Below are 72,089 nucleotides of genomic sequence, written 5' to 3'. Positions count from 1 at the left end.
CTGAAATAGCTAGGCATTTTCATAAAACATTCAAGCAATATTCGGCATATACATAATCAGCACATGTTTGCTCGTAAGTTTAGTTGGTCGATTCTTTGCTAGGATAGGAGATGGTCAGACAACATGAAGTGGATCTTTCCTAGTTCTTATGCACAGGTCAAAGATTTCACTATCTAGAAAAATTCTACGGATAAAACTTTTTACTCTTTTATCTTTATATTGGCTAGATCTTACTAAATCAACAAAGTAACTTCTATGATGAATGTCATCATTCATATTTCATCACCCTCCCCTACCCTAAGCTATTAGTCTGAGACCTCATAACAATCATTATTAACATTTGTTATTTTTATTAGATCCCACTCCATAGCTTGCTTCTTCCATTATTGTGGAGTTAAATATTAGCAAAATGTGGGAAGAACAGATAGATGGAGGAAAAGATCCCTCGCAGAGCCGCTTTGGCGCGGAAGAAAGGCCAGTGAAAGATCAAAGGAGGCACACGGCAAAGAAACGAGGGAAAGGAAACACAATACATCCGACTCATGGGGGGCAAACTCGATTCCTCTGGGAGAAAGGAAAGGAAGAGGTCACTCAAATCATGATAAGGAGTCGCTTCCTCGGGAAAGAAAATTTCTACACCGCACGACAGCACCCTCGACACACCTTCAGTATTCCAAGTGAAGATTCTTGAAACCACCCCACCCAAGAGTCTTAAGACACCTGAATCTCCGTCGTTAGGAGGAAACAAAAATCAAATCTAAATTAATTAAATCGATAAAATTAAATAAAATTATAGATTTAATTTAATTTAAAATTTTATTTGATTTGATTTAATTAATTTTTTATATATAAAAAAATAGATTTGGATTAGTTCGAGTTTGTTAGTAAATAAAACAGTTTTCAAACTGAACCGAATCGATTTTAATAGAATGATGTCATTTTGATTAGGATATTATTTATGTTGAAGTATTAATGTATTAAAAAATAATTTTAAATTTATGATATTGTTTATCAATTTGGTTTTGTATTAATTAGCCTTAAATCCTAAATGACTTACTTACTGGATTGTTTATTTTTTTTTGTAATGTGTTGGAATCTTTATCTTAATCTTTAATGATGATGTTTGTTTAAAAATTTTATTTTATTGAGTGACAATATCTTATATCAATTTAAATCATTTTATTTGATAATTTTTCTTGATGGTACTCTTATGTGAAAAAGAAATAAATCTTCATGAATCATAAAAAATAATAATAATAATAATATAAACCGATAAATCAAATCAAATCAGACCGTTTAAATCATGTTGGTTTGGTTTCAATCTTCTATTGGTCCGATTTAGTTTCTAAAAATGTCAAACCATTTAAGGCTAATTCGACCTAAGTTTGAGTATAAAATCAATTCAAATCGAACAATGCTTATCCCTACCCGTCCTATCTTGATATCCAACCATCCACGATCGCTCATGTCGCCTTCCAACCTGCCACTCCAACAAATCACCATGCACACCTGGCCATCACTCTGCTTCATGGAACGGGAGGTGGTGTCCATTCTTTAATGCAAACAGACCATAGTTTAGCCAGAAGAAAGAAGCTAGCATAATCAAAAGCTTTAGAATCTATGTGGATGTCCTTCGCAACAGCTCTGAGGCTTTGTCCATTCCAATGGACCACACCTCACTCGTGCGAAGGATATCCCAGCCCACTTCCCAACAAGGTAGAAGTGATGCTCAAGGGTAAACCAACTGGCCCCAATAGGATGTGGCCAGCCATAACGCAAAAGAAGTTCAGCATGTGAAAACTCCTCGAATAGTCGACATGCAGACATCCAAGTATTCAACAGTCCCGCAACTTTCCAACCGACTGCATGCCACTAAGATATTTCTTCTTTTGCTAGTAAGATAAACTGTATTTTGTCCTACCTTGATCGTGTGGCCTACGTTGAAACTTTCGAAAGACCAATAAAGGTGGATGATATTTCCTCCATCTTAGCCCACAAGGCACAAAGATGTAGATCGTGGACCACTAAGCAATTATCAAAAAAAATTTTTTGTTGCATGTCCGGACAACCAAACTGTTCAAGAACTCACGGCAAGAGGGCAAATTCAAGGAGATGGCTTCTCACTAAGGTTGGAAATGGGCTTGGGCCGATCTGACTGTGGGCCTGACTTTGGGCTAGGCCTGAATAAAATTAGGCCAAATTTGGGCTCAAAAATTGAGCTTATTTTATTTTTGAGCCAGGCTTGGGCCTACCATTGGCCGACCCAATCCAGGCTCGGGCTCGAGCCCGAACTAGCCTGAAATCAAGCCCGAGCCCTTCATTTTCGATTCTTTACACCAGAACCTCTTTTCACTTGCTAATCCCACACTCCTTCCTCCCTTCTTCCCTGAACCCTCTCCATCTCTCACCTCCATGATAGGTTCTGTAGTGGGCTACCTCTTCTTGTTGCTCTCCATGATTGACATCCTCCAGATCCACCTCGGCTTGCTCTTCTGTGGCAGCATCTCCATCGGTTGAGCAGTGGTGACACTCGTCATGCTTGTCTCCACTGCTCACGTCGTCTACATCTCCATTGTTCACTATGCCTTCACCCACTAAGTCTTCCTTCTACATCCATACTCTCACCTTTGACGGTGTTTCTATGCTCGTCAACTCCCTCTTTCATGACCCTTCCCCTCACACCGACCCCAATTCTCAGCAAATTCACACTGTCTGTCACTCGCTACAAATCCTCCACCTCTTTGTCCTCTGCTTCTCCCACCACAACCATGCCTCTGCCCACCTCCCCAAGATCATCACCCATCTCATTCGTGGCCTCAAGGACCGTCCTCCAACTCCTTCGTCCGTGATGCCTGTTACGACGTTGTCAGCTCCCTTGCTGCCCTCTACCTCCATCCCTTTACCGCGCTAGCCCTGAGAACACCTCCACCATTGCCAGTGCCAGTGGATCCTCTCTCTAATTGGATAGGGCTTAGGGTTTTTTCTTTTATTTTTTTCAAGAGATGGAATAAAAATGGTGTGGGTGGTAGGTTGGCCCAATCAGGTTCGGACCAAGCTCGGGCTCGAGCCTAAGTTTTTCAAAAAATTTTAGGCCTAAGCCCGGCCCGAAGATCGAAAAAAAAATCGGATGGAGGTATGACTTGGCCTGACTTGGCCCACTTCCATCCTTACTTCTCACTCATAGTAAATCACTAGGATCAGTCCAAAGATGGGACACACCATGGGTTAAGATTCAAAATCTATGCTACCATCAAAAATCCTTCCCCTTCTATGTTGGACAGTGGAGGCAGTGGCCACCATCATATCCGGCTTTGGTGTGCCGCAATGGGCTAGCCGATCAAGCCTTAGATGGAAAGATCTAACGGGGTTCAATGTCATTTTCCTCTGTGAAAACCCGAAAAACATAAGGTTCAGATAATTGTGGGTTCACACACTTACTCGGCAAACATTGTCATTAACTATATCTCTGAATAGGAATTGAGTTTTGAGAGCTCTCTCATCAAATGACTACAACAACGAAGAGAGAGGGAATTGGGAGTCTTAGAATGGGCCATCAGGCGGCAGCCTCCTAATGGTTCATGGCATCATCATGTACATAACTCGAAAAAAAGCTTCTCTTCAGAGCATCGCAACCTAGTGAGTGGGGGTTGCATCTCCCCACCAAACATGCCTATCGAGGAAGCAAACCCAACTAGAACTGACCAGGCCCAAGTTGGTCAAGGAACGAGTCTCACCAAGCCCGCCCTTGAACTCGTGGACTCGTATGCGGCTCCTTTACACCAAATGACTAATACTAACCTATTGTGGCCTCTTGTGCTTCATTTTGTTCATAGATTCATGCAAGAACATGGAGCTTCTCAAATTTCAAATGTTAGAGTGAATCGTTGTAAACTCCTAACCATATCACCATCCCCAACGGCTCCATTCAAATTTGATGTAGGCTGCCATCAACCACCAAGCCACCCTACTTTTGAGTCTATCCCTGTACAAAAGGTCTTCTCAAGCATCCTTTCAGCACTCATGACACTGCCGCATGTGGACGGCGATGCCCACACTTCTACCCTAACACTTGCTTCACCTCCTCACTCTTTTGAATCTCAAAAGGATAGTCACCCACCTCTCCGCCAAAAAAATTTTAAACGGAGTGCAAGACTTAGATTAAAAAAATTTTATTTTTTTGGACTCATCGAAGCAGAGGTAGGGCTAGAAGATATTCATTTTCTTAACTCGCAGACCACAAGTACAGTGAAAGATCTGGAGAGAGAGTGTGGTCTACTCACAACAGATAATGGTGAAAATATGGTAAAGAAACTAAAAAGTATGGAGTTAGCCAGCTGTAGGCTGAAAATACTCAATGTCAAGGAAAAAGAATGAAGCATCACCTCATTCATATCCCTACAACTACTGTTACGATTCTATCTTACCTTTCCTCATGAATAAGACTTCATTACTCCTTGACTGTTGTTTTGATTACAAGACCAATGCTTTTTGCCCCATACTAATACCTTTATGGTGTATCAAGGGGATCTTTTTGATACTTATTAAATGCATGGTTTTCTTATCCCGAGCTCCTTACCTCGGGCAGCTGCATTTTCTTTGCCTATTCACACAATGTCTATATTTTTTGGAATGTAAGAGGTATGGGAAAGGCCTCAAAGAGGCAGCCTATAAAGAAAACAATCACTCAGGCAAAGTGTATGATTGTGTGCCTATAAGAAACAAAGTTAGAGATAATAAGTAACAAGCTGATGACATCGATGTGCAAAGAAAATTTGACTCATAGAGAACTATCAAAGCAGACAGGTCATCTGGTAGCATTCTAACCAGTTGGGACACATCGGAAGTTAACAGCAACATTTTCCGTATGGGATCATTCTCTTTAAGCACCATCCATTCCTTCGTCCGTCATCGGAGCCCATTTAGATGGCTCCTCACAAATGTTTATGGCCCGAAGCACCAACTGAGATCCTCCTTTCTAAATGAGCTCTTTAAGATTAGGTCAGTACAGCCAAGTCTCTAAATCATCGTCGACAATTTCAACTTAACTCGTTTCGCTCAGAAAGGAAAGGTGCCACTTGTAACAATTGAGCATCGAGAAAGTTTAACTCGTTCATTGACAAATTGAAATTTTTTGAGATCCACCTCAGTCAACGAAGATACACTTGGTCAAACCATAGAGACACACCATCCATGGCAAGGTTAGACCGATGTTTCACCTCCATGGAATGGATCTCAGAATTTCCAAGCTTGATGCTTTTGCCTCTCACAAAAATTACTTCAGATCACTGCCCTATAACTACAAAGCAGCTGCAAACTCCCTCACAGCAAACCATTCCGATTTGAGAAACTTTTTGGTATGTATCTCCTGATTTCAAAGTACTAATATACTCTTGGTGGTAAGATGCTTTAGGTGCTGAAGATGCGGCATCAAATATTATCTCCAAGCTTAGCTTTCTTAGGGCTTAACTCAAGAGATGGAATTAATCTCAATGCGAGAACATAATAGTAAAAAAAAAGAGCATCAAGGACAAAATAAATAACTTGACATATAAGAGAAAACAAGGAACTTAAATGAAAGTGAACAGGAGGAATGCAAGCTTCGCAAGGGCCAACTAGAGACCATACTAGAACAGGAAGAAATTCTATATGGCGACAGAGATCATGAATTTAATGGCTCCAACATAGAGACCAAAATAAGTTTTTCCACCTCCAAGCTTGCACCAGAAGAAGAAAAAATCATAATCACCGGATTGAATACCAAGGGAAGACCTTAACCAATCAAAATGACATAAGAGAAGTTTTCTACAAGCACTATACTGATTTTTTTCAAATCAGGACCTCGACCCAACATCCTGGCAAATTGGGACTTTTTATTTTAGAAAACCAAGTGGACCTCTTAGATCTAGAAAATCCCTTCATAGAGGAAAAGATGAAGGAAGCTCTATTTAACGTGGCTAGTGACAAAAACCCTGGCCCATATGGCTTTCCAGCTAATTTTTATCAACATTATTGGAACACTCTTAAATCAAATATACACAGACTCTTTGATTCCATCTTTCTTAATTAGACGAATGTTTCTAGATTAAACTACTCATATATTGCTCTTGTCCCGAAGAAGGAAGATTGCAATAATGTCAAGGACCATAGACCCATAAGCCTCATCAATGGAGTGCTAATTTTTTTTTCAAAAGTACTCTCCATCTGTTTATCTAGATTCATCGATCTCTGATCTCCCAGTCTCAAACAGTATTCATGCAAGGAAGGCAGATAAATGATTGTTATCTCTTGGCTACTAAAATTATCTCCTACAATAAGAAACACAATCATAAGGTCCTAGTTCTAAAGCTAGACTTCAAAAAAGCTTTCGATAATGTGGACTGAAAATTTTTATTTGAGCTCCTTGTGGCGAGAGGCTTCAGACCACTCTGGTGCAATGGATCTTTACTATTCTACAGAATAGTAAACTAGCTCCTCTTATTAATGACGAACCTACTAGATGGCTCATGGCGCAAAAGGGTCTCAAGCAAGGAGACCTACTCTCCTCTCAGCTCTTCATACTCATCGTTGATACACTAGATCGAATGTTATTAAGAGCTGCATCAAATAACCTCATTAGAGGCATCGGTCCCATTGAAAAAATCGGTAATACACATTGTATTAAGTTTGCCAATAACACTCTGATTTTTTGCAATGCAGACAAGGAACATGCATCACACCTATAGTTTATTATTTACTCCTTTGAACTACTCACTGGTCTCAAGATTAACTTTGAGAAAAGCATGATGATCGGAGTTGGTCTAAGTAAAGAAGCGAGAAAAGGTTTTGCCTCCTTAATGGGCTATTCGGAATCTAACTTTCCACTCAAATATTTGAGATTTCTACTGCACCACCGTAAGCCCAGGGTCTTAGATTGGCATTTCTTAGAAGACAAAATAACCAAAAAAACTAACAGTCTGGAAAGGAAAAACACTTACACTGGCTGGCCGGCTAACTTTGATAAATGTCATTTTAAGTTCGATACCAACTTACTAAATGTCCTCAATATCTCTACCAGCTGAAGTTATTAAAAGAATCGATAGAAAGAGAAGAGTTTTTCTATGAAATAATAAAAATAAACCAAGTGGCATTTACAATCTAGTAAACTGGAATCAAGCTTGCCCGCGAAAAATGTTTGGTGGATCGGGGTCCATCAATCTCTCGATGCAAAATCTATGCCTCCTTACAAAATGGTGGTGGAGATATTTTCATGAGCAACATCAGCCTTGGAGAAAACTCATCAGAAATATTTAATATGCTAAACCATTCTCTAAGCCAAAGCTTGACTCGAAGGTTAAGGAATGCTTCCCACTTGTGGAGAGGAATTGCCGAAGTAGGCAGTTGATTCTTCTCCAGCATGTCCTTCAAAGTGGGGTCAGGATAGGAAGTATCATTCTAGCATGATAACTGGTTAATCGGAGAGGCTCTCAAACATAGTTATCCAACACTTTTCTATCTCTCTGAAAGTCAATCTATCTCGATCTCTAACTTTCTTAACAAAGTAAGCAATAGAAATGCAAACATCTTAGTCCTAACCGAATGGGGTAGACAGGAATCCCAAGACATGATGGATCTTCTTAACCCAGTAACACTCTCGTTGGAAGTTGATATGGTAGAATGGAAGTGGTGCTCCTCCAACAAGTTTACAGTCAAGAACTATTACCTATTCCTTAGCAACGGACCAGGGGATAACGTCTTCCATAGCAAAGATCTTGTGAAAATTTACCACTGCCAGAAAAGGTCAAACTTTTTAACTGGTTAATTTATCACAACAAAGCTCACACAGCAGAAGTTTTGAAGAAGAAGAAGAAGAGGCTTGAAACAACACAATGCATCATGTGTGCAGAGGCAGAAGAGTTTGCTAATCATCTATTCATGGTCAGTACATACGCAAGCTTGGTATGGTCAATACTTTATTCCATAGGTCAACTGCCACTGATTCCACAGACAATCAACGGTCTTTGGAGTGAATGGAGAAACAAACAAAAAGGTAAGCTCAAAAGGGTTGCAATGGACTGCTTAGCGGTATCCGTATATCGGAGCATATGGAAAGAATGAAACCTGAGGGTCTTCAGCTGCAGACAACGTCACCTACTATGGTAGCCCAACAAGCATTTTCTATCTCACAGGTTGGAACCTCTCAAGCTCTGAAAAATATAGTAAAATCATTGAGGAGTTGACTCAATCTATTAGACTAAAAATGCCGCTCACTCTGTTATAAGAGCCAACAATTGACGCTACACTAATTTGGTTCCTTATCTTTCGATCATCGAGGAGCTTTTGCTTTTGAAAAGCTAAAAATCGGGCCCTCTTGTACATCTTACTCAAGGCCTCTTTTGATGTGACTACGACGATGAGTTCTCATCATCCACGAGTCCAAACTGTGGCCACTATACGCATGACTTCTTAATACATTAATAAACTCTTTGGGTGGGAAACCTCCCTATTTTATCAAAAAAAAAAGATTAGCAAAATGTTCCTTCAAATATTTCTAAAATCTGAAATGATTAATGGATATTAAGTGACCTATTTTCCCCAATAGATGATCCTCATTAGGATGATTTTAGCTATTATTACTTTTCCACAATATTAACATCTTGTTCTAATATTGCCATGAGTATTGTCAACAAATTGATAATATTGCCAAGTTGGGTCATCACTATTTATTGATGCCGATTGTGACTTGATACTAGAATCTATCCCCGATCCCAGTATTCCTATCTAGAACTCGAGGTGCAGCCGAGTCAAGCAACAAAGGGTTCGAGCTCGATTCGATTCAAAATTTTTGGACTCAAAATTTAACTCGAGATAGATCGAGCCTTGGTATCCAAACTCGAACTTGACTTACTCAAAAAAAAAAATAATAATAATACTTGGAAACTTGAAATCAACTGATTTAACTCAAATATCAATTGAGTTATACTCGAGCTCAAGTTCGAGCTTTGGTCATAATTAAAAAATATAGTTAAAAAAAATCAAGAGTTAGATTAGATTAAAAAATATAAATATTATATTTTTTAAAAATAAATTAATAATAAATAATATAAAAAAATATAATATTATTAAAACTATATATTCGTCTAGACTTACGATCCTTCAACTCGAATATTTTGCTACTCAAACTCGACTTGAGCTCAACTCAAACTTGACTCGAGCTCGATAATAATTGACTTGATTGAGCTTGGATCTAAATTGAACTCGAGCAGCTCGATAGTTGCTTTGCTCATTTGCACCCTTATTTATAACAAATAATTATAATTTTAAGTTTAAGAAAATATAACAAAGAATAAAGATGAGCATTAGCTAACTTTTAAAAATCACTATATTCTATCACATAAACAAACAAATAAAAAAGAATAACAAAAGATATGGATGAAACAATGAGCAATCTAAGATTGATTAAAAATAAATGCATAAAAGGATGAATATTAAAAAATAATAATTAATATATTTCAGTTTTTTTGATTGCAAGATTGGATTGAACCACGTGTTAATAGCATAACGTCATCATGATATATCCAAAGCATAATTTGTGAATACTTAAAATTAACAAAAATAAAATCAACATAATAATTGAGGGTATAGATGCAAATCACTAGTTAACAATATGAACTATGATGTGTTTAAATACATGTGAATTTATTATTCATGCAAATTTTTTAATGCTACTACATGATTATTTCTTAAAAATTTTGTATTAAATGGCAATATAACGATCTATTTCTGATCCACAACATTGGCTAGGCTACAAATGAGACCAAATTAAACTTTGGATAAGTATGATAATTTAATATCAAAATTACCTAATTAATAATATCAGCAGCATCACATTTATATTAAAAATGCCTACAAATAACTAATTACAAATGTGATAAATATTAAAAGTTATGATTAGTTTATCTCTTTTCTATTCCACAAGTTTAGATTACACCACGGGTGGAAGCACACTTAAAATAAACTAACCACCACTTATTCAAGAGGATATTTGATAAATATTTAAAATATTTGACAATTAATCAACATAATAATTTGATGAAAGATATATCTGAGCTAATTAATGGATAATGACCTTTTACTTGGGCGTTGGACAAGTTTATGCCCTGGGATTATTTGGGTATAAGAGGTTGATAGTGATAGATTTCATTTTTAAATAATGCCAAGAGACATGACTTAGGATTTGATAGGGGTGTTTGATACCAAACATTTCTAGGAAGGTTAATTCAGGATGATTTGATGAAAGAGAGTGATGGTTTGCTGGAGAGACCGATATGAGAGAGCATTTAAAGTGCCCTTAGATAATGGAAAAGGGAATTAGGAGGGTGGCTTGGAGGGTAGGGATGTGGGAAGATGCGAGGCAAGTGCTGATGGTTGCCCGAGGGGGATCAAGCGGAAGGGTTTTATACAAGGGCTAGCACCCATTAAAAATTTTCAAAATTTCTTATTCTAACAAAGTGCAATCAATAACAACCGCTATTTGCATTATAACATACTATAAAATGGCTAATAATGGGAAATAATAGCCATTTTTTCATGCCAAAGAATGGAAAATAATAGTCATTATTTACATAATAGGAAATATCAAATAATAATGAAAAAAATAACAATCATTTCTTATTTCCTAGATTATTTAACTAGAAATATAACAATAACCGGCATAAATATTATGATAGTCACTATAATGATTATGTCATTGCTATCTCAAACTATATAACTAACATGACCTACAAATTGACCTACTTAAAAGGGCGGAATTCATCTAAATTATGACAATTACATGCCTTGCATCCTAAATTGCCACACCAAGCCTATAAATAAAGGCTGACAGAGGAAGTTAGTGGAAAGGAGGGGGTTGTAAGTCTTTCAAAGAGGAAGAAGAAACGAAAAAGGAAGAAGGAGGGAGTTTGGATACGTGATCCCAGTGGAGAGAAAATGAAGCAATTCTTTCAAACTCAACTTGGAACATTCGTAAAAATAATAATAAAATAACAAAATTGTGAATATATGGTTTCAGGCCTTTTTTTTGTTTTCATAATTGAATAATAAAATTGATCATAACTCCTTTTGCTTATATTAGTGAGGTCCAAGTCTCCAAATCCTAGTCAAATTATTCTAGTTAAAACCTGCTAGAAATTTGCTCAAGTGGTGACTAGTGTAGAATTCATGTTCAGAGTAAAATTATCATCAAGCTAGATCCTAAGTCTTATATCAATTTTTCCTAATGCTATGTTAAGTTTTTCTAGATTTAACAATTTATTCGATTAAAAGTCTTACAAGAAAAAAAATTATTTCATCAGCTTGTTTTTATGATCTAAACAATATACTGCATACAAACAGGATAAAAAAGCTCTTTTAAGGACTATTTGGATGTCCAAGCCCAAAATTTTATAGGATTGGACTAGTGTAACTAGAAAAAAGAAACATGATTTAGGCTTATATTTTCAATACCCAGAGACCTTTGGAGAGAGTTGGCCCAAATCCCATACGGAGAAAAAATGGTCATTTTTTTTCTAGTGCACTAGTCCAAATACATAAATCCTATAGGTTTTTGGATGGTTAGACTCAAAATCCTATGAGATCCATAATCCAACCATCAAAAATATAAATTTTATGATGGCTAGGCCTATTTTAGTTTTAGATTATTTTTTGAGTGGATTGCCCGAATCCAATAGGAAGAAAAAAAAATATCCTTGCATTTTCACTGTTATATAAATTCTTTTCTAATTATTATAATATTTGAATATCGAATTAAAAATTATTATTCTATAGCTTGCAATTATTTGTTTACATTTTCAGTGTCAGCTTTCATGGCTCATTAATTTAGTTAATACACATTTGTTATCTTATTAATGACAATGCCGAACGTAAGAAAAATTTAAATCTCATCATTAATATTAACTAGTCAAAGATCCATACATTGCGCGGATCCAGATATACGAAAATAATTTTTTTTTCTATATCTGATCAGATTGAAGAAAAAATTATATATAAATAATAAAATAATATTCATTTAAATTTTTAAAATTACTTCATATTCTCGGCTACTTATATAAATAGGCTTCAATTATAAGAATATAATAATATGATACATTAATAATATAATTTAATGTGAAGAGGTGTTCTTTCCAGATGGCACAATAAAACTTATTTGAGAAGTTGAATTGGCAACACTCCAATACTCCTTCACAGAATATTATTATATATATATATATGTATGTATGTATGTATATATATATATGTATGTATGTATATATGTATATATATGATGTATGTATGTGTGTGTGGGTGTGTGTGACTGTGTGTGTATATAATTAAAGTTATTTATTAATTAATTACATGTAATAGAAAAAAATTTAACTAGTTAGCATGTGGACATCATACACACACATACATACATACACACACATACATACATATACATATATAATACACACACATATATACATACATATATATGTATATATATATATACATACATATACATATATATACATACATATATATCCATATTTATATATATATATACACACATACATACACACTATAAAAACTAATATATACTAATACATGAGTAAACAACAAGTAAATATACTTATTTACAAACTCAAATAAATTACGGAGCTAAATAGTAGAGAAATAAGATTTTCTGTGGAGGAATCGATGGAAGGAGAAGAGGATGGATATTTTAATGAAAGAAATAGAGAGTGGAAGGGATGATGGAGTTTTTTAATGAAAGAGAGATGAGAGGAGATGTTTTTATGTGAAAGAAACAAAGGAAGAGTGCAAGATGATGAATAAACAAAGAAATATATATGTATATATGTATACATATATATCTATCTATATATCTATATACATATATGTGTGATGTCTACGTGCTAACTAATTAATTTTTTTTATTATATATAATTAATTAATAAATAATTTTAATTTAATATATTGATTTAATTAATATATAAATGTTATTTTATTGATGATAATAAAATACTAGATGAGAACAATTAAGAAATATCAAATTGATAATATATATGCATACGATTTACCATATATTTAATTAATATATTAGTTTAATTAATATATAATTTTTATCTTATTAATGATAATGTCCACGTGGCAAGTGAAGAAATCTATTATATATGTATGTATGTATGTATGTATGTATGTATCTATACAGTATTAGTTTAAAATTCAATGGAACCGGATCTATAATTTTGTATAATACGGTAAAATAATAATGTGCTCGCGGAAAGAAAAATAGAAATCTCCATTCTGTACTTGGGAAATAGTCCCGACCAACCGTTATTACACGGCAAAGCGGCAACCAGTACCTCTCAAGAGTCGAGAGGAAGCCACCGAAAGGAGAAAAGCGAGAAAGAAATCTGAAAGGGTCCCCTTCAACCCCCGGACGTTGACGGCGACGAAAAAATATAAAGAAATCTGCCCACCCGGAATCCTCCCCTCCTTTCTCTTCCACCCTCCTCCTCTTTTGTCTCCAAGCGGATCCACTCACCTCCTCACCCCGCCCGTCCAATCCCCCAAAACCCTATCAAGCATCAGCACTTCCCAACACGCGGCCGAGCCCCACACTCAAAAGACCGCCCCAACAGTGATTCCTGTCTCCCTCAATCGCGACTTTCTTCTCCCCATCCGTCGCTATAAATGACCTAAGGGTTCCCATCACCGCCATATGAACCACCCCAACCCCCTTCCCCCACTCGCCAAAGACGCTCCCGACGCGGACCAGCTCGCGCCCCGCCTGGCCGATGCTGCCGCCGCCCCCAGAGATTCTAGGGTTCTAGACAGAGCAGCGGCGGAGGCGGATGCGGTCGTCGAGGTCGAGGGAGGAGTAGAGAAGAGAGCAGCCGAGGAAGGGGTTCACCCGATGGATACCGGAGATGGGCCCCCGCCGACGCCGGCCACTGTGTTCCGCATCCGGCTCAAGCAGTCACCTTCTAGTCTGCGGCACAAGATGAGAGTCCCCGAGCTTTGCCGCAACTTCAGGTCCTTGATATCTTTTTTCCTTTTTCTAATTTTCCAGCTGCTTTGGGGCTTTTCTCGTTGATTTGTGGAGAACAGATTGGAACTTGGGGGGTGGTTGTGTGGGTATGTGCGTGAGAACTATGAAATTATCAGGGTTTTTGTGAAGCACCTTAAAATAAAATTTGACTTTTTTTTGTTTTTATGCATAATTTGCTTCTTCTTTGTTTTTCTCTGTCAATTTGTGCATATGATCTTAAAGGGGCAAAATTTTCTTTTGTTTTGTTTGAGCAGTGCAGTCGCTTGGTGCGGGAAGCTGAATGTTATTGCTTGCGCTTCAGAGACGTGTGCAAGGATACCAAGGTTTGGAGTTTTTAGGACTTCAAAAAAAAAAAAAAAAAGAATTGGCATCCACTCTCAAGTTCAAACATGGTTTACCTAGTGTAATTCTTTTGATGTGTAATGAGCGGAACTTGAATTCAGAGCGATCTCTTTGTTGGAATATTTTCATTAGACTGCTGCTTCCAAATTCAACATGACAAGTTTTAAACACTTGAATTGGTTGGTGATTTTGGTTTAAGTACTCTCAAGTAAAGAAGCGCGCCGTCCCCCCTTCCTCTTTCCTTTCTTCTCCTTCAACCACAATTCTAGCATGGTTAACTTGTATCATGCTTTTTATGTGAAAAGAGCCGAACTTGAATTCAGAGGAATCTCTCTATCGGATATATTCATTAAACTCCTACCAAATTCAATATCGACAAGCCTCAAAACACTTGAATTGGTTGGTGCTTTTGCTATTAAGTACTCTCAAGTGAGCTAACTTTTTCAATATGCTCATGAATACCAAACAGTCAACTCATTGATTTTGACGAGTGGAGTTTGCTTGTCTCTGCAGTTGGAAACAAAATTTATCTGGAAGATTAGTTCGGGCCAAAGTACATGTGTGCTTCTTTGTTCCTGGAGTCCAAATATGTTCTGTGCTTATTGACCTCAAATTAGATCAAGCATTATCGTAATGATACTCTTACATGTAATGCAAACTGGAAGTGTTCGTATTATGATGGAAACTGTGAATCTGATTTTTCTTGAAAAAGATCAGAAAAAAGCTTCTCATTTAGGATACGGTTATCCTTTCTTTCGTATGGGTATTTTGCATTAAAAAATGTTGTGATAATGGTCCTAGCCTTTTTTTTTTTAACATAAACTTCAAGTATGATGCACATTTTCCTCATGTCTAGTTTGATCAGGCCATAACGAGGCACCATCATAATTTGAACTCTATGTTATATAATTTTCTGTTTAGTTTAAAATAATAGGATTGCTAGTTGGACCTGAAATAGGTGACTTTGATTGTGACTCAAGTTAAATGGTGCTTCTGTGGTGGTTGGAGCTTGACAAGTATGAGCTTGATGAGCAAGCAGTGTCAGATCATAATGTGCAGGGAAGTGCTACATTAGCTGATTGCATGTGAAGGCACTTTTTTTTTTTGTGTCAAAAAAAAACATCCTGTAGTTAAGTAATGTAAATAATATTAAAGAAAGTAAATATATGCAAGCGGCTCGATGAAGAAAGTGAGAAAATAACAAGAGCACAAGGGTACTTGCAAGAAATAAATTTGAGGGCCCAAAAAAAGATTTGCGACTGTTGAAGGTTTGCTCTTGCTTAAATCTGTTGCTTCTTTAATCAACAGAGGAGAACAATTTCATAGACAACAAGTTTTAAAAAATTGATTACACAAGCTGATACTTTTTTTTAAAGAAAACTTATAAAGTAAGTTCATATTTGTCAACTTGCCTCCATAAATCTCTTAGGCTGTTATCTCCTATTAGAATCAAATAAAATGACATGCATATATGCCTTTTTTAGTTTTTGCTTGTAACTTACACTACTGCTATGCCCTTTTCAGCTCTAATGCAAACCCTCCATTTTGGATTCCAATACACATTCTGAATCCTGAGAGACCGACAGAGTGTTCTGTGTTCAATGTGAAAGCAGGTAAGGATACTAACACTTAGCACCATGTGGCATCTAAAATTTTTCTAAGCACAATGCATGCTTTGCAATATGGTGGTACTACCTCGTTTAAAAAAGATGTATCCTTAAAAGTGATAAGGCCTAGTCATATTGAAGTATTGTCAATTTCTGGATAATATTATTTGTTTTTTCTGCTTAGCTCATAGTCAGATTGAAATATTTTCAATTATATATATATATTTTCTGTTTAGCTCAATAATTACTTGCTTCTCTGTCTGTCTGTCTGTCTTTGCTTGTCTTTTATTTCCGTTATGCTGGGTTTGTAGAGTTATCTTCCTTTGCTTACCTCTTGGCTTTCCGTCTCTTGGTACCTCCCTGCTTGTCCATGGCCTATTATTTTCTTTCTATTTTTTGGTTTTGCAATGCTTGCATCTCCTTAAAAAGAGTATCCCTTAATTATTTCTGACTGTGATTCGTCAGAGCTCAGCTAATCAATATGTGGTAGCTTCATCGTGTGGATATTACGTATTGTATTTTGTTCATGGAACTATGTGAATTTTATGGCATATGTCAGAGAGTTTCTAATGTACTAAATGTCCACTTTATCTCTTATGAAAAGACCTCTTTGAAACCACTATCATATATAAATTTATTTGGTATAGTTTGTCCCTCTAGTGATTGCTGCAGTTTACTTTTGGTTAAACAAAGATTTTATTTGACACTCTTTCTTGTTTTCTATTTTTACTTTTTGTTTTTGTTTCTGATTGTTTTTATTTTCATTGAATATTTTGAAGGTAGAACATGTTTGATTGCTATAATTGCTTTCAGTTTATAATTTAGAAAACAATAAGTATGTTAAGTAGTGGTTGCATTGGTGTTTGCAATTATACCAGGGGCAGTGATGATGGTGGTAGGAGGCAGCCGTGGTGGAGGTAGTGGTGCCATGGAGGGATGCAGCAGTGGGTAGTGGTGGAGTGGTGATAGCAGTGGGAGTGATACATGTCGTGTTGGTGGCAGGAGCAGTGATGGAAGATGGGGGATGGTGGTGTTAATGGAGGTAGTGACCAAGGTGGCAGGAATGGCTGTGGGTGGCAGCAGGGGTGGGGCAGGTGATGCTGTGATAATGGAGGTGGTGGCGGTTTAAGTGGTGGAGTTGGAGGTAAAGGTGAAGGGGTTTCAATAGTGTTATTCTGTTAGTTCTCAGAAATTTTGGAAAGAAACAAAAGAAGGACCTTTACCAAAGATATTTTCTTGCTTGCATTTCCCTTTTTTGGTTTTAAATAGCAGACATGAAATGGTAATGATACCAAACTGAGTGTAGTAACATAGGTTGGAAAGACCCTAGCATCAATTCAGTTTAAGATAATATGGTGAATCATTATCTTTTCTTCCTATCTTTTCAGAATTGTATTAAATTATGGTATGAAAGTCTTGGGTTATGTGCTACTTACTTCTTTAATTGGCAATTTTATTTGACCTACGTGTAAAAGCCAAGGTTCTTTATTTGGATCCTTCTATATATTCTAGTTCATGCTGACCACATTGTTTGATGACAGATTCTCCACGTGATTCTGTTCAGTTTATTGAATGGTCTCCTAGGTCCTGCCCCCGTGCCTTACTGGTTGCAAATTTTCATGGGAGGATCACTATATGGACTCAGCCTTCTCAAGTGAGCATTCTTATATTTGCAACTCAATCTGGTCTCCTTGTTTGTTTTTCATTTTTGTTTTTTTAGTTGCAAACTGTCAGATAGTTTATCAGAAGTTTGTTTTTTTCGTTCCTTTTTTATCCATTTTCAATAAATATCAGAATAATTTTTGTTCTTCTTTCTTGTCAATGAACTTCTTATCATCATAACAACAAGTAAAATAAATTTTACTTTGTTCCATAATTGTTATTCATTTTTAGTTCTGTATGATTATTTTCCAATTATAGTTTGTTCACTAATATAATTTTTTGCCCTAATTTAGGGCCCCATCAATCTAGTCCGAGATGCCAGCTGCTGGCGGTGCGAACATGAATGGCGACAAGATCTTGCAGTTGTGACCAAATGGCTGTCAGGGATGAATCCAGTATGCCACTGCTGCCATCCATTATTTTTAGTTTCTGATGATTCTTGCTTGTTTCAGTGAGATTTATATCGTACGCTAATTTCAGCATAGAATGCAGACTGCCATCATGTTCATGGGCAAGCTGGGCAACTTTAATTAATTTTCATGAATCTGCGTGTTATCATCACTCATGGAACTAAATGACCATAATCTCCATGCAAGCTCGGCTGAAGAGTACTATACATTTTCTAGAAAACAAATGTAATGTGTTTCTTAAGTTTCCGCAGATATTTGTTGCTGGTATGAGGTCCATAGGAACAAAGGAATGAGTTTTACTATTTTTCTAACAGATTGATATGCTTAAAAGCATCTTCTGCGAAAAGGTGCAAACTTAGCTTCTTTATGTTCATCTTGGAGAATTTCTGCTGTTGATGTTGATTTGGTTGCTCAGAAAAACAAAACAGAAAAATATGATATCATTTTAAGTCAAATTGGAATGTGATAGAAAAGATAAATAAGGCTTGGAATGGGTCATAGTCTGTAATCAACATATAATATGTTCCAGCCCAAGTTAAGCCTTCCAATATGGTGGACATATTTTACTGTTCTCCTCGAGTTTCTGCTAACACATGTTGGAACTGTCCCGTTAACAGTAGTTGAGTTTTACCATTGAAATGAGCCTAAGATAAGACAAGTTTTCAAGTTCCCTGGTTCAAGCGCCTGATTGATGCAACATCCTTCAATGGAGTTCACAACAACCATTGTTTTTCTTGTTGACTTTACAGATATGTTGATATTTTGGTTATTTGTTTACTTTCCAATTCTCATATTCATTGTCGTTCTTTCTTCTTCCCTTCTCTTCCAGCTTCCTGACCTGCCATCTCCTCCAGCCTAGTCTGCCAGCCGCACTGCCGATTCTTCTCCCATTCGCTTATTCCATCTTGCTTTCTGCCATCTCTACATGCCCTTGACATTTTGATACAAATTGAGTCAGCTGGGTGTGAAAGAAGTACGGAATCATGTAAATGGGAGAGCTGTTGGGATAGGGATAACCCCTATTTGGTCTAGTTGATGGGAATCTCAATATAGATGGTATGACATGCTTGTTTCAAAGAAACAAATGCTAAAACCAATTTGAAAAGTCATATGAAGGTCCTTGTTGATTTTAAACTTTCATTAATTGTTGTTCATTATCTTTCTCAAGCTTGGATGGTTGAGAAAGTTTCCAATTGAGGGAGATTGGTGACTCATAACTACATGGCACCTCACAAAGTTTGCAGAACACACTCATCAACTCTTGTTTGCTTTCCTCTTGACCTATATAGAGGAGAATTAAAACAGGACAACAATGAAAACCTACTTAGACTTTTTTTGTCTTGACTTTTGTTTTTTTTTTTTTTTTTTTGCTGTAAAAGCTGTTATTTCAAACCAGATCCCCCACACTGACACCTGCACCCCCCCCCCCAAAAAAAAAGAAAACAAAAAAAAAAAAAAAGAAAAGAGAAAAGGGAGCTCCTAACTCCTCTAGCTTACCTCTTATTTTGTTGACTTTTTGCTGTTCGTCGACCGTGTATTTTCTCATTCGATTGAGTAAAGCCAGATGATATGGTCCTACAATTATAGTGGGCTTGACATTGTATAGGCTTAAAAGTGAGACATCTGTGAGCTGTGATCTTTCCCCAGTTTTCAAGTAAATTCAGTTAGTGTCATCTCCAATACCACCACTACCACAACAATAACATCCATGCATACCATTGAGTACACGATCCACAGATCAATCTAAACAATGGATGTCTTCCTTAAGCCCAAAGCTTGTCTACAGATAATTGCATAGCCACAGATAATATTTTGATCAAACTAATCTTGCAATCTTTGTATCTTTTGCCACAAGTTCTATTAACTGTATTACTTTCTGTTTATGCTTAGACAAAATCCTCTCTTTTCAATAACCGATGTGCATGTATGTGTGTGTATCAAAGATTGTACTGCCATACCACTCCATTCTGCACCATAGCAGTGATGCACCGGTGGTTGATATGCCCCTCAGCACCGTATTTGTTGACACAGGGTTGTTGATGTCACCTTTGGTGTGCTGGCATGAACCACCTCACCGTGTATGGTACAGTACATACTGGTACTGTTCCGGCACCTAACGGTGAGGGTGCTGGTACAGATACGTTAATGATATAAATATGTATTATGTATGTATGTAATACATATGTTTGCTATTTACATGGTTTATTTTGTCTAAATAAGTAATGCCCTTGTTTCTATATGCAGTACCGGTGTCTTCCTTCAACTTCTAGCACCTCTGCTAACTTGAAGTCAACATTTGAGGAAAAATTCCTGTTGCAAAAGTCTCAAGCTTCAGGTTATTTTTTTTCCTTTTTCTTTCACCAACTCTTCCACTTGTAAGTCCAAGATGTTAAGTCATTTATCAGCCATGTATCTCACACATTCTCTTTGTTGCAGTGAGATGGCCCCATTTTCTCTGTGTTTGCTCAGTTTTTTCATCTGGATCTGTCCAGCTTCACTGGGCACAATGGCCTCCTCAAAGTGATTCACAACCAAAATGGTTTACAACAAGCAAAGGTTTGCTAGGAGCCGGACCTAGTGGTATAATGGCTGCTGATGCTATCATTACTGAAGCTGGGAGTATGCATGTTGCTGGTGTCCCACTTGTGAATCCATCCACTGTTGTTGTTTGGGAGGTGATGCCAGGTCCAGGAAATGGTATTCAGGCAACTGCCAAGATAAATACAAGCAGTGCTGTTCCTCCGTCTTTAAATCCTCCTTGCTGGACAGGTTTTGCACCTCTGGCTGCATATTTATTTAGCTTACAACAGTACTTTGTTTCTGAAGAGAAGCAAGGAAAGAAGCTCACAGATCATGAGATTAGCGAGGCTGCATCTCTTCATTGTTTACCCGTTTCAAATTTTTCGGCATATGTGAGTCCTGAGGCTGCTGCACAATCTGCTGCTACCACAACATGGGGTTCTGGAGTGACTGCAGTTGCCTTTGATCCAACACGGGGAGGGTCAGTCATTTCTGTTGTTATAGTTGAAGGTACTGATATGCAGCTCTGTTCTGGCATTAGGAGCAAATTATAGATTAATCCATGCTCTTAGAAAGCTTGTAAAAGCTTGATCTCTCTTTTTTCCTTTTCCCCATAACTATTGCTGAGTTGAAGGATGTTTTTGACCATAATTATTTAACAGTTGCATTGCTAAGACATAAACCCAACCAGTTCCCATAGTTATTGAGTTTTTATGTTTTTTCAACCCTTGCTTTTCTGCGGTGATTTGGATGTGGAGATATTTCTTGGTTTCTAGCAGGCTATCACTGCTATATAGTGATACTATCTTCAACCATATCATTTTGTTCTTCCATCCCCAATGGCGAGGAAATCTTATTAATTCCAATAGACTTGTCTGTGCTCTTTTTCTAGTTATTTTTTCACATTTAAATTTTATTTTTTTTAGTTTCTAATGCTTCTCATCACAATGACATGCGTGTGTTCTTTTGTCTCAAGTGAAAAGCATGCAGGAAGCAGTCTAATTATCTTTCTCCTTGCAGGGCAGTATATGTCTCCATATGATCCTGATGAAGGACCTTCAATTACTGGATGGAGGGTCCAGTGTTGGGAATCTTCTCTTCAACCTGTTGTTCTTCATCCAATTTTTGGAAATCCTGCCTCCAGTTTTGGAGGGCAGTCCCCCATGCAAACAGTGTGGTTGACCAGGGTGAATAAAAGCATTCCACCAACAGATGATTTAAGAAATCCCCAAGCATTTGCATCTGCACCAACAATATCAGATGAACGAAATTCATCTGAAAGTAGTGGTGATAGGGCAAACAGGCTCAATTTTGATCCCTATGATCTGCCAAATGATGTTAGACAACTAGCTCAAATAGTGTATTCTGCTCACGGTGGAGAGGTTGCTGTTGCTTTTCTTCGGGGTGGAGTCCACATATTTTCCGGGGCAAACTTTAACCCAGTTGATAGCTACCACATTAATGTTGGTTCGAACATTGCTGCACCTGCCTTCTCATCCTCTGGCTGCTGCTTGGCTTCTGTTTGGCATGATGCCTCCAAGGATCGCACAATTTTGAAGATAATCCGTGTGCTTCCTCCCGCTATTCCTAGCACACAAACCAAAGTCAACTCAGCAACATGGGAACGTGCTATAGCAGACAGGTATCGAAAACATTGAATTGGCCCATGCTATTATTTTTTTGGCAATATCAAACAGATTGCTTATTATTTTCGGTGTGTTTTGTTTATTGCAGGTTTTGGTGGTGTCTTTTGTCTGGAGTTGATTGGTGGGATGCTGTTGGCTGTACACAGAGTGCTGCAGAGGATGGCATTGGTATGGAAATTCTCTATCTTTATTTCAGAGGAAAGATCATGAATATGCTTGCTTACTCAACTCATTTGTCGATCCTTTATATCTAGTTTTTTCTACTGCTTATTAAGTAAAAACTATAAGAGTTCAACTAGAGACTTGGTTGCTGTTGAACTGTTTGAAGTTGAACCATGTTAGAGGCTACGAGGCATAATATGGTCAATGGCAAGAAGAAAAACCATGATTTGGTTGATGAAGCAAGTCATACTGAGAGATCACCTGTACTATGTTATAATGGGCTTGAGGTGGTGAGCACCAATCGGACATGTCCAACATTTTCACTTTCTCATAACTCCCCCTTTAGAGTTCTGGAGAGGAACCTTCAGCCTATTCTGTTAATGCCACAGGAACCCTTCATAGATTTAGTGGTGCTGGTTGCAGCTTATGTGTATTGCATATGCCATTTACTATATTTATGCCATTAATATCTATCAATGCTTAACTCACATGTATTGCGGTGATTGTTTAATTGGTGAATTCTCCTTTCATTGTATTTACATTCAGATGTTTCTTTAAGGTGTTACAAGTCTTCACTTAATATTTTGAATATGTTTTTGCTGCTTAGGAGGTCCCATTAACTATCAAGTTTGTATACACAATATTAATTGATGAAATTAGAAGGGTTATGCTAAACTTGATTGTGAGCAATATCTTCAAATGCAGTCTGTCAAACCAAAATGGTATATTGAATGGGAGTCTGGATGAAAAATATATGAGTGTAAATCCCCAACTTTGATCTCTTATAAAAAAATGTTAGCAAAGGCATTTTAATAAAAAAAATTAATTGAGTGGATGGGAAACTTGCTACAAAGTGTTGTGTAATCATTTCATGCTGGTGAGATTAAGTACATTTGCTACAATGAGAATAATTTGACAACATGCAATTACCAGGGATGTTAGAAACTAAAGTGATTATAGGCATATCATAGATTAAAATGATCCAGAGGTAATGAGTTGGAAGCAAGTATGTCAAAGAGGTTTATGGAATGACATTGTATGGTGACATGCAACAAGATCTGCTGACATGTGGTAATTAAAGGAGTTTTATTTGCTTGGATTAAAGTGTCATCCACGCCAGCTGGCAAAAGAGTGGCTTGTACTTTGCTAGTGCCTTCCAGGCATGCAGCATGGGTAGTGCAGGCTAAGCATTGATTCGGCATGACACATACCAAGCTAGTGCTGTGGCAGCATGGCAGCAGAGATGATGCTTTAATCCTTGTTTATTTGTGCTGAATGGCCAAAAGTAGGTTAGGCCATAGGAAACTGAAAACCTAGATTCATGTTTTGAAGAAGGAATTGGAAAAATAACAAATTAGTGAACCTTGATAGAGATTATGTATATAAGAAGGCTATTTTTAGGGGAGAGGGATTAGACTTGTTCCTTTATGTGATGATCATGTCATGCCCATTCTATGGGGCACTAAGCAGAAATGGCCACTGCAATGTGCAATATCCTACATATATTTGTTTTTGGAGACTCCATCTTGATCTAGATAACCATGTAGTTGCCTCCTCCAACATGCCATTTTAAGTGCCTCTCCCTTTCTTATACTGGATGCCCTGGGGGTATGATACCTGGGTATGCAATCACCACGTACATGGAGAAGAGTCCCATTTGTTGATTAATGTCGAAGTGTCATAGCTGTGCAAGGAGGACAGGAGAATACGTATCGGTAAAGAGTTATAATAGCAAAAATAGCCATAGCCATAGCCATTAAGTGAATCAATCTGTGCAATATTATATATATATATATATATATATATATATATATATATATAGTTTTCTTCATGGTATCTCCTATTGATTGCTTGGCAATTGTAACTATTTAAGATGGAAAAAATTGTTTGACGAAAATAACGGCTTCCGTTTTGTGTATCTGTTTTGTATAACTGACATGTCTAAATCTCCATGTATTGTTACTCGTCTTATGATGCGTGATACTAATTCCTAGGTGGGCTTGTGAAATGCTTGATCTGTATTTGTGGTTTGGCAAATATTCTCTTGATTATTTAGGAGGATTAAAGAGTGCCTTTTTGCAAATGAGTATGACCATTTAAACTGTTAAGCTAGTTTGAGGAGACAATTCTTCCATAATCGTTTGGTGTCATGTTCATGTGTCATTAATTTGAAACACTTTTTAGCCATAATTGGATTTGTGATGTTGTTTTTCATGTAGACACGTGCTTATGCTTAGATATGAGTATATGATTAGTGCAGTTTTTTGATGATCTTTTTAGAAATATGCCCTCTTATGAGGTTCTTATGTACATGTTCAGAAATTCTCATAAAAATATTAATTTGAGATTAATTAGTTAATTTCTGCTTGTGTGGTAGATTGAAACTAAATTCCATCTTGCATGATTGGGCTTGCAAGAGTCATTGACATGTACTATTTTATCAACTTTTTTGCTCACTCTACTGAGTTTTTCTATTGCCAAAATCAATTTTTTGTGGCCTTCTATGTACTATGATGGTTTTCATGCATGATATGTATATGTTCTCACTTTTTTCATGTAAACTTACTAAGGGTAGTCTTGGTTTCAGAAATGGAATAAGGGCATGCTTGGTGTTGCTTAAAGATAAGTCCTTTGTGATTTTTATAATTAAAATAGTATATCTAAAAAGCAAACGTATTCACTTCTACAAGAGCCATAAGTCAAAAAATTGGCTTTTAGGAGTAGCTAGAAAAAACTAGCTACTGACTTTTGCTCTTGAGCTTTCTTCTCATCTTTCAAATATGGTAAGTCCATTCACAAGAAGTTATTCTACACTGGTAAGCCTATCGACTGCAAGATCCCAGCCATGAACGTTTTATATTGCAAACTGCAAGATCCCAGCCATGAACGTTGTATATTGGAAACTTAAAATGCATTATATTAATTTTAGTTGCCTCTAATGGTCTCTGAATGTGAGATTACTTCAGATGGAGGCAGTATAAGGAAGTGTTCTTTGGCGCTGAGAGCTCTTATGTGGAGGGCTATCAAGAGGCAAACATGACTGGCTGAAGCGCACAACCAAGGAAATCTGTCCCAACCTGAATTTTAAACCATACAAATTTTTTTGAAGGAGTCATTACATTCCACTAAGCCCATACATCTTTAAAACATTGGTGATTTGGAGCTCCATCCCCATCAAAGTTGGCATCATATAAAGAACATATTGTCAAGCTTGGATTGTAATGGGCCCCATTCAAGGATCCAGGTTATCGCTGGGTCAACTTATTGGTCTAGTGGAAGGTTATATGAAAGCGTATATGTTGGGTGAAAAATGTGAAGAGAGAAGTATAAAAAGTTTAAATACCTAAAGTTTGAAAAAATAAATCTTCTATTAATTTATTAAGAAAGACTTCTAATAAAACTTCTAGAAAGATCTCTGTGAAAAATGCAAACAAAGAATACTACAACCATTTTACCATGCACTAAAATGCGCCGATTATTCTCAACAGCACAATTATCCATACTGTGAAAGTTGATTGAGATATATGGTAATTCTTTGAAGCTTATATAGTTGTAAGTGGATAATTTCAAAAGACATGCTATTATGCTATTAGTGATCTTCGGATTGTGAGTTGGAGGCATGTGACCAACTTTGTCAGACAGTCTGTTTTCATTGGAAACAGAGATCATGGTTCAGGTTGGTCACAGTGACCAGTTGTGGGAGATAATGCACACAGAGGCAGAACATAAGCATTGTGAAAATGTGTATAATTTATCTGAGATGATGGTGGTGAAAAATTGGTCTATAACCATGCATTGTTCTAAAAGACTGTAGGTGGGAGATAGGCAGCTAAGGGGATGCTAGAGCCTAGTGCTAGGCCGGTGCCCAGAGTTCAAGGTGGTCCATAAAGATTAAAAAAAACCCAAAAATTATATAAGTATTGGAAAAAATAGTAAGTCACTATTTTCATCCATATGCAGATCTCTTCTCATTCTCTGATATGACAGAAATACAATCAATATCAACTAAATATAAAAATACATGAATAACACTAAACAGCGAGCATAATCAATACACGTTACCATTTATAAATCAACTAATGTTAAACACCAAACAAAAGCTGAAGTTACAAAGGCAAATCTCTTTTCCATCCTTTTAGTTTGAGCATAGCCAAACATGGTGGATTGGTTTATGATGGAGTTGCCAAGTCAGTGGTTATGGGCCCGATGGACTTTTCATGTGCACTTTACAGGTGCCCTGAAGCTATTTTTTTTTCTTTATTTTTAATAAATTTATTGTTTTCTCATTTTAATTACTCTTTTTGGCAGCAGTATCTTTTTGCAGTTAGGAACCGATAGCTGCAGCTATAGCTATGGCAAAAAGCAGCCACCCACCAACAGTGGTAATTGCTGTTGAGTGGCAGCTCCAATAGTGGTGATAGCAATTGCTACCAGAAACGAGAAAAGTAGCTTCAGCAGCAGCAGCTGCTGCTGGTGGCAGCCTGGTTGCTAGTATCATGGTTGCAGCAACAAAATAGAAAAGTTAAAAAAAAAAAAAGGGAGAGAGGGGGGGGGGGGGGAGGAGGAACAAGATGAGGAAAAAAAAAGAGAGGAAAAACTCATTCTCTGTTGGTTATCACTAGATTGCTGCCATTGACTGGAGATCTCCAATTGGCAGAACCACCTACGGCTGCTCTTTTTATTCTCCCTCCAAAAGCCGGCCTGGATGTTGATCTCAGCACCCTCCTGTGGCCTAGCTGCCTAGGCCTGGCCGGGTGCTTGGGGGCCTGTGCTGCTTGGGCCATCTTTTTAAATCATGCAACCATGCAAGGCAGCGGAATGGCATCTGCCATGCTTGGGGGAGGGGGGGTGGTTGGGGAAGGAGTGGAGAAGAGAGCTCTCTATCTCTTGATTCCAAGCGATTGGGGTGATATGATTTCCAGATGGTTTTCAAAATGGTGTTTATAGGAAAAAAACTAGGATACAAGTTAAGGTTGTAAATTCCTTTTGGTTGTAAATGCGGACCAGTAGGTTCTTTTAAAACATGGCTAGGTTTCTTTTCAATACAAAACTAGCAGTTGGAAGGTGTTCTGGACCAGCTAAGGGGCTGATTCACTGTGTATTCTGTGGTCAGATGCCCAGTTCAATATAGGTCTGATAACACCGATAAAAAGGGTATATCAGCAAATTAACAAACATTCATGGAACGAGACCCTGACCTCTAAACCAAAGCCTGCAATCACTTTGTTTACTTGAGCCTTTAGGCATGTATATGCCAATTCCCTTGAGCTACGAAGATATCAATCATCAACCTTTGTCATTTTTTGAATTACTTGGTAACTATGGTCTAGTATGTATATTTTGCAAGTTGGTAAAAATATGAGAAGCCTATGGTCACGGTTCTAGCAGTAGCATTCTTTTGTTATTTTAAACAATATTTAAATTAATTTTGCGGGCTTTATTTATGTTTGAATGGTTGCTGATATAAGTTTCACTTTTCTTCCTTAATGTTTACATGTTAGTTGCCCTCCAGTAAAACTTATTTTCATCAAGTCCACTTTTATTTCTTTTGTTATGTATACTAATGGATATTTTCTAGGATTACTTTTCTTATTCTTTTTGCTTTTTTTTTTTTTGTGTGTGTGTGTGTGTTTTTTTTTTTTTTTGGGGGGGGGGGAGGGGTGATTTTTGACAGGTTGCATGTTGTGTTCTCACTTTGGAAAGAGTAAAGAATGGAATTTAGGTTACAAATAAATTTTGTTTCTTTTTGCACTGTTCTTATCCAGTAACATGATGAGCATTGTGTGTCATGGTATCATATCAATTACGTGTAAATTTTTATGTGTTATTATTTAGAACAAATCTGTATAGTTAATAAATTTAATGATTCTTGATGAGCATTTTTGTCCGTGAGTAATTTTGCATAGAAGTTTGATGATGTATCTGCATATCTACCTTATTTCAGTGTCACTTTATAGTGTGATTGCTGTGTTGGATGCGGACTTCCATTCTCTTCCATCTATTCAGCATAGGCAACAGCATGGTCCTGTAAGTTTTCTTTCTTGTTAACGTGAATTTTATTTTATTTTTAAATTTTACTTGTATGACTTGTCAGCTTACTTAACTGTAGTCATGAAAATTTTATACAGATGATCATTGTTGAACTGGACCTTTTTTTTTTTCATTCTGTCTGCTTGCTTTGTTGTAATATTCAAATGCGATATCTCAGATTTTGTTCTAGCATTTCTCTTCATAAGATCACATTTTTTAGCAATGCAATTGATACATCTTATTTTTTGTGATACTACCTCTATTCTTTGCAGTTCATTATATTCTACATGGTCTTGTATTATGCTGCTGTATGGTAGATGACACATGCTTGTACTGCTTTTGATTGTGATGTAGATTAAAATTTCTTAACTTACACTATGTAGATCTTGACTTGGACCACATTGCTGTTCATCATTTAATTCACTATAATGCTCTAGTTTGTTAGAGCTAGATTTGTGCAAAAATGGCTCGGCTCCCCGAGCCCAACCCGAGATTTACCAGGCCTGTGCTGAGTTTTCCGCTTGATGGGCTGAGCTTGGGCCTGGATGTTTACATCTGATTGAAATTGGGCTAGGCTCGGCATTGTTTTTATTTTTTTATCTTGCAACCAAACGGGGGCTTTAACTTTTGGTACTACTCCAAATTTAGCATCAAACTTTCTTAAGTTAGTATCGAACTTTCTTAATTTAGCATCAAACTTTCTTTTATCTGTTCAAATAGATCCATATAGTTCACATATAAATATGTCATGGCACTTATTATTATTATGAAGGTTTGCTATATTGGTCAGTTCCAAACCATACCATACCAGGCATGCCATAGCGTACCAGTACCGAACTGATATACAGTTTCGTATCGTACCGACACTCAGTATGCCTAGCCATCTTGTACCATACCACGTACCAACACTATAATAGGTTGGTACTAGTACGAGATCTAGTGTTTTGATGACGAACCTTGATGATTATTGTTGTTGTTGTTATTATTATTATTATTTTTTTTTCAGGGGTAATGCCTGGGGGGGGGGGATGTCATGCATGTGTGTGTACAGGTGGTTGTATGTGGATGTGGACTTGTGTGCCTTTCTTCATACATTTTTTCTTTTGTTCTTTAAACTCTTGGTCCGCTAATCTTGGACACTACATTCATTTTTCATTTATCTCTTTGAGTAAGATCGTATCATAATATACAGCATGGCACAAATATTGGAATTTAATTCCTCTAAGAAGTATATAGAGTTGAGGTCACTGGAACATTTGTCAAAGCTAATCACCACTTTTATCTCTAACACCTGCTGCTACTCTTTCATGCAATTGTTCATGATTTCAATAGGGTATAAGATTTGTCAACTGTGACTTGTGAATAACAATATGTTGGACTCTTCACTGCATACATATTCATGACACTACTATCCTGTAAATCTTTAGGTATACTGATCAGGGGAAGTTCACTGGTGATACATCAACTTTTTAATATAATTGTCAATTGATCACTGTTAATCTGCAAGTTTGTCGTGAAGTTAGAGCATTATAATGTTGGCATATTCTAATGTAATCACCCATCACTTGTTTTGGTGTCTTAGTTTGTTGATTGTTAGTTAAATTTTCTTAAAATATATTTATTGAATAAATGCAATCTGTTTATGCGTTTCTTGCAGAACCTTGATAGAGTAAAATGCAGACTTCTGGAAGGTACAAATGCTCAAGATGTTAGGGCACTTGTTTTGGATATGCAAGCAAGATTATTGCTGGATATGTTAAGCAAGGGGATTGAATCTGCCCTTGTAAATCCTGCAACATTGCTACCTGAGCCTTGGCAAGCTTCTGGTGAGACATTATCTACCATGGATGCTGACAAAATGATAGTTGAACAGGCTTTGGTTCCAAGCATCCAGGTTCAATCAACTATTACATTTTTCAACCTTTGCATAGACTTCTTAGGATTGTGGTTTTGATGGTTTTGTTTCCATATTTTTTAGTTCTTTTTAATTTCTTGTTGCAGCCTTTTACTTGCAGCAATGTTTAATTAATGTTGATAGACATCGTTGTTTCCTACCTGCATTTACTACATGAACTGTGGCTGTGTGTAAATATCTTATGTAGAATATAATCAGAAAACAAACTTTAAGCCTTCTATTCATATTTGACTTTCGGTGGATTGGGCATAACTTGGTGTTATCTGACTCCAACCTGACTTGTCAGGTCTGGTGGAGATGATTGCCAAATGCACAATTACAACATGGGCCAATAACCTGCCTTGTACTCTGGATTCTGATCAACCACATAATGACCCTAGCTAGGATATTTTTTTTAAACTATGTACTAAATGAATATCATATCTTATATTTTTATACTTTATTCACCATCAGATCTTGATCAAGAGTTAACTTTGAAATCTTACAGGGCTTTGGTAGTCGTGGAATGATTATTCCCTTTCCCAATTTGTATAATAATTAGTTAAGATCAGGTTTTCAATTTGGATATCTAATCTTTAAGAAGATCTAGTTTGGGCCACTTGGCAATCCATTGGTTTATCATATTGGATTGCATCAAGTTTTCTATATTTTGGATCATACATGGATTGACTTTGGTTAGATCCGAGGCTGACCTATGGACAAGTCCTGAGTCTAGTTCATGATCAATTTATATTTGTAACCTTTATGTGATAGTCCAACAAATTCCAAGAGATTACTAAATAGTGTCCAGAGGTGGAAATAAAGACAAAAGACACAACAGGGGAATGTAGATAGCTGAGATAAGATGTGCAACAGGTATGGATAAGTACATACATATATGTATAATTTAAATAATAGTTCATGCACGGAGATAAATGGAGATCATAGATGGACTGGGAAAAGAAACATATACCAGTCCTTATAAGATAAAACACAGGCATCACTTGTCTAATCCTTAGCCAACTGGATCATCATCATGGAGCACCACTAAAAGAGGACTATAAGAAAAAAGAAAAAAATCATAAACCTCAAATTTATGTAGATAAAGTCCACAAAGTTACTGGAACAAAAAGAAGAAAACGGGAAGAATGCATAGATACTTACATGGATATCAAACAAAAATCAAGAATTTCATGCAGCATGAAGAGACATAAGAATCCATAAACCACAATGATGTAACAAAAATATAAAATAAGTAGAAAGAAGAAGGTTGCAGAAGTTTGGAAACAACTGACCATACCATGGCTTGGCTGCAAAACTGCCAATTGGTAGTGGTAGAGGTGGATACCAATTAGGGATAAGAGTATGATTAGGGATTAAGACTTGGGCAGTGACAAAGTATGGGTTAGACCGTGACTTGCTCAGAGCCATTAGATGGTAGACCGGCAAAAAGGTGGAAAAGTTAGGATTAGGATTAAGGATACTAGCATTTAACTTGTGGAGTGTGAAAGAGTTCATTTAAATTTAGATCTCCTTAAGTAGTTTTTATTTCTTTGAGACTATAAGTTTGTACTTTTCTTTTCTTGGAACTCTCCCATAATTATACTGGTTGGGTAGGCTTTTTTTTTTTGATAAAAGTGGATCATTCATATGAGTCTTGTGTGAATACATTCAGGAGAGTCGGAAAGCAAAATATCCTTAAAAGGCCAAGGAATCAACCTCAGATCGGTCCACAAAAGATCTTTGGTGTGCTTCGCAATATCAGTCGTGGCCCAGTTAGCTACAGTGTTAGCCTCCCGGAAGATGTGTCTAATAGGAAGACCTGCGCACTCAAATAACAATATAGAGATGTCCCGCAGGATATGATGAGAAACAACTCCTTGTGTGCACCCCGGAATCCAAGGCACCATCGTGGCAAAATCACTCTCAATGACTATACGATCCGCGTGCAGGGTCCTCCGAGCATACGCAATACTAGCCCACATAGCCCGGAGCTCCACCTCTGGAGCTGTAGGCTTGAAGAGTTGCCATCTCCCACCACGACCAATCTAGACTTAAGCCCACGAATCACTAAACAAGTGCCTCCAAGCCTGCCTCGGACACTTCCATCAAAGTTGACCTTAAGGTACCTCAGAGGAGGCTTTCCTTTGAAAATTTTTAACTCCTCGATCCTTATCTTTTCTATGTGCCACCATGTGAGACCATTGAACCTATGATGGATTCTCAAGAGTTTCCATTAAGTATGGTAGGAGATTGCAAGGCGTGAGGAAGGTGGTTTGGAATGAGGTTCGTATGAGGAGATGTAAGTGTAAGAGGAAGGATTGAGGTAGGAAATAGAGTGGGTAGAGGAGATGATAAGTGAGAGGGCAAGAAGAGGGAAGGGATATGAGAGAGAGAAGAATGGAGAGGTCTTTTCCCAGCCTTAGCCATTGTTTGTGAGAACAGGGCAGAGGAGGATCGGTAATTGGTTGGGACTTGGGAGAGCTGTTAACGGCAGGGGAAAGAATGAAAGTGATGTTGGGGGGGGGGGGGGCGGTGTGATGACCCAAGGCTAAGGCTTTTTTAACGGCCACCAGTGCCAACCACCAGGTTGGGTAATAGTCAAGATGCAGTTCAAGTCATGCCTAACCGTAGCAATTTTTTTCAGAAAAAACCCAGCTGCAGAAGTTGTTTACAACCAATTTTCCTGTAGGACAAGTTGCTGCAACAGAGCCCCTTTCTGAAGCTGTAGTTTCATGGATCCTGGCATCCTGCAACATCTACAAGTAAACAGGAAGGGGCTCAGCTGCAATAATTGAAAGTTCAAAGTTCAAACTATATATTGGCAGGTACTTTGGTACAAGTAAGCTCATAATATGGTGCAGCGTATGGTTTCCAGATGCAAATATCCTTTGCCTGTAATCAGTTTTTTTTTTCTTTTTAATAACCATCCTGCATCTGCCATTAACCAATTAACCTTGTCTGATTGAGTTAAGGTTCTGTATTTGGCATGTTTATTGGACATCTACCTATTACCTTCTGCTTAATCTGGTTGTCACAACTATAATATTTGGTCCAGGCATATGTTGATGCTGTTCTTGATCTAGCTTCACACTTCATTACACGCTTGCGACGCTATGCAAGTTTTTGCCGTACTTTGGCTAGTCATGCTGTTGGGGCATCTTCAGGTGCAGCTGGTGCTCGGAATATGGTGGCAAGTCCATCTCAAACTTCTGCATCTCCATCAACCAGTCAGGGTCGGTATTATGAAACTTTTGATAAAATTGATATACTTAAGCATATCATTTAACCTTGAAGCTGCACACACACTCTCTCTAAAAATTTCATGACTTAAAAATATGGGAATAGGCTTTCTATATGCTTTCATAGGAACAGAAGGCATGTAATAAACAAAATCTTATTTAGATATTTAGGCGAGGATCTTAGTACAATTAATAAAATATGTAACTTGAAGAACCATTGTTGGAAGGATCATTAACTGCGAAATCTACTAGCATATGGAATTGTTGTACCATGTATAGACATTTCTCAGTTAATGCACTTTGATTATACATCAACTAAGGGCCTGAGTAACATATATTGATATAAGACCCTAAGATGAAATTATAACTTTGGGACTTTGTGGGAGGATGTTTGTGTGCATGTCCCATGACCTTGGGATGATTCCCTATGTTTCTGCCAACACATTATTGATGCTATAACCCATTGCCCATGTACCATGTGAATATATTGATAACTAGATATGCACATAGATTTTATACTGATTTACAATCATTTCTAGCTGTAGATTGCAAGATGACTGCATGTCCACATTTTATTTGGTACAGAACATATGTTCTTGCACGTAGACCTGTTCATCAAATGGGCTAGGCCAGGTTCTGGTTGGGTTCGGCCCAAGACATAACTAAAATTAGTTGGGCTTTGCCTGGCCCAGTCGCAGGCTTTGGTCTTTAGGCCCTGTCTCAAGCTTTCTTTCTTTCTTTTTTTTTTTTTTTTTTTTTTTTCAACTTAAAAAATGTGGAATGTGGAAGGAATGGGGAGAAAATGGGGAAGAGAGAGAGGAGGAGGAGTTGGAGGAAGAGGACGGAGGAGAAAGAGAGGAGGATGGAGGTGGAAGAGAAAGGAGGAGGAGAAGAATGGAGGACAGAGGACCAGGCTTGGGCTAGGCCGACTAAAACCCAAGTTCGACCCATTCAAAAGTGGGCTCATATTTTAGGCTTGGCCTGGCTTGGTGGGCTCACAATCCAGGCCCAGTTCTGTCTGAAATGCATTGGGCTTGAGCAGGCCAGATAGGCCATCCAGCACATAAACACAGGTCTACCTGCACATAAAAGAGTTATTGTTAATCGTCTGAAACAAGGTTCACCGAACTAGGCATACTGGCACCAAATCGGGACTCGGTGCGGGTGGCGTACCGAGTCTTAGTATGCCAAACTGAGCTCTGTGCTAGGCTTACCAACATTGTATCTGCACATTACTAGTATGGTTTAGGTACTGAGATTGCGAACCTTGCTGATAGATTTTCTCTTATTAGTGTGGAATTCATCTAGTTTGCTGTTTTTTTTTTTTTTGTTTTGTAAATAGCCTTAACAGTATCAAGTCATAAAGATGAATTTAGCATTGCATTTACATTATTAAGGTAGGTGAATTATTACTGTTATCAACTGGTTCATTTCACATTTTTTGTCAGCAGTGGGCTCAAATTGGGTTCTGTTCATGCTCTGTGTGAGCTATACATCTTTTTGTCTTGCAATTTTCAGTTGAGACGCCAGAAAAATATAGATACAGTCCTTTAGTTCTCTAGAAATCATAGTTGTCTGATACATTTTATTTGTATTGCTGATATAAAATTTAGGTGCTCAAAGTGGAGTTACAAGTACGACTGGAAACTCTCAAATGCAAGCATGGGTTCAAGGTGCAATTGCTAAGATCAGCAACAATGCTGATGGAGGTTCCTCTACAGCAACAAACCCCATTAGTGGGCCATCTTCCTTCATGCCAATTAGCATTAACACGGGGACTTTTCCTGGAACACCTGCTGTCAGGCTCATCGGAGACTGCCATTTTCTTCATAAACTATGTCAATTGTTGCTCTTTTGTTTAATTTTTCGGCGAAAGCAATCACCACGGTACATTGGAAATGTACAAAAGAATCCTGATTCTAATTTACAAAAAGTTCAGGCTATTGCTAATGGAAAAGTAGAGGAGAGCAGTGCAGTAACAAGACCAACTCTAGGTGTTGCTAAATTAGAAGAAGGCCAGGTAGTTCGGGCTGGACAATTGGTTCTTGGGGCAAAAGGGCTTGAGGAAGGTCCTACTAGCAAATCTGCACGGTTAGGTTCTGGCAATGCAGGTCAAGGATACACATCAGATGAGGTATAGCCCATTATTTCTTTTTTTCTTGCTTATTTGTGCTTGAAATGTACCTAGATATGGAAAGTTTGTTTATAGCTTTTTAGTTGCATTTTCGCATGTCACTGCTATTAAATTTTCATTTCTAACATTGTGCTATTGGAAGGAGGTAGTAGATGAAGCTAAGCTTTCCCCTCCCTTAACATGACATGTGCTGCATTGTACTTTGGGTATCCTGCTTTCTCATGGGTTCCTGTCCAATTGGAAACCTTTGTGATGAGATTCGGTAATGAATTGTTTCTTGCTTTAAGCATCTAAGCCTTCTTTGGTGTTCCTCTCATCTTTTTTAACTGTGATTTAAATAATAGTATGCATGTTGCCTGGGAGCATACTTATCTTAGGAGGTTACCTTGTGCATGTCTAAATCATTTCAAATGATTTTTAACCATCCATTGCCATGTGCTAGTGCTACACCAAGCGCAGTATTCTGGCTCATACATAAAGAAAGAAATAACAGAAGCCAGTCAGTTTTTATTAGATTTCTAAGTATTAGAGACAAGCATGTTAGTGTAAATTACATGAAGGGCAATTCAGAATGAGAATCCTCGTTGTTTATCATAATTCACAATAGTTAATATGCCCACAATGGAATATGGATGTTTAAGAGTGCATGTTTAGTAGTTCTCTTACCTACAAGTTGGTGATTGTAAAATGGAAGGTACTATTTGCACTAGGTTAAATTAATATATGGTAGTCCATTGCAACTTGAAAACCCACACCATACATGATGATTTATACACCTTGAATCAGTATGGGCCTAAATTCATTGAGTTTGGATACTTCTAAGTTCTAAACCATGAAGTAGGTCGGATCATTTTACATTTCCATTGAAGACTTTTATTCTATGACCACCCAATCCGTGGGTAAGATACCATCAGAATATTATAATTCTTGATTTTTTTTTTTTGTTTGCTAGTTAATTCTTAGTGGCTTTAGTAACAACAAAATTGCTCATCCTTCTTACCTAGCAAAAATGGTGCATATTGCAGTGATACTTCTGTAGTGGTTTACATATCAATTTGTAGTGTTTGTAGGAAAGTTGAAGATATTTCACTATGTACCGAGTCGATTTCTGTGTTTTTGATTTGCCTTGGTTCACGAGGTGAGACTTTTCTGCATTTTTCGGAGACACATCTTTGTGATATCTGCATTAAAGAAGCTAATCCTAGTTTTCTTGGAGGTCATTTATTACCATAGTCACATTAAAGATGCACTCACATTTTAACTTTTGAGTGCATCTTAAGAGATCGAAGTGTAAAGAGTTTATTTCTTTGTCCAGCATGGTGGAAGATCCCATTAACTAGACTTCTAGGAGTCTAATGATGGGGGTGCATCTATGTGAAAGCTGCCTTTTTCTCGGTGACCTGTTACCTGTTACCTGTATCACCTTGTTTTTTGGTCAAGCAGTTTCTAAACTTGGGATGCTACTAGGGTTAGCTGAATGGTACTCTCGGAGATATGCATGCCTGGTTTTGTTAGTCATTTACAGATATTTCTTACATGGGCATCTAGAAGTCATTCAGTGAAAATTTCTTTGTTTGAAGCATGGTTCCCTTGCAGGTGAAGGTCCTTTTCCTCATATTGGTAGATCTCTGTCGAAGAACAGCTAGTCTGCAACACCCATTACCTCCCTCTCAGGTTGGGGCCACCAATATTATCATAAGGTTGCATTATATTGATGGAAATTACACTGTTCTACCTGAGGTTGTAGAAGCATCGCTTGGCCCACACATGCAGGTAAGACATAAATTTGATTCCAAATATCAGCTTTTTTTCTTAGTCGGAAAATGCCTCATTTGTATCCTATGTGCTTCAAACATGAACTTTTTAGACCTATCAATTGAAATTATTGTAACTATGGCAGATCTCAGAGCTTATGCTGTCCATAGGCACTCAGAATTCACGGTCATCCTTGCAGTTCTTGTATTATCCTCCAAGATTTTTCTGTAGTATAGCTTGCAACTGAAATTTTTTGCTTTCTAAGGACTGCTGATTATAGGTTTTTCTTTTCCGCTTCATTCTCTATATAATTGGCTGCAATTTTCAAGCCTATCTTCACATCTTATGGGCTTAAACCATGCAGAATATGCCTCGTCCTAGAGGAGCTGATGCTGCCGGGCTTCTACTCCGTGAGTTAGAGCTCCACCCTCCAGCCGAAGAATGGCATAGACGTAACATGTTTGGTGGTCCCTGGTCAGATCCGGAAAATCTTGGTCCTTTGGATAACAAAGCAAAATCAAAGCCTTCTGGCTCTTTCAATCCCTATGTATCTGGTCTGGACAAAGATTACAATGATTATTCTGGGTCTCAAGGCCTCTGGCCTAGGAAACGCAGGTTATCTGAGAGAGATGCAGCATTTGGCTTGAAAACTTCAGTGGGTCTAGGATCCTATCTTGGTATTATGGGATCTCGGAGGGATGTTATTACAGCTGTGTGGAAAACAGGTCTAGAAGGCGTCTGGTACAAGGTTTGGTTCCATATTCTTCATCTTGCCTCTTTCCTTTCAGAATCCTCAAACTTTTCTGAAATTCTCATACTTCAAATTCATATTTGCAGCTCTGGGTTACTTAAGACTTGTTATTTTCATTGCTTTCCAGCTTGGCATAACAGAATGACAAAGAACCCAAAAAATCTGTTGAATAATACATGTTAAACCACCTTGAATTGAGGACAGTAGCTCATAAGTGGATTCAAGAAACACTATTTTAATTACCTTGTGCATGAGCTGGGCTTCAACCATATGAACTATGCATCTAACTGTTGATTTTAAAGGTTATAGAGCATTTAGCTCCATTCAGGGGATTGCACAAACTCGTGAGAGCCAACCCATGCATCTCTCCCCTCCTATAGTTTCAACTCTACTTCTGATGCACCAAACCTACTTGGTGGAGTGACCATGCGCCTCCCTCGTCTTGTATCGACATCCTCACCCCTATGTGAACTGTGGGTCAGATGAAAGGAGCACATGTTATTAAATCAGGAGTATATTTATTGAATTTCTCCAAAACAAAAATTCAGATCCTAGCAGGACGTCCCGTGGGACACCGGGGCGGAGTACTATCCCATATGTTTGGATAGGGCGTCCTGCTAACGTTTAGATCCCAATTAGGATATGTAAAGATATTTTCTGTCCCAAGTATTAGGACAAGACGGTGGTGTGTCCCGTTCCATGGAAATGTCGGGACAGTCTCATTTCATGGGATTTAAAATCTTGCTCTAAATAAATTGGTCATAGGTATTAATCATCCATCAAAAACCCTTCTCTTGAATGAATGATGTGCACTGCATGTGTTAAACACTATCGAATCCTAAATTTTGGAGGGAGTTAATTCATGATAGACAAAGGCGGGTGACGGATATGTCTTAGGGACCATAGGCCATAAAGCAGGAGGTTTGCATCCTGTAGCTATCTTTCTATTCTTGATATTAAGTTATATCCAATGTGGAGCATACATCATGCATGCCAACTTGGTAGAAGTGAATTTTGTTCTTGGTCACAGCGTTATTCTCTGTTCATTTGATGCAACATTAAAGGTCTGATTTTCTTTTTTCTTTTTTTTTTTAATGAAAAGCCACTCTCAATATGTTTTTCATGTCAAACAGCGCAACACGTCGGATGTCTTGTTGCTGTCCTCTATGCTATCTTCAGTGTGTTATGCTTATCTGCATCGATGTCTCATTTGCATCATGGCTCAAATCGTGAATTTCCCTTCTGTTTTTTCTTCTGTGCAGTGCATACGGTGTTTGCGTCAAACATGTGCATTTGCACAGCCTGGTGATCCTAATCCTACAAATGAACGTGAAGCATGGTGGATCAGCCGATGGGCTCATGGTTGCCCAATGTGTGGTGGAACATGGGTTCGAGTTGTTTAATAATTTTCCAAGCTGTTAGTTCCCAGTGTGCCCAGCTGATCTTCCTTCTGATGCTTTTCCACTGCTCAAATGTGTGAAGTTTTGTGCATATTTGAATTACTATGTTATACAGTTACTGATGTGCATACGTACATGGAAATGGAGAGATTTTTTTTTTCCCCTCCTATTTCTTCATGTCGATCCTTGTTCACGATGATATCTGTATCCCTGCATTCGCTATCTAAGAGACTGTAATTTAAGGGTTATAGATTTTAGACATGCCATAGTTAATACTAAATGGTATTTATAATGGAAATTTAAGAAAACTTTCCTGGGTATTTAGAAGCCTTTTGAATGGCTGTGTTGGTACTACTTGATAGGCGGCCACACGCACGCACCCAAAAAAAAAAAAAAAAAAAAAAAAAGAAAAGAAAGAAAGATAATAAAACCTGGTATAGCCAAAAGAAAAAAAAAAGGAAAAAAGAAAAGGGTAGAAGGTTACAGAACCTGGCACACTGTATGTACCTGTTGATTCAAGAGTACGGAACGGATTAATATATTGTTATATTTTGAATTTTCGATATAATATTTAGTATTTTAACGCAAGTTAGCCTCTGAGTTGTTACGCGTCTTATTTCTCTCATCTTTTTTCTCTTAAGGAGAAAATGAACAAATATTAAAATTCGTACAGGTGACATATCTAGTTCATTTATGCAAAATAAGGGATGAAATCAAGTCAGATAGGGATTGGATGGTAGTATATCGGTATCCATTTTTGTGTGGTTTGATGAATAGAGGTGCAAATATTTGTAGGATGCAAATTTATATTCATATTTGTTTTCAAGGTGGGGAAAGTCTCAATATAAATATGGATATAAGTTAGATAATTAAATTTTATAATTTTTAAATAAAAAATGAATTAAATTATTATTATATTAATATAATTATTTATTTTATTTAAAAATTTGTAAGTGTTATATAAAATTGAATAAAATTAGATATTCGGAGATGAATTAGATAGTTATCTATCTAAATATATATATATATATATTTTGATGGATGTAGATCTAAATACGGATATTAGTCAGATGTTTAAATTTCTATCTATATTCGATACAAAAATTGAACTAAATATTTCATTATCACTCTTACTCAAAATCCCTATAGGTCGTTACGTGTTATGAATAGCTCCTCTAGGTGGGGTTCATGCTTATAAGGCATGGAAGGTTGATATGAAAGACAGATGAACATCAGAAATAATATTTGGGTTCACATGTCCATTATGATCAGCAGTATGATTGGGATGCCACTTTTGGTTTGATTTGAATTATGGTGGAATTTTGCAATCTACTTGAGTTTCTGATTCAAGTTGATGCTAAGATAATTAGCTTGGATGGAGAATTAGCATCAGCTTCAATCTTTTTTAGTTGTTCTCAAATCTAGAAATAAGACTTAAAATTGTGATTTGAAGCTTGAGACTAAAATAATTCTCTCCAGAAAAGGGCGTTGAGATTGAAAAATGATTCACGCTACTGAGAGCAAGAAGGATAAAATAAGAAGAGCCTCAAGGATTCTTGTTTCATATTGCAGCCACTTTCCTCTTTTTTGCATGTAAGTACAAAGAAAAATGTTTAACCATGGTAACTTCAAAGGAATTACACATGGAGGGTGTGATAACTGCAATCATTTGAAAATCAAATGAAATAAAATTTATATCATTATTATAGCTAAATAAGGAAGAAGTGTACTATTTTTTTTTTATATGTTTTAATCTGCTATCCAAGCTGATGGCCAAGATCAAGAATCGAGTCATAATCATGGTATCATTAACATGTAGCTTGGTAGCAACAATTTGTGAAAACACCAGCATCAAGATTAATGAAATGGTGGTGAAGCATTGCAAGCAGAAATTGGATGAATGGATGAAATTATCCTAGCAAATAAAAAAAAAAAAAATGCAATGTTGATATCCATGGACGCATGTATACAGAAACAAGAAAGTTTCAATAACACTTCGATTGGTCCGACCTTAGTACCATAACGGGCCTCTACTGTAGCAATTTTTTTATTATATATATATATATATATATATATATATATATATATATATATATATATATTTTTTTTTTTTTTTTTTTTTTATCGTTTATCTAAGTTGAGCCGCTTTCTTGCGTTGGCCCTCCTTCCCAGTCCGAGATCGAGCCGTTTTGACCCACCGGCCTCCTTCGGCGATCAGCGTTTCGCTCCTCGCCGACGATGTCGGGTCACCAGCCGGCTGGGTCACCAACCCACCACTCCCTGGCCTTTCGCGTGATGCGGCTCTGCCGCCCGTCGTTCCAGGCGGAGGACGCCATCCTCCGCCTCGACCCCTCTGACCTCCTCGCCGGGGAGGACCTCTTCGACGACCCCCGCGTCTCTTCCCACCTCCTCGACCGCTTCTCCACCAGTGGCGGCGGAGACTTCAGCTTCCGCAATCGGTTCCAGCTCCAGAACCCGATCGACGCCATGGCCCTCACCGGCAACCTAATCCTCCCCCAGTCCTTCGGGTCTCTCTCGCTCTTTTTCTCTATCTCGATCTACATGCCTTGATTCTTACATCCTTCTCTCTGTTTCTGTATTTGTAGAGCTATATACTTGGGGGAGACATTCTGTAGCTATATCAGCATCAACAACAGTTCCAACTTTGAAGCAAGGGATGTGGTCATCAAGGTGTGATTTGCTTTTCTCTTCTACTTTCAGTTTGTTCTGTTATTTTCTTTGTACTAGATTGGGTGTAATAATCAGGATGATGCATGTGGAACCGCAATGTGGGATTACCAGAAGACTCAAAGTATAGAAACTTGAGTTCCAGATGCATGGAGAATCTTCTTCTTGTTCTACGTTTCTGTATGATGAATGGGAGGACAACAGGAATAAAAAGGTTTTTTTAAGGTTCTTGAAAGTTTTAGGCGCTATCTGTCACTTCACAGATTTCTAGGTGGATTGTGGTAGTCTTCTCGTTTATAGAAGAAGGAAGGTAGAGCAAGAGTCTTCTAGGGTTTGTAGGGTTTGAAAGTTAGGGTAGATCTTGGATTTTTTTTGCGTTGGTAACATGGCCTCTAAAGGTTTCAAGGTATAGTATGCCAGAACTGTGCCACAGGGTCCATAGGTTTCTGAGGTTCAAATGAAAAGAAGGGAAGGGATCGAAGTTTTGGTGGCCTTTTTAAGGTTTGAGGTACATATAAAAGCTTTTAGAGTTATTTTGGCATCTACAAGAGGTTACAGGACTAAGAAGTTCTAGATATATGATCAGTCTGAGAACAAAATAGAATAATATAAGTTGAAATCAAAGCCTCGTTGTGGCCAACTAGTCTAATTTATATCTGGATTTGTCCCTGGTGTTGTTGTGGCTTTGAAGGCTTCAAATAGAAGTGCACATCCATAGTTGAAGGTGACAAGGAGAACAAAGAAAGATAAAGAAGAGAATAGAGGGGAGAATATGGTGGAAAAGAATAAGAGAGGGAGAGACAGCCATTCTAGCCCTTCTCCTTCAAAACAACTCTAAAGAACTAACTCTAACAGTTAGCAATAGCCCTCTTATATGGGTTAATAACCAGTCAAAATTTTACATGTTTGAGTCCAAGTAGGACTCTACAAATAAAACAGCAAAACAACTATATGATGGTCACTGTTATTATGGCATCTACTATTTTCACTCATTCCTTAAAAATATGTTTCTGGTTCAGTTTTTATCATTCATCCTTCCAATGGAGTTTTATGGTTCATTTTTCTAATGGTTTTATGAGTCAATTTGGTCATTGGAACTTTGCTAACAAAGAAAATTCATATGTTTAACAGTTTGTGCTCTGTTCAGGCAGAAATTCAGACAGAAAGGCAAAGGATACTGCTGCTGGATACATCAAAATCACCTGTTGAGTCCATACGGTCAGGGGGCAGATATGATTTTATAGTAGAACATGATGTTAAAGAATTGGGGCCTCACACGTAGGTTGCTTTTCAACATATATATGATAGATCGTTCTCTTGCTTTTATCTAATGGTAACTTCAGCCTTTGTTATGTAAGTTGACTGGGTTGTGCTGCTATACAACTTTTAGGCTTGTTTGCACTGCTTTGTACAATGATGGGGACAGTGAGCGCAAATATCTTCCGCAGTTTTTTAAGTTTGTTGTTGCAAACCCACTTTCAGTTAGAACAAAGGTACCATCTCCTTGTTCTGTGATACTGTGATGTTGAATTTCATGTGGAGGGGCATTATGTGATGGGGTATAACCATCTTTATTAGAGACAGTTGAAATCCACATCAATAAGCAATTATTTTATCGAATTCTGAAGTAAAATGGTTTAGTATGCTGAAATATTCATGTTACAGTAGCAAGAGTTGTCTAACTTAATAAACTGATCTGTTTATGCATTATCTGATTGCCTGCTTTTGTTCTCTTGTTCAGGTTCGCACTGTCAAGGTAGGTTTTTCCTGATTCCTGACTGGAATTGCTGATTGTAAGTTTATCCATTATAATGGCATTAGTAATTTGGAGTTTTGACATTTCCCACATTATATAAGTTTCTGCATCAATTTGTTATTGTCAAATAACATGCAATTCATTTTCAATTTATAAAAGTTATGTGACATTAGCATTGAAGTGGTGAGGTCTTGGGATACCATTTATCTTTCTGTGATCCTGTTCTATCTGAAATGGCCATATTTATGAGGAAGCCTTATCCAGCAGCTGATATGCCATACAAAGGGAACTGTGGCATCCAATTTCTGAAGAAAGTTTTCAGTACAATGATTTCTTTTAGTATAGTTATTTTTTTTGATAAACAATGTTTTATGCTGATGTTGATTAATATGATAAGACATGTACTTTATTAGTTTTTGTTTTCTTTAGGATCAGAAAGATTCTAAGCTCTTTTTCTTTCATGATATGGAGAAAATAAATATAAATGTCTTATGTGAATTTAACACTGTTTGATTAGATGTATGAAAGTTTGTAAATAAAAAGGGTTATCTACCTAACATGATTCATGTATCAGAAACATGTAAGCATATTTAGAGTAAAATGCTTTATATTTTGCTATGTTTCTTATTCTGTTTTTCATTTCGTAGACTGGCAAGTGGCAACCATGGTCCCACTTGTAACCTGAACAACATGAAAGAAATGAGGTGCCGGCATTTCTCTATAGCTGATATCATATATTCTGACTTAACTGACATAGTAAACACAGTCAATGTTGATACCTGGAGAGTGAGAACATATTCTAATAATCTAGATATCAAATAAGAAGATCAATGGGCACAGGCATACAATTAAAATTCAACTAGATGATCATTTGTAGGGGTGGAACTGGGCTGGGCCGGGCCGGGCCCTACCTCTACCCGTGCCCGGCCCGAAAATTTTTTTGGGTTTCGGATCGGGCTTAGGCCTCAGGCATGGACCTGACCCAGACCCAAGCCCGAGCCCGGCCCGAACACATTCAGGCCAGTCCGAGATCTTGCTTGGCCCGAGTATGGCCCGAGCTCGGTCTAGATTTTCTGAATGACCTTTGTATTTGCCGCGGAAGTACTTGTAGCCTGTAGATGATGATAGCAGGCAACGGTAGCCGACGGATGGTAGAGAGGTGGTCAACGCGGATGTCGATGAGGTCAACCGGCGGTGGAGGCGGAGATCACTTCAAAAGAATCAAAACCCTAGGCCTAAAATTTTAAGAGGATTAGGGATATACCGGCGATGAAGGAAGACCGGAAGAAGGGGGATTCATTTGGTGGTAAGAGCCATACTTGTTGCTGTTAGCCTTAGAGGTGGTGATGAATGACGAACGTTGAGGTGAGTTGGTGACCAACGTCGATAGGAGCCATACAATTAGGGGCTCTGTTGAATGGCGAACGGGGGGGGGTCCAAAGGGGGGGGGGACGATGGACCTTGAAGTGGTCACTGGCGGTGGAGACGGCCACGAAGAGAACTTGAGAGGATGTCGGCGATGCTGATGGGGGAAGACCGGATGGAGATCGAAGAGGTGAAGACGGGAGGAAGGGTTTTAATCGGGACGAAGAAGGATGGAGACATGGAGTTCAGGAGTTGAGAGATTTTATTAATCGGGTTAACCATTTAATCAGGCTTTTGACTTGACTATAATCTGGTTAGCCATTTAATCTTTCTAATTGACTCGGCTAACTCATAACGGCTAAACCCAGTTGCCCACTTGGAATCAGATTCGGGTTATTAATCGGGCTTTTGATCGGGCTGCCATTCGGGCCCGGGCCTGGGCCGGGTCAGAGACATGCTCGAGCCCGGGCCGAAAGAAAAACGGGCTCTATATTTAGGCCCAAGCCCGACTTGAATTGTTTTGGGCTGAGCCCGAAGCCCAACCCGAAGTCGGCTCGGCCCGAGCCCACTTCCAGCCCTAATCATTTGTCATGAGACTAGTTCAATTCTATAGTACCCATTAGATGCACAAACTCCAACCAACGATGAACTAGGCTTTTCTCTACAAAAGGGTTGAAGATAGCGCATGAAAATATTCTTCTAGAGCTTATAATTAAGAAACTCATAGAGCTGTCGAATAAAGAAGCTGTTGGTGCGCAACTCGTTTTGAAGCTTGTGCTTGGTATTGGTCACTTGATTAGTATATAAGCTAGGTCCAGTTTGCTTTTGCTTGGCTTGATATAACTCAAATTACAAATAAGTGCTATATATATAATTCGAATTACTAAATTTTCTGTCTTTAATAGTTTTTTTTTTTTGTGGGGGGGTGGTGGGGGAAGATGAATTGAGACTTCAATCTAATGGTTTCAAATTTTCAATATTTAATAAACATGATCACTGTTTCACTCACATTAATGGGAGAAGGGTAGAAGGGCTCAATAGATTAGATTATCATGCCATTCATTCTCTAGCTCTAGGAAGACTTGACAGGCGGCAATCCTATCACTGGCATCTTCCCCTCCCTATCCAATACCGTTGAGGGAACAAAGAAAAATTGTGGTATCTATCTATCTCTTTAATATCCTTATAGAAAAAGTGGGATCATGATATCTCTCTATCTATTTATCTATCTTATATCCTTGTAGGAATAGGGAGAAATTCTGGTTGTTAGTTGAAGATGGAGGCACTCTTTGACTCAAACTGGCCTAAGGCTTCTGTGGCTTTATTCCATTCACGGTGGAATTCCCCTTCTTCTCTCTTGTTCTCACCCCTACTGCTAGGTTCCTAGATTTGAAAATAGGATGCATTTTTGATCCAAGGTGAGCCGAGCATAAACTGGTTATCGCTTGCTCTTCCCTGGCTTGTTTATACCCCTGAACTAGTGAATAGCATAGCCTAGGTAAACAATAGCAAAGAGCTCAAAACAGTTTCATGTGTCTTCTATAAGATCTAATCTTATTAATTGATGGGGTACTGCATTCTTTCTTCATGTTGAGAGTGATCATTGATGCATTGGCAGGTCATTCAGTTTATAGAAATGTCAACATTGTTTATATTTTCTAAACTCTACTTATTCTTCATCCCTCCAAAGAGAGGCCTTAGTCTTTGTTGTGCACAAAACTCCCAATGAGATTATTTCTCACAACTTGAGAAGAAAAAATTGTTTCTTGAGGCCAACGAGCTTGTCATTGTATCTAGATTTGTTCAGACTATAGAAGGTGAGCCATCACCTTGCCTTTGAAGCTGTGATAAAATTGTTTACTAGCTTATTTTGATAGAGTAGCAGTTCTTCATTGCTTACCTGAATGACCCAATCTATTTATTTATTTTTTTTATGAACTATTTTTTACACTAACCAGGATATCTGCATATTCCAAAATTTCCATGTTAATCATGTCTAAGATCATGTTTAGATTGTCTACAATTATTAAGTTGCCTTTTCTTCTGCAAGCAAAAAATTCCACTTATTATAGGAAGCAAGATCTTCCGTTTCAGGAGAATACATTTTTGGAGGCATGCATAGAGAACCACACAAAGTCCAATCTTTATATGGATCAAGTTGATTTTGAACCTGCACAACATTGGACTGCAATGAGATTGGAAGCTGATGAACACACCTTAGAAATTAACTCTCAGGCGAGGTGATTGGACACAAAAATCATCACGTAGGACAATAGATAAGTTGGAAGTTCCTCCAGCTGTAGTTAGTTTATGAGTTCATCTTGGTTTCCTTCTATACTTGTTTATTCAAATGTTGTAGTTTCATTTTGTCTAGCATTCTTTCATGTATGAAGTTACGTGGACAGGGGAATATTTAGGTCACCTGTCCTCATCAGAGCTGGGGGAGGAATTTACAATTATCTATATCAACTAAGGCTGTCATCGCAAGAGGCTGGGCATGCAAAGGTTGATAGAGGCAATATTCTTGGTAAACTTCAGATAACATGGCGTACAAATTTGGGTGAACCTGGACGCCTGCAGACCCAGCAGATTCATGGCACCGTTAGTACATTAGTCCCTGATTGCTGAGCTTGTTCATTTTGCATTCTATGATTTTTATGATCACACTGCATATTCTAAAATTCTACATTTACCAGCAAATAATTAATTGAACATCAGAACAACTATTACTCTGAAATGATGTCACTTTGATTGGCTTAGATGACTCACATTCTCATTTTGATGCTAACCTCTATGCTGCTTCCTTATGATTGACTCATAGGCATGTGCAATGTGGATGTATTTTTGTTTTCATTGGTGCTGCATCTGCCTTCATAATGGGCAAGGAAATAGATGGTTAATGTAGGTCCAGTTCCAATGACCACTAAGGGATTCAAAAAGCTGAACCTGCATCTGATTAGGATTGTTATGGATTGTAAGGTTCTATCTTATTTTGTGACCTTGTTTGGAACTTAAGCAAGGTTTGAAATGCTGAGGTTTGAACCTATATTGACCTACGGTGGGTATGGAACACATTATATTAATGTTCAAAGGTATTGATGGATACTCATACATACCCCTCTTGACCTACGGTGGGCATGGAACACGTCATATTAATGTTCAAAGGTATTGATGGATACTCATACATACCCCCACGCACCCTTGGTATGGCATTTCTTTGGCCTCCAAATTGATTTTGGATTTTTTTTTTTTGATATTGGTTTCTTTTCTTAGTGCTTTAATTTCACAGGAAGAAAGTGAGAGTATTGAGTTAACAACCCTAGTCATTGTTTTTTGCATGCTTAGTTAGAAAATGTGTATTTATGACGTAAATCATAATGTTGAATCTAGAACACATGCAAAACATATAGGTGTTGAGATTTTTATTTCAAAAGTGATTTAGTTATTAAAAATGATAGATCCAATATCCTTAGGGTGTCCTAATAGCTGCAAAGTATTAGTGGATCAAAATACATTAAAGAAGTCTAGAAGTAGCACTGATCATTTGACTAACAAAAAAAGAAAAAAAAAGAAAGAAAAGAGAAACAAGGAAATTTACCAATAATCAGTGGTAAATGATAAAACTTTTTGGTCTTATTATTGATTTCAATTCAACTGTTAAACGTATTCTTTGTTGATTCATAAAATTCTTCCAGTTATTCTACTCTAATCAGTTTATGATAATAAGTGGGGTCTCAACTATTGGACATCACTTTATTTAAACTGCCAAGGCTGACAAGTTCTTAAAAACAATAGTATCTGATAACTAAGTTTTTGTTTGACCAACAAGAGTATAGAAAGTGTATTTACTATATTTTTCTTTTAGTTAATCAAGGGAGATTTTATTTGTATTGTGCTTTAGTCAATAATTGGCACTTTGGCAGTGTTTATCTGTAAACCCTTTTGTTCTGAAATTATAATTGTTGACACTAAAAAATCACTTATTTAAGGGTTTTTATCTCTCAACATGTGCAAACTGACTCTTGGAATATGCAAAATGTATTGGTTTGTATATCCTTTTTTGGTCTCGTTCTCAATGGCACCAAGCAGTACACAGGAACATAATGAGTACTAGAAAATATATGAAACATCAACTATTTTAAAGATACGTCTAGTAAATTGTGTTATGTGAATTCCAATTGCATTATCGGTGTCTCTAACTATGACTATTCAAGTTAGAATTCTTTTGCATCATGTAGTAAAAGGTGTATCTGCACATACTTGTGAGTGTGCATGTGTGTGCACCCATATGTATGCATGTTTGCTCTTAGAGTGAAAAAGTGAGAGTATGCGAATGATCTATTACCAAAGAAGACTTGCTTAAATATTTAATTGACCAAAACATGAGTAAGTTAGAAGCTCATTTTACATGGAGTACATTTTTAAAAGGAAAATTTGGACTTTAAAAAAGAGAGAAACATATGTAGATCCAAGGCCAATCAAAAAGATATATGCTTTAACATGTCCATTATGTGTAATGGTCCTTGAAAGCATCTCACTCATCTTTTAAAAGATGTTCATGATTTTAGTGTTACTTGTTGAAAAATAATCTTTTCTGCAGTCACCTAGTTTTGTGCTTGGCTATCACGTCCTCTTATTTGTCATATTTGTTAAGAATTAAGGTGCTTGCACATAAATTGAAGAAAGCTCCTTTTGAAATTTACCAGCCTCAGTGACACCAAGCTCGCATGAAGCTACTGGAACGAACTAGTTCCAGCATGAAATGACCTAAACTTAGCTGTTTTAAGTTGTTCCTGTTTGTTCCTCTTATAATTTAAATCATAGGCTTGATATCATATATCAGTATAAGTATGTTTATCCCCCATATACTCAATTCCTCCTCTGATATTGCTTTTTAGGCCACATTTACTGTTCATTTATCAATTTTTTTGGGAAATGCTGCCTCATTTTATTGGTATGCTTTGATGATGTTTATGGCACCAAGCTTCTCTGTTTCTTGGCAGCCCATTGCACGCAAGGACATTGACGTGCAGGTTGTTGAAGTTCCCTCTGTTATCATTCTGGAGAGACCCTTTCTGGTAAGCATGGACTTGGTTGGCTTTTAGATAAACTAGAACTTATATTTATTAAACTATTATGGTTTTTCTTTTCTACTGTGCTCTCCTTTTAAATCCACAATAATACAGGTAAAATTCCATGAATTAAGGATTATGCGTGGTTGGATGATTTGAGCTGCCCGAACATGTGGCTAAAGCCAGCTAGCTTTTTGGATGTGTAAATGAGCATATATCTTTGTGAAGGAAAATCATCTTCTATCATCCGGTCTTCCATGATGATAAAAATTAATTTATTTAAATGGTGATGGTGGTTCTCTTAATAATCTTTATAGCAAGCTTTTCGTCCATATCTCAACAGATTAAGACTTCTCTAGTGAAAGATAGTTTTTCTTAATACCATTACAGAACTTGATTACCACCCTTTTGATCTGTTTCCGGCTCTTTGCTGAATTGAGATGTTTATCATCAGCTTCATCCAACATTGCAGCATAGATGAAACTTGACTGAATCATAATTTCTGCCTCAATTATGACCCTTTAATGCCAAAAGTTCTTTCCATATGTCTTCTCTCATCAAGATGTACAGTTATATACTATTTCACATCCACCATAACAAATTGAGATGAAAAGGAAATTGGCGGTTCAACTAATGGAATATGTTATAGTCAACTCGAAAGGCTAATTTTGTACTATTAGATAGATTTGCTCTGGCAGTTTGAAAATTCTTTTTCCATTTTTAATTTTTCTTGTTTTGCCTTTACTATTGTTTAATAAACTGACAGCAATAATCTATTTCTTGAAGGTTCTGTTTTGCCATCTGGTTTCTAGATGGTCCCTGCTGGTCAATGCATACTCTTTTTTTCTTGTTCTTTTTAAATGAGCTATGTGGCTGACCAGCTTTTAGAATGAAGACTGCACTTTGAACATGTAGGCTGCCATGAATTCTATATCAGGAAAATCCTGATGAGCAAATTTTAGTTTAGTTCGTTCCCAAGGAACACTATGTGTCAAAGATTTAATTAGTGATTGAGGAACTTGTAATGAATACTTTGTGGGCTTTTATTCACCTTGTGAACCTCATTCCAATTATCTTGTAGGATATACTATTGTTCTGTGAGAATCTTGGTTTGAGGAAGAAAAGAATTTATTCACCTTCTTCTATTTAATTTGTAGAAAAGATTCTTGAACTAGTTTGTAATTCTTGTGGCCTTTTACTGCTCTGGATGGCATTATGAAGTACTTCGGTGTTTCATCAGGTGCATCTTTGTCTCACAAGCCAGACAGATAGAACTGTGGGCCCTTTTGAAATCTGGATATCTAGAAGCATTACCAGTGAGGAGAAGGTTGTTATGATTAATGGAATTCAGAAGTTGGTAAGTATCCTTATTGATGATAGGTTTTGTATGCTACTTTTATATGTTCTTCATTGTATAAATAATCACATAAATGTAAATCATGATTCCTTCTGTAAAATGTAGACATGGTTTATCCTCTTCTCCTAGTTTTGCTCTCACCCTATGGAGTTTGTGAACTTTTCTTCTTCCCATGCTTTTTCTTTCTTGATTAGATTTACTTGTTAAAAAGTTGTTATTATAAAAAGAGATGTACTCAAGATTATATTGGAAGTGTGAATCCATTTTGTGAATTAGTTTGGAATGCAATTGCAGAAATTAAAGCCTTCATATATTGGATCATCTTGGTTGTGCAAATGACACTTCTGATTGGCTGGGAAAATTTTGATATTCTGCCTTCATTTTGCAAATAATGTTCTCATCGTTCATGATCATAATGCGACAACATTTCGAATGCTTTTGTTCAACTTGAATTTTTTTTTTTAATCTTATGTATAAGTAAAAAATTGCTAGAAGAATGGCAGCATGATTTTTTTTTTTCCAGTTGGTTGGGGGTGGGGGAGTTCCTAACTTTGGAAAGGAAAGAAATGCTTGGCTAGCTTTGTAATTTTTATCAGGATCTTGTGAGCTACATTGATAGCCTCTACAAGTTTTTTTTGTCTCTTTGATGTTATTTTCTTTATTAAAAAGAACAACAAAGTTTGTTCCTCTAAAGTTACATTATGCCTACAAGGCTGCAGTCTAGAGCTTCTCACTTATTTCAGATTCTTACATAAGAACCTCCTGAAGGTTATAGCTATAGTAGAGAAATCCTGAACATTGTTCTCTTGGTGAGAATGGATCATAGTATTGTATATGATAAAAATTAGAGAACGGTGGTGAACTGGTTGAAGTTGGAAGGCTCGGTAATGGTGACAGAAGAAACCATAATATGCTCATTCACATCAAATGACTTTGGTGCTTGAGTCCGTTGTAAACATGCTGCGGGGAATTAAGCAGTTAAATAGTCAAGGGTACACGGTGAAACCATTATTGCTGGTGCAAGGTACTGTGCACAAATCAAAGATAGAATTACTTAGAGACTATTTTGAGGAAAAATTGAGACCTAGTGTAAAGATTTAAGAATTTATAGAAGTTTGCATTAACAAGTGAAGGAGCCCTAGGTGGGATAATTTCTGAAGAAGGATGCATTACTCCTAACTTATATAGTCAGAATAAGGCTTACTGGGTCTGATAATGATTCAAAGGTAGTGTTCATCATTGGTTAACAAAGCAACAGAATTGGCTCTGTCTTAACAAGGAACTTGGCTCCATGGCTACATTGCTCATTTGTTTGCATTAATTATCAATGGTAATATCTATTATTTGGCTTCGAGGAATCTAAGAAAGTTAAAATGTTACTAGTGAAATTCGCTTAAAATAAGGACATCATAGATTCATGCTCATGATGCGAGGTTGACATCAATGTCTGGATCCTGCCTAATCACGCCATTTGCTTTGACAGCTCAGGTCCAATTGTGTTTTCAATTATTTGTCAATAGTTACAAATGGCTAGAGCTAACATGACTCCACGTAACTTGTGATAGTGCTCATGAATTATGATGCTTCTTATTCCTGAACCATTTAGATCTAGAAATCATGGATCTTGTTTCAAAGTGGCAAAGCAAGCTTTAGTAGTAATTCTAATTTGTATGATAACCTTTTTTGCAAATGCTTGCAAGGTATTTCCTTTGCTGCCCCAACTAGTAGTTTGGGATTAAGGTTTAGCTGAGTTGAGTTGAGCTGAGTTATAAGATGCTTCCTCTCCTTACCAGTTTCTTATAATTGCCACACTCTCACCCACATGCTCAAATCCACTCCCACTTACATTTGTTTATTAAGTAATTTTAAAGACCTAGGCTTGTATAGAAAACCAATTTTAAGGTGTATAGATAACCAATTTTAAGTTGTATAGAAAACCAATTTTAAGCATTGTAGCATTTTAGGCAAATGCTTGTAAGGTGCTCCCATTGCCTTCCAATTTCTTGCAACTTCTGTTCCCTTGCTTCCATGCTCAAATTCACCTCCACTTGCTTCCGCACCCAAGTTTCACTTCCATTCCGGCCTTCCCAGAGGCACCTTTGCTTTGCTGGAGAGGCAAGCAAAGACAACTGTATTGTGGATAGATGGTGGTCCATTGCACATTGCATTTGTCGTATCTGTTATGAACTTCCCTTGTGACAATAAAAAATTGGTTGAGAAGGCTGGTTATATAATGTTTGGTTGATAAATAGGGCTTTTGGATGGTCCCAAAACCATTATTTAGAAATTGTGGACCTTGTCCGACCTGTGTTGGCTGGGTCACAGGCCATGAGTTCAATTGTGGGAAACTGCAGTTGGCTGTCTGATTCAATTTTCTTCTACCCAAAATCCATTTCACCTTCATCCTCGGACGATCATGCCTTCACCATTTTGATGTCAATAATCAATCTAGGGGCTAGTTTTGGAACACCACACCTTACTCCCTATCATGGTTTGAAAAACTAGTTTCAGTATATACCACTCAAAACTTATCTAAGAACTCTAAAATAGTATGTGGGTTCTCAATTCAGGCAAACTCAAACCAAAATCACACCCATGCCACTCGAACCAACCCCAAATTGGGTGGTTTAGTGTAGATCAGGGTTGGTCCCCCCTATATTGACGTAGGACAACCTAAAGGGTTTGACTCTTTATGTTCTCTTAATATTTATGAAATGCAGGAATAAGGAAGTCGAGGTAGTAAAACTGAAAGTAGAAGACTTGTAGTACCTTTCCACTTGAAGGTTCTTTTGTGAAATACAATCTCATGCTTTATGATAAAATAATGGTTTAGAAGATTAAAGCTGAGATCAGAGTTGGATTAATTAGTCTAATAAAACTGCTATTCTGCCGATAGAAATCCAGTGCACAAATGCTAAGCAAGAAGGTGACAATGAGATGGGTTTTATTTATCACTTAGTAGGCACCTTTAAGCCTATCAAATCCAATCAGCAGTGAAGCACACAAACCACTCTTAATCAGCGGCTCGGTCTCCCTTGTGCTAAGCTCCTTAGAAAGTCTTCCAGTGAACTGATGACTGGAGTCTGGCCATCCTGAGTGATAAGCATTGCTAAATCTTAGTTCAATGTCTAATTTTTTCCATAGCACTGTCTATTAGAGGGCATATTGGTGTCTTGATCGGATGTAATGCTCCCCTTTCGTCATAAGGCGTGGTTTCTTACCACCTAATGATGATCAAATCACGATCATGGGGTAGCCGGGTTCTAATTCCATATGCAGATTAGGAAGCTTATAGCCATCTAACAGTCGATGGGTGGATATAGGTAGGGTGCGATCGGGCTGAGCTGAGTTGAGTAACTGGAAGCTTGAGCTCAAGTCGACTCAAAATACTCGAACTCAAAATTTGGCTCAAGATCGATCGAGCTTTAATGTCCCAAGTTCGAGCTCGGCTCAATAAAAAATAGACAAAACTCGAGATTGACTCGACTTGAGTCAACTATCAACCAAGCCATACTCAAGCTCGAATTCAAGCCTTAGCCCATTAATAATATATATTAATATATATATATATATTATAAATAAAAATGCTATTATTATTAATATATATAATTTGAGTAGGCTCGAGCCGAATATCCTATTACTCGAGCTCAATGATTACTGAGTCGAATTGAGCTTGAACTCGACTTGAGCTCGAGTAGCTTAACTCGTTTACACCCCTAGGTATAGGATGTAGACAGTTGCGACTGGAAGGTGTTGCATCAACCTTAGAATTTAAGCTTTTGGCTGGTTTTTGAATGGATGGGAGGATGTGTTTTTAGGCTGAGATAGTAGGAACAGATAGGAGTAAGAGAGAGGAGAGAGAGAGAGCATCTAGACTCACTTTGTGGGGTCTCACACCTGACTTTTATCACATAGAGGCAACTTAATGAAATGAAAGGAAACTCATTTTGTTCATCAATGTTACATGAGATCCCCCTGTGTGGTGCGGGAACGATTTATGACAAATATGCGCCTGGACTAACAGATAATTACAAGCCAATCTTTCTTCAAGCCTAGCAACTAAGGTTTGCCATACCGTGCCGAATCGGCCGGTACACCCCATCTCGTACCGGATCGGCGGGGAACCGGCACGATTCGGTCAGTAAAATCGGTACACCGGCGGTATCGAAGAATAAAGAATGAAAAGTGAGAAAGAGAGAGAGGGAGGGAGGGAAGGGAGGGAGGTGGGAGCCGTCGGAGGCCGGCGGTGGCCGGCTGCGGCCGTCGGAGGGCTTCCGAGCCCCGTATCATCCGATAGGACTTTCAAGAGAGCAAAAAAGAGAGAGAGAGCGCTCGGAGGGGGGGCGGGGAACCTACCGGACAGACGGTGCCTCCGTTGCGAGGCTCCCGGTGGCCGACGAGCCGACGCCGACGGCCTGAGGGCGGTCGAGCGGGTGGAGCCCCTCCATGGCTCTGCCCCCTTCTTCTTTTTCGAAACAGACGACGTCTGTTTCGATTTTTTTTTTAATTTTAAATTTATGAAGTCGGCAACTGGGTTGCCGACTTAAAATTTTTTTTTTAAAAAAATAAAAATCGTGAAGCCGGCAAATCGTTTGCCGACTTCACTTAAAACCATGTTTTTAAAAAAAATTGCGAAACAGGGGCGATGCCCCTGTTTCACGCCTGCGGTGCCGCGCATGTGGACGGCGCCCTCCGACGGCCACGGCGTTCAGTCGGAGGCCGTCCGGCGGCCCCCGCCGGCTCCTTCCCCTCCCTCTTTTTTTTTTCTTCCTCTTTCTCTCTCTCTATTTCTCTCAATTTCTCTTTTTTCTTCCGGTTCGGATCGTCGGTTCGGTACGGTATGAAATCATACCGAACCGTACCGCCGGCCGGCCGAAACGGCTGGCGGTACCGGTTCAGCAAACCTTGCTAGCAACTATTAATGGCCAAGTGCGGTAGCTTGTAAGGCAAACGATCTTAAGATACACTAAACATTACTTGGTACTCAAGCAAGTGCTAATATGAGATAACTTGCTGGTTGAGTAACTTTAAAATAAAATAAGACTTGCTCAGCACTCAAGTGACCTAAGTAGCTAAATAATATTACATAGGCCTATTTAGCAAGATCAACGATAACACAAAGGCCCCATAAGACCTAAGAAGATCAATTTTAGTTTTCATTTGTCCATGGAAACTCCTAATCTGCTGTCTATAGATTCATTTTGTTTTCATTTTAGTTTTCATTTTGTTTTCTACTTGATGTCGATAATAAGTTTTAAACTCATATTGGTCTCTGTCACATATCAAGGTGGAATCAATGTCCAAACACAGCAGTACTGCTTGGTACAGCTCAGTTGTGGGTGAAAAGGCCGGTACTCCATTTTGGAGATAGAGTAACCATGTGTTTGTTTGAATTTCAGTTCAAGCAAATAAACAACAAATCAACTTGTGAAGCAATTAAATTTTAGGAATTTAATTCAGTATTAGGTTGAAATAGGTAATGTTAGATGTCGACTTCAAGATAATAGAGCAATCATGCTAATCTAAGGATGCTCACCAATTGTATGTATAAGAATAGTAGAAATTGAAATCTTCACTATATTTCTACATAATTTTACATTGTATCTGTCTCTTTAAAAACCTTGATGCCATGCCTACTTGCTCATTACGATATGAATATGTACATTTAAATATTTGCTGAAGATGTTATAAATGTGTTTTTGATTTCAAGTTATGTGATTCTATGTGATAAATACACATGGCATTGGGTACAACATGCTTTGGGCACTTAATCTATTGTCCTGTCTTGTTTCAGCCAAGAAAACATGATATAAAGGTCAACCATATTTTGGAGGCCAAAAGATGTCATAGTAAGGGTGTCCGATCAATACCCTTGTTGGCACAATCCTTGATATGATACATGCTGTACTGGGTTTGATCCTCGATATTTCAAACTTTGCTTCCTGTCATCCTCCTCTCTTTGTTTTGTCAATGTGGCAGCCATATCAGTAGCAATGATAGTAGGTGGTGGTGGTAGAGCAGAAGGCTGAGTAGATGATGGGAGGTGAGTTGGCTTCTTAAGAGGGAAAGATGGGATGGGGAAGAGGTTTTTTGGGGCTGGGGAAGAGAAGAGGAGGGAGGGAGCGAAGAAGAAGCTGAGGGTGTGAGGATGTTCCTGCAGATGGAACACCAATAGAAGAAAACTGGAGATCAGACTTGGGGCCGTCTGTCTTTTTTATTAATAACTTAGCAGCCATGAACCATAACTGGAATGGTCGAGGCGAATCAAATGGTTGAACCATTCAGTTCAATGGTTCAAAGCATGTTTTTAAATATTTTGGAGTGTGGGCTGACCCAACCTGTATTTTTGCCAATACGCAATGTGAATCAGATAGATCAACCTGCCAACATGGACAGGTTTCTGAATATTGATTGCTGCTTGAAAGAATAAACTGAAGTTCTAGCATAACATGATTGAAGATAGCTTTAGTTGAAGTAAATATAATGCCTCAACTCAATCTCCATCAAAATGCGACTTGGTTACTCTTTCTTAGACATGATGTTGATGTATCATGTGCGTATGTGAATTGTATTACCATTTATAGCTTCTCGTGTGCTGCATCTTAAATTGTTCCCAAGCGGATTTTTTTTAAATGCTATTACTGCTATATAGTTTGAACCCTGTCATGATAATTTTGGAGAAATTATGTGAGATCAACATGTGTAATATCAACGAAAGTTGGATCTTTTAGCCATCATTAGCACACTTCACCCTTTTGGGTTCAAATTGCAAATCAATTGCTGTATCTTGCCAGAATCAGATGAAGCAACTGGCTTTTGGTTGTCCCTGCAAGAGAAGTTCAATGATTCAGCTGGATCTTGAAATTGGTATTTGGACTGTTTTTCCTTTTGGTTGGTGAGGAGCGATTTGAGACTTTCTCTATCTGGCTGATTTTAGTTGTTATTATCTACATGCTCATCCCTTCTATAACTTTATATTGACATGTTTATTTTTATTTGTTGCCCCTATCCCATCAGCCCCATGATGTCGAGTCTAATGTACGTTCACTTCGAACTCTAATAAATGGGATGATTTGTAACCAATACCAGAGCTAGACTTCAACTTGATACATGAAAAGATTACTCTTTTTATAGTAATGGGATTGTGTAAAACAAACTCTGTGCTCAATTGTGATAGCTTGTAGATAGATTTATCAACTTTTTTCTTTTCTTAACGGGAAAGTACAATTTTCGAATGTGCGAGTTCCTCAATTAGCGGTGTTGCATCCATTACATTGTATTGGTTACATACTTGCATCATCCAAATAAATGTCATCATTCGACACTAGCTGAGAACATGTCTCAGGGGTGATGTGACTCTGGTTGGCTCATTAATGATGCAAAACTATCAACTAGTGGTGTTGCATCTGTTAGATTGTATTGGTTACATACTTGCATCATCCAAATAAATGTCATCATTCAACACTAGCTGAGAACATGTCTCAGGGGTGATGTGACTCCGCTTGGTTCGTTAATGATGCAAAACTATCATTAAATATAAAATTCTATAGTTCCTCAGTCTGTTATATATTATTGTATGTTAGATGTTATATATGATGTTGATTTGATGAGGTCCATAATAGAGTTGTTTGTACATCTTGGGAGATAATGCCTTTGCTCTGATCATTCTTTCCATTTATATCATGTTTCCGAACAGTACTCTGCTCCTATCTTGTTTTCACATTCTAATAATCGCCATGTTTACTCCACTTACAGGTTCTACCACCAGTGGAGGCTTTCGGCTCTGCCAACTTTAGCCTGGTGAGAGAGCTATCATCTATTATACAGTGTTTATCTGTGAGATAATAATTTTAGGAATTTAGCTTCCATGTGCACGACCTGATAGCAAGGGCTTAAAAAGGTTACTTCCTGGGAGTTGTGATGAAAGATGATAAAGGTTTGCCATAAATCCAAGAATAAATATTTGGCATTGGATGAACCCCCATTAAACGATAGAATTGGTGCATATAAATAGCCCAACTATGTGCAATCATGGAACTATAGGAATAAAAGGCATTACTTGTTTTTCTATAATTATTTGTGTTTTTTCTTATGATTCAGATGCTATGATACCAAATACTTATGTTGATATCTTCTTGTATTTTATCACGTTTTAAATAGGAACTAAAGGTTGTACTGAAAAATAAAAAAGGAAATATTGGGTGTTCCCCTTTATCAAATTCCAGTAGTCAGTGTGCTTGACAAATATTTTACCTGAGGACTCCATTAGAATGCACATTACTCTTAACTTCTTGTTGCCTCACACTGAGGTTAATATTTTAGAAATCAACATGGTGATAGCTGGGCATCACACAAGGATCCAGGGGGGTATCATACATATACCAGACATGTTATGAGGAATTTTACTTGATTCTTTTTGATGCCTATACTGATAGATCACAATGATACCTTCAACCTGTTCAGATAATTTTCGATTTTGGGCATTTCATCACACATGATATGACCAAACCTTTCTCTTCCTTTGCTGTTGGCCAAATTTCTTGTTGTTCAGCATGCGGGCTATTCCTGCTTTTTACACACTGTTTTTTGTCATTTCATTTTTTAGCGACAATTAGTTCAGTTTTTGGTTCTTTTAATCCATTATATTGTTCCATATGTAAATGAAAACATACATTTGTAAATGGTGAGTTTTTAAATGCTTATGCAGAATCTGATTGCTACTAGGCTGGGGGTTCAGAAAATCTCAGGAATTACGGTATTTGATGCTTATCAAAAGAAATTGTATGACCCATTACCAGAGATGGAGGTCAGTGCTTCAGTTCTTCAGAAGTTGGCTTTGCTTCCACATTAAACTACAGTCACCTGCAATTTGGATATATAAACTATAATCAAATTTATAATGTTATAATTGCAACATTGAGTTTTCTCTGAAGTTTTTTACAATGTCACTGTTCATCTATGCAGATTTTTGTTGATACAGCCTGAGTTTTGGGTGTCCTGCTACTGGGGGGCGCTATGATAATAGAATTCACCGTGACAGCTTCAGGCCTGTAGTTCATTTGCGCCATGTAATTCCTCTGTTATTTTCCACTACATTCTTATGTTGAACTTCTTCAAGTGTACATACAGCTACGCTTATTATTTATTCATGAGTTAATGTAAACCTTACAAATGTGGTTACCATCCAGGAACCGAATGCTAGGATCTATCATTGTTGTCCGCACTCTGTATCTTAATTGCAAATTCAATTATTTTTATGTTCTTTGGTTTGCAAGTAAATTAGGACAATAAGTTATTATCTAAATGGTTATGTACGAAATATGATTGGTTGATGTGGTTTCATTCAAACCATCTTGATTCTAGACAATAACTTATAAACTAAATGGTTATGTACTAAATAGGCATATTTCATGTGCTTTCATTCAAACCAACTTGATTCTGGACCTTTTGTTGGTTTCTTCCACCTGGATAGTGTCAATGAATCCAACAATTGGACGTTATTCACTCATTGCTTGACTACAAGGGTTGTCATGGTTTACTGTATTGATCCAAGTGAAAACACATCAACTTTGTTAGAACTGAAGCCATATGTTTTTATCATATCACCGGCCAACTGTAGTGAGCTGAACCTGGGAGTGTGTTGACTAATTCAGATAACTCTTTGATCTCACTCGATTCATTTTGCTCCTGTTGAGCCAATCAGAAGAATCCTACATTTTAAATCGAGTTGCTCGGCTACATCCGCCGTCACATTGTTGCCGCTTTGCTGGGCTATTATTACAAACATCAAAGAAGACGTCCAATTAAGAGAACCAAGCAATCTGGAGCCTCCTTTTAAATGATTGCCTTCGATAGATCATATGATGCTTATTGTTCCGGCCAAACACCAGCAACAGTGATTATTGTTAAATATTTCGATTTTATATAGAATGCGGACCTTCTAAACTAATCTGTGTCAAACATCATCTCTTCATACGATGAATGGATAAGTCTTCTGTTAAACTGCTCCGGAAACCCCAGCCTACCTGTTGCTGCCCTGCTCATTTACCAGACATATGGCCACGCTCTAAACAATCTTGACAAGTTCCAGTGCACCCAGGCTCCCCTCTCCCTTCCCCGCCCCAAACAACCGACCCTTTTCTTTTTTTTTCGCCTGTGGTGTAGAAAATCTGATGTGGAGCACACCGCTTCACCCAATTGGTCCACATGATGCCCTCATGGCCGATCTGACTGGACTTTCATAGGCACGGAAAACTAAGGACGATGTGTTGTCCCATCACCAAATATATTTAATGCACGTCATAATCTGTTTTTCAAATTTATCTCAATTTTAACGTGACTAAAATGTTTTTTCTCTCAAAGATGACTTTTTTAATATCTTGTTATCTGGTTGGACATTGCGAATGTTGTTTTTCTCTCTCTTCTTTCTCTTTTTTTTTGTTGAGTTTTTGTCCGTCCAAGAAAAAATTTTTCAGCCACAATTTTGCGTCCGAGGCTTTTGAGTAGCATCTAGATAATATACTTTCATCCAAACAACTTGTCCCACCCATCGGGAAGTAAAATGTCATATGTAGATGCTTTTTTATGATTTTGTGGTCGTTCTTTTATTACAACAGCTCTTTGGTAGTTAAGCGAAGTTAATGCATTAGTTAGGTTTCAAATGGAGTTCTCTTTTCAGTTAATGCATACAACATATTATAAAAATGCTATATGAAAATATAATAAGGATGTCATGACATTTCAGGTTGATATTATGATATCAACTTGAAAGTATATTTTTGGATATTTTTATGATATCCTGGATCAAATTTATGACATTCAATATTAAAATTATAACATCCGCTACCTAAAACGCATATCGAAGGAAGTTTCGACAATATTATGACATTCTAGGTCCAAATAATAACATCATGTTGATATTATGATATCATGTGTCAATATTCTAACATTCTATAAGTAAAATAAAATAATTTTTTTTTTTGATATTTTTATGACATTCTGGATAAAGATGATGATATTGGATATAAAAATTATGACATGTTGTAGGTAAAATGCATATCGAAGATAGTTTTGACGATATTATGATATTTTAAATCAATATTATCATATTATATATCAATATTATGATATGCTATAGGAAAAATAAATTGAAGAATTTTTTTTGATATTTTTATGACATTGCATGTTGAAATTATGACATCCTATACCTAAAATGCCTTTCGAATGCACGTTTTGATATTTTTATGACATTGTGGGTCAATATTATGATATTCTAGATTAATATTATGACATCCTGCAGGTAAAATAAAAATAAAAAATTTATTTTTAATATTTTTATATCATTCTATGTCAAAATTATGACATTTGACGTTAAAATTATGACATCCTGTACATAAATGATGATATCGGATGAAATTATGATATCTAAGATTCAAATGATGATATTATACGTCAATATTATGATATTTTGTATATAAAAGAAAATGGTAGAGCTTTCTTTTGATATTTTTATAATATTCTGGATTGAAATTATGATATCCAATCTTCAAATTATGACATCCTGTAGGTAAAATACCTATGAATTATACTTTTTGACAATTTTATGACATGCAGTTACAAAATTATGACATTCGATGTTAATATTATGATATCATGTTGTTAAAACACCTCCGAAAAGTGGTTTTGACAATATTATGATATCTTGTAGGTAAAATTATGATATCCTAGGTTAATATTATGACATCCTGTAGGTAAAACACCTCCGAGATATACCTTTTTGATATTTTTATGATATCTTGAGATAAATTATTACATTATTGTATAATATAATGACATCATGCAGATAAAACACCTTCTGAACATAGTTTTGATAATATTATGATATAGTTGATCAAATTTATTAGCTTTTTTTTTTTTAACTTATGACATTTTGTACGTATAACTCCTCCGAAGTATACTTTATTATATTTTTATGACATCTTAGATCAAAATTATGACATTCTGTAGATAAAATGCCTACTGAAAATAGTTTTTTTGATAATTGATGACATTTTGTGTTAAAAATTATGGCATTCTGTAGGTAAAATGCATACCATATATGGTTTTAACAATATTATTACATCATATATCAAAATTATGATAGTATATATTATGACATTTTGGTATTGACATCCTATAGGTAAAACACCTCCTAGTGATTGTTTTGACAATCTTATGACAGCATGTGATGGTTCTCTTGAGAATCCACTTTTTTCTATTGCACCATATTTAGATAATGATAATATTGATCCTCATATTAGAATGGAGTTTAATGCAGTAACCGATGTTTACAGTTTCTACAATGCTTATGCGAGAAGAGTCGGTTTTGGAATCACAATTGTGTACAGTAAGTCCAATAAAAAAAAATTATGCTTCAAACATCTAGCATGCTGGAGGAAAGAAAAATCTAGAAAAATAGATAATTTCATGAATCCTAGGGACGCCGACAAAATTGATTGTAAGACCTCAATAAAGGCTAGACTTAATAATAAGATTGGTAAGTGGAGATTGGAGGATGCTATTCTAGAATATAACCATGAGCTATCTATATCAACCGTCGCTTATCTACGGTCCCACAGGAAGATCAGCACACCAGAAAAAGTAGAGATTACAAACATGCATGCCATGAATATACCTATAACTCAAATATACTTTGCCATGGTAAGAAGGAAAGGGAGAAGAAGGCAATTAGAATTCACAGAGAAGGACGCTCAAAATTACATTTGTCGGAAACATCAAAGTCAGTTGAAAGAAGAAGATGCACAGTTAATGATTGTCCACTTCACACAAATGTAAGTTAAAAATATAAATTTCTTCTATACATTGGACTTGAATAGCAATGCACAGCTACAGAATGTGTTTTGGATCCATCTAAGGTCAAGAATGGCATGCACTTACTTTGGTGATGTATTGACCTTTGACTCCACTTACCTCACGAATACATACCAAATGCCATTCTATCCATTTGTAGGAGTTAACCACCATGAATAGTCCATCTTATTTGGTGGTGCATTATTGTCGGATGAGAGGACAGACTTTTAAATGAGTATTTTAGTCTTGAGTAGATGGAAATGGTGGTAAAGCGCCTAATGCCATCATCACCGATTAGGATAAGGCGATCGAGACTGCTGTCAAGGAGATTTTTCCTAGTGTACGACATCGGCTTTATCTTTGACACATCTTGAATAAGATCTCTGAAAAGATAGGCCATATTTGCACCGTACATTTCAAATTTATGGTTGAATTCGATGATTCTGTATATGACACAGTTACGATGCAGTTTTTTGAGGAGAAATGGGGACAACTGATGGACAAGTATGAAGAATGCAAGAGTGTAGATTGGTTGCATGATCTCTACGAATGCTGGGATAAATGAGTTCCAGTTTACCTCACAGATACATTTTTTGCACATATGTTGGAATCATAATGTAATATTCTTCTTGTAATCTTTATACAATATTATGTAACACTATATTAGTAATCTCCTTTACTTCTGACATCTTTTCTAAGCATGTCCTCCTCTCAGAGGAGTGAGAGCATTAACCACTTTTTTAATAGATCTGTGAATTCGAAGATCACCCTGAAGAAATTCATCGAGAAGTATGAGGATGTGTTGGAGAAAAAATATGAAGCAGAAAATCAACAAGATAATAAATCCTTACAGATTAAAGATTTTTTGAAGACATCCTCATTTTTTGAGAGGCAAGCAGAAGTCATGTACACAAGTTGCATATTCAAAAAATTTCAGATGGAGATACTAGAGATAGCTGCATCAAATGCTAGATTAACAGAAGAAGCTAACAACGTCGTTGTTTATTCCATGAAGTCATTTGACAGAATTGAAGTTAATAGAATTGAAAAGTAGATTGTCAAAGACTATAGTATATTGTGGTGCAGCCGGTTGGAGGAAGTGAAATGGCAGCGTAGATCATTCAAATTTTGGAGATACTTGTGCAGGCACGCTTTATTTGTTCTCCATCAAAATGAAGTATTTCGTATTCCTGATAAGTACTTTCTCAGCAGATGGTGCAAAGACATGAAATACAGATTCGATGAATACGATTGCGATGTCCAATTCTAAGATAGGAGCACCAAAAAATCTAGGTATGTCATCATTCTGTAATTGAATTACAATATGGTATCTATAACTATGACAACCTGTTACAGCATATGGATACCTTATTTCGTATAGGTATGCTTTGATGAGTCATTAATTGATGAAGCTTGCAGAGGTTGCCTCCATATCTGAAGATGCATTTAACTTAGTGATAGCTAATCTAAGTGCATTATTTAGAAGAGCAGTATATGCTAATATTTTCACACAGACAAGCTCGAAATTTGTTATTCGAGATCCTGAAAACTGCCATAAAGGGGCAGCCAAGAGGGAGGAAAATAAAGAGTGGAGTCGAAAAGAAGTCAAAGAAAGATCCGAACAAGATATCTGGTGATCCATCTGCCAAAGAGAAAGGTAAAAGGCCTGCTAAAAGACAGAGACATCTCCAGATGAAGTGCTGAAGGTAGTCCAATAAATAAGTGTGACCAATCAACCATCCTCTGATCTATTTTTGGATGAGTTTGATGCATACATCTCCAGCCAACTAACACAAGAGAGAGTTTGATCCGCATGATTTGGACCATAGATAGCATAATTCTACATTCTGATATATTTTTTATTCCACTTTATTATTATTTTGACCTACGATGTCAAAATCTGACATAGGATGTTATTTTTCTATATTCGGAGATATTTTATTTGCCACGATGTCATAATGTTGACACTCAATTCATAATTCTAATGCAGGATGTTATAATTTGATGATGTTTGCTCTGTGAATGTCATAACTTTGACATGTGATAAGTCATATATTTATATATTTATTTTAAATATTTTTAGATAATTAATGGTGCTAACATCTTTTAAAAATTTTAATTTTATAATTAAATTAAATTTTTTTATAAAAATAAAAAATTTTGAAACATAAAAAATTAGAGCATATTTATGAAAAATAGATGTCATACTGATTGAGAAATTTAAGTACCAAAATAATTGAAGAATTAATGAAAAATTTAATTTATATTTTTTTTTATTTTTCAGACACAAAATCCAAGCAAAAATATCCAAAAATCCATTTAAAAAAGCCTTCGATGCATGATGGACCAATCGGTTGGTCCATGGAATCAGAGGTGCGGTCCACAAGCATAGTTTTGCCGATCTCTATCGCGGTCCATGGGAGAGCGGCTGAGTTTTTGTGTTGATTAATGGTTGAGATCGCATGGAACACCTGATCGAATGGCTGAGGATGCGTTATCCCATATCCAGTAGTGATGGCCCACATCAACTGCATGATCGGACGGTTGCAGTTTGCTTTGGTGTTTGATCGAACAGCCAACAATGTTTTCGAGTGAAAGAAGACTTTTGGGAGCTATTTTTGTGCCATCCAATGGTTTGAATTCAATCCATCATGCAATCAGACGATCTACAACGTTTCCGATTGATATAAGAAGAAAATGATGATTTTTTAAGCTGATCTCAGGGGTTCAATGCAGATCCAATGGTCAGAACATAAGGACATGCTTTGGACACATTTTGGATACTATTTTGAGGGATTTTGGGACTCCAAAAATTATCAGGACTCAGAAAAAGCAGCATCTATAAAAAGAGGGCTGCGATACAAGAGAAAAAATGATAGAAAAAATTATAAAAAAATAATAAAAAATAAAAAAATATAGGGATCTAAAGAGAAATAGAAAAGTCAGTTCGCTTCACAAAATATAAAGAAAGAAAGAGAGGTTATCAACCACCTTCCCGATGAGACTACACTGATCAACTTCAGATCTTTGCTATATTTTATTTTATTTTATTATTTTTTTAATTTTTTTATAATTAAAATTAAATTTTAATTAATGTAAAATTTATTTTATCACACTTTTAAATTTTTATTTTTTATTTTTATTGTAAGTAGATGCTAAGATCTAATTAGTAGATCTTGGTATCAATTTATTTTTATGCTCTTTAAATTTTTATTTTTTATTTTTATTATAAGTAGAAGCTAAGATCTAAATAGTAGATCTTAGTACCAAGTTTATTTTTCTGTATTATTTAATTTTTATCTTTTATTTATAATTTTATTTTCAAAATCTTTCTTTTTCTTTATAAAAATCAAAGATTTCAAATTAGCACTACCTTCTCTGTAGATTCGATCTGACTCATCACTTTCTACATAGTTTTAATATTTTTTAAAAAAAATTAAAATTAATTTGATAATCATGGTGTCCTAACGACAACATCGTGAGCTATCAATTTTGGTACCATTATCGGAGAAGGCACCAATTTTAATGTTTGATTTTTTTGATTTTTTTGTAAATATAGTTTAATAACTTTTTTTATTATTTTTTTTGTAAAAAAAATCAAAAAAAAAGAGAGATAGAAAGCTTTCAATTTTGCTTGGTGAGATCAACCCTAACCCTAGATTTTTTTTTTAGCATTACTTGCTTTCTTTTCAAATTAACTTAAAAATTACCCATATAAACCTAATAAAAATCACATGACAAGAGTAGAAACTTAATTGTTTAGAGCATTCATCATTTTAGATTTAATTTTGATGATCGCTCGAGACAAGATAAGCTTTCATGTTTAATTAGTTTTATGTATCTATTTTAGTTGCATAGAATCTCTTATTTGAAATTGGTTGTGCATATTCATATCAAAATAATTTAAAGACAACACCTATTAATAAGATGAGGTAGAGATTTCATCATCCTTTTTTAACCCAAAATAACCAACCAGCATCCCGTATTAACCCAAGCCTAATTAAAAATTTAGTAGACGTTGACCCTAGGATCAATTGAGTTCAGTTCGAGTATTATGGTGAAGTCAAGTGCAAAGTAAGTTTGGACTCATCCCTGAAACTGATGTTTAAGGCAAGAGGTTAAAAAGGCTAAGCCTAAGTAGACTCATGGTTATTTAATTAGTTACGTTAGTTTACCTGACCAATCCAATTGGTGTCTAAGATAAGCAACGGGGGGACTCCCACGATCCCACTTCTTACCTGGCTAGTTGAAGGATGTGAGAACAGATCCAACTTGCATCTAGGTTGAGCCACTCTACATCGAATTGTTAGATCTAAGAAATCCATAGATGTTTAGGTTTAATTGTTTGCTAACTTACGATTGAAAAAAAATAAAAAATATAAAAAAAATATAAACCACACATATTAGGGTTTGCACTGGTACATACATGGTAGGAGATCTCTTTTTTCTGACTTAGTTGAACCCAATCCGAATTGAATGACTGATCCATGTTAAACCTGAAAATCAAATGGCTGAACCACCTAAGCAGATGAAGGAATACTTTATTCCTTTCACCTATAATCCATCGACTTGTATCCACTTATCTGATATTTCTACAAGCTATTATGAGATCAAGTCGATCATAATCTAGATACTCCCATTTTTCTATGGGAATACCAATGAAGATCCTTACAAGTATCTAGATGAGTTTTTAAAAATCTATTCCATGGTGAAGATCCTAGATTTTTCTAATGATGCACTTAGACTGACCTTAATCCCCTTCTCACTTAAGGACAAAGTCAAGTACTGGCTTGGCACAATAGGGAGACCAATCCGAACTTAGGCTGAATTGCAGTATGAATTTTTTAAGAAATTCTATCTCATAGGTCGAACCAACGTCATGAGGTGAGCCATCACTAGATTTGCTCAGCTTCCAAGGGAACAAATTTATGAATCATGGGAGAGACTTAAGAAACTTCTTAGAAAATGCCCACACTATGGTCTACCTAAGTGACAAATTGTTCAAGCTTTCTATGAGAATTTAGGAGATCAATACAGATAGATGGTAGATGCATCTTGTGGAGGTGCATTCATGAGCAAGAGTGAGGATGAAGTCCATGACTTGTTTGAAATCTTGAGTGAAAATTCGATCAACTATGCTTCAGTATCTTCTTATGAAGGGTCGATTTCTCACCAAAAGCAGGTAGAAATTTTTGAGATCAAATATTTAGACTCTAGTTCTAAGGCTGACTTAAACTTGATAAATAAAATCAACCTTTTTGCCCAAAAATTAGATCAGTTCCTAGCCCTAGGTCAACAATCTCTTATACAATACACACCATCTCCCAATTATCAGAAGATTTGTTCTATCTATCTAGTCCAACCTATCATGTTAGTGAATGTCCCACGACTGTACAGTTTCCACCTTTCATTCAAGATTAAGTTCAAGCTGCTCAATGCTACTTCAAACTGATTAATGATCCATTTTTAAATACATATAACCAAGATTGAAGGAACCACTCTAATTTTTCTTGGAGATCCCAACCGACACAGGCTCAGATCTAAATTTTTTTGATGCAAAACTTTCAAAATAGGCCCCAATACCAGAATATGCCTATAATAGAGGTTAGTCTAGTCAACCTATCCAGCCACCATATTATAATCAGCCTTCATACTCATCTTCTCAACAGACCCCTCTAGCCAATGATAGGTTTAACCAACTTCAGCAAATGATTATGATCCAACAGCAATCCATCGCTAAGCTAGAAGCTCAAATAGGACAGTTAGCTGAGGCTACCATGAGGAGAGAATCAGGTCAATTACCAAGCCAAGCAATAGCAAATTTTAGAAACAACCCACCCACCCACCAACCATCTGAATCTAGTCGTCAATCTAATGTCCCATCTAAGAATTCTCAATTTGAGAATGCTACAGTAATTTTTGAGCTTAGAAGTGATAGGATTCTTAAGAACCCATATTAAGATTAGATGAGAGAGACTAGTACTGATGCTAGCCAAAATGAGAACTTAGAAGAAGATGTTAGTACTGAGACTAACCCAATAGAAGAATCTAAGCCCAGAACTGATACTGATGCTGGTTCCAATCTGAGTAAGAAAGATAAAGAAAAGAAGAGAATAGATGAATTATTCGAGACATATAAATCAAGAGTCTCATTCTCTTCAGCCCTAGAAGCCGGTTCTTCCTCTCTAGAATTATCACCTCCTCCAGAACCGAAGCCACCCTTGGTCATACCTGAGTACGTATGTTTAGAATCAAGTGACACCCTTCCGATATCCATTACATCAAACTTAACTTCTAATCCAAAAACTCAATTCATGAGCATTTTAGAAGAACAAATAGGAGAAATTCTCAACAAATAAGTGTCTGTGAATATGTTTGTAAATTATCTTCTTAAAATAAGAAGGATGAAATTGACTAAGAATGGGGTCGTAAACTACTTTCTGGATATTGGCAATAAAATACTGAAATTTATCAATAAAAGAATTGTAGGCCATCTTCTTGAGATTAGCAATCCAGAACCATTGGAATTTATCAATCCAATATTTGATACAGGATAAGCAGAATCTGTATGGTCTGGCTAAAAACAGTAAACTTAGCACTTTCTGGAAGGCAACCCAGCTTCTGCTTTTTGATATCTTTTGTATTTTATTTAGGTTAATCAAGTTTTACTTAATATCTTTTGTAGAGATTTGAAGACAATATTATCTAAGTTGGAGAGAGAATCAATTTTAAAAAGACTTCTGGATCAGGTGATATCTCTTCTTTTCTTTTTTTTTGTATGCACCTTTTATTTTTCTTACTCCATTGAGGACAATGTCAACTAAGTTGGAGGAGATAATAATTTTTTTTTTAGTCCTTGAAAAAGTTAGTATTTAGCGTTTAAGCACCTGATTATGCTTAAGAATCGAGTTAAACCAAGTAATTTTTTTTAAAAAATTGATGCACAGATCAGAGAGTTTGTGAGATACCGAGAGATGACGTATTAAGAAAAATTAATAAAGAGTTTAAGTTTAGAGTATAAATATTTTTTTTGAGCATTTCTAAATCTTTCTACTAGCATTAAAGAAGAGTTTACTTCTTATGAGCTTGTGTAGGATAACTATACATTTCTTCATATAAATTTTTTTTTTAAGTATTTCATGCTGAGTAACCAGGCCTCTTTGCCTAAGCAAGCATTGAGTTTCATGTAAGAAAGTATGAAGGGCAAAGAAGCTTTATTGTAAAGCTAGTTTTAACTCGTAGCCTGTTTGATTCGAACAAATAAATTCAAAGGATATTTTATACCTAGTGCCCTAAAGTCATCTGGTTCGAGAGTTATTAGCTGAAAACTCGCTACATGGATCAGACAGAAAGTTTAAGGGGTTAAGACACTCAATAGCAGTATAATGTTAAAAAAA

General features: G+C 36.8%; 2 protein-coding genes across 8 annotated transcripts; both read left to right on the top strand.

Annotated features, from left to right (window-relative positions):
• The first annotated feature begins 13,586 nt into the window (after positions 1-13,586).
• On the top strand, positions 13,587-39,774 carry LOC105042802 (mediator of RNA polymerase II transcription subunit 16). Of its 2 annotated transcripts, XM_010920125.4 has the most exons (16): positions 13,587-14,034; positions 14,305-14,373; positions 15,917-16,005; positions 17,541-17,653; positions 17,955-18,056; positions 20,316-20,406; positions 20,508-21,101; positions 21,612-22,233; positions 22,326-22,405; positions 28,344-28,426; positions 30,087-30,323; positions 33,382-33,559; positions 35,179-35,699; positions 37,296-37,472; positions 37,819-38,202; positions 39,468-39,774. In XM_010920125.4, the coding sequence occupies exons 1-16, from the start codon at positions 13,721-13,723 to the stop codon at positions 39,606-39,608; spliced, it is 3,795 nt and encodes a 1,264-aa protein (XP_010918427.2). In that variant the 5' UTR covers positions 13,587-13,720; the 3' UTR covers positions 39,609-39,774. The 2 variants fall into 2 exon arrangements, with proteins under 2 accessions (XP_010918427.2, XP_073112633.1); XM_073256532.1 differs by lacking the exons at positions 13,587-14,034; positions 14,305-14,373; positions 15,917-16,005; positions 17,541-17,653; positions 17,955-18,056 and adding an exon at positions 18,377-18,418.
• A 1,970-nt stretch (positions 39,775-41,744) lies between these two features.
• Positions 41,745-61,100, top strand: LOC105042801 (uncharacterized). 6 transcript variants are annotated; one of them, XR_012140973.1, is made up of 13 exons: positions 41,745-42,133; positions 42,212-42,296; positions 43,441-43,571; positions 43,684-43,786; positions 44,035-44,049; positions 47,509-47,654; positions 47,808-48,015; positions 50,418-50,492; positions 51,727-51,843; positions 58,638-58,738; positions 59,599-59,643; positions 60,551-60,649; positions 60,808-61,100. XR_012140973.1 is itself a non-coding variant. In XM_073256530.1 (12 exons), exons 1-12 carry the CDS (start codon positions 41,844-41,846, stop codon positions 60,826-60,828), a joined length of 1,332 nt encoding a protein of 443 aa, XP_073112631.1. In that variant the 5' UTR covers positions 41,746-41,843; the 3' UTR covers positions 60,829-61,100. The 6 variants fall into 6 exon arrangements, 4 of the variants coding, with proteins under 4 accessions (XP_073112631.1, XP_073112632.1, XP_010918423.2 ...); XR_831590.3 differs by having other exon boundaries at positions 41,746-42,133; positions 58,638-58,710; XM_073256530.1 differs by lacking the exon at positions 58,638-58,738 and having other exon boundaries at positions 41,746-42,133; positions 47,512-47,654.
• Positions 61,101-72,089: the final 10,989 nt, after the last annotated feature.

Source organism: Elaeis guineensis, chromosome 4, assembly GCF_000442705.2.
Source record: "Elaeis guineensis isolate ETL-2024a chromosome 4, EG11, whole genome shotgun sequence".
Lineage (NCBI taxonomy): Eukaryota > Viridiplantae > Streptophyta > Magnoliopsida > Arecales > Arecaceae > Elaeis > Elaeis guineensis.
Note: the sequence above shows the minus strand (reverse complement) of the source record. Positions and strands in the feature narration are given on the sequence as shown.

Excerpts from the sequence above, each read along its gene's own strand:
- LOC105042802 (XM_010920125.4), top strand. The coding sequence starts at position 13,721 with ATGAACCACCCCAACCCCCTTCCCCCACTCGCCAAAGACGCTCCCGAC. Across the intron at positions 14,035-14,304 it reads GAGCTTTGCCGCAACTTCAG|TGCAGTCGCTTGGTGCGGGA; the intron begins GTCCTTGATATC and ends TTGTTTGAGCAG. Across the intron at positions 22,406-28,343 it reads TGCTGCAGAGGATGGCATTG|TGTCACTTTATAGTGTGATT; the intron begins GTATGGAAATTC and ends ACCTTATTTCAG.
- LOC105042801 (XM_010920121.2), top strand. The coding sequence starts at position 41,844 with ATGTCGGGTCACCAGCCGGCTGGGTCACCAACCCACCACTCCCTGGCC. Across the intron at positions 42,134-42,211 it reads ATCCTCCCCCAGTCCTTCGG|AGCTATATACTTGGGGGAGA; the intron begins GTCTCTCTCGCT and ends CTGTATTTGTAG. Across the intron at positions 60,650-60,807 it reads ACCCATTACCAGAGATGGAG|ATTTTTGTTGATACAGCCTG; the intron begins GTCAGTGCTTCA and ends TCATCTATGCAG.